Raw genomic sequence first — 72,089 nt, 5'->3', positions numbered from 1 at the left:
GCCCCATTCCCATGAACCGCCTTAATCCATGGAGGCAGAGGAGATCAAGTTCACCCGCTCCGCCACCTTGCCAGCTTGCAGGTTCTTCGTCGAGAGTCGGCATGTGTCATGCCAGCCGCTCATCTGGCACATCAGGTGTGGACGGCGTGGCAGAGGCAGAATCTAGCGTGCCACCATGGTGTCAAGTAGATCCTCGGCTGAAAGGCCTCGGGTCATAAGAAGCTAGAGGTGGGCGCATATCAACTTCACCTCCAGAATCGGCTTCGGCAGCGAGCTCTTCCAGTTCAGCTTCGTATTTGGCAAAGCGATGGCGAATGGAGGCAGGTTGATGCAGTCGTTCCTGGGGTCCATATTCTTCACGTACAAGAATCCCTTCTGCCACTTCTTAACCGAATCCTGAAGAGGAAGCTTTGGGAAGCCGGAGGCAGTTCGATGATGGATGACGGTGGCGCCGCAGGTGGTCATCTTCATGGTGCGGGAGGCCCCGCCCGACACCAATTGCTACTTGAAGAAAAATAGTTGGCGCCACAGGTCCAACCGGGGCACGATCCCTAGGAGCCCCTCGCATAGGGTAATGAAGGCCGCCAACTGGAGGATGGCATTCGCCATGAGATGGTGTGGCTGCACACCAAAATGTATCAGGAAGCGGGAGAAGAAATCGCTCGCCAGTATCCCAAACCCGCGGGTGAAGTGCTCCTTGAATACCACCACTTCGCCATATTGCAGGGTCGGAGATCCTTCTCCTCCGGGGAGGCGCACTGCGACGACCTCGACGGAAGGTATCATGCGCCGATGGCGGAGGACCTCAATGTGCTCCTCAATGACGTTGCTGCCTTCCTAGGCGCACCGAGAGTTCGCCTTCTTGGCGGCTGCTCGGGACATGGCGGAGCGGCGGCGAAGCTGCGAACGACATATTTTTCTCTCTTGCCTAGGGAAGGAAGGGGTGCTCGAGAAAAACAGGACGGGGGAGAATGGTCATTTCGACCTCCCCGCCTGTCCATTTAAACCACAGAAGAGATCGTGGGGAGGGTATCCGGTGTGCACGATCCCCATCCCTCCAGGACCGTGCGGAAGCATTAATGTGCTTTGAAACGTTAACCGTCACCTCGTATCCACAAAGGTTCCACAAGCATGGGTCGATACCGTGACGTGGCGGGCCCCGTTGCGCAGGCCAGGTCTTGTCATGCGCGTGGTTTGGCAGAGCACGGCTCCCGAAGCCCAACATGTGGCGCATCACCACTGCAAGCGAATTCTCAAGCCGGCGAGTCCCTATGTCATGAGACGGCGGACCTCCCCTGCTTCGAGGACTACCGACGGGGGGATAACCCTGGGGTAGGCTCATTAAGCCTACTCCCCCACACTTCGGTGTAGAGAGGGGCTAAAGCTCCCTCAACTGTCGGATCCTCCGGGCCGGGTGCATGATCCTTGCCGGCTAGGTGCGTACGCATCTACTCTCTGGCCGGATGGCTAGCCGCCAGCCAGCTGGTGTTGGAAATATGCCCTAGAGGCAATGATAAATAGTTATTATTATATTTCCTGTTTAAAGATAATCTTTTTTTATCCATGCTATAACTGTATTAAATTAAAACATAGATACATGTGTGGATACATAGACACAACAATGTCCCTAGCAAGTCTCTAGTTGGCTAGCCAGTTGATCAAGGATAGTCAAGGTTTTCTGGCTATGTGCAAAGTGTTGTTGCTTGATAACTGGATCACATCATTAGGAGAATCATGTGATGGACTAGACCCAAACTATGAACGTAGCATATTGATCGTGTTGTTTTATTGCTATAGTTTTCGGCATGTCAAGTATTTGTTCCTATGACCATGAGATCATATAACTCACTAGCACCAGAAGAATGCCTTGTGTGTATCAAACGTCACAACGTAACTGGGTGACTATAAAGGTGCTCTACAGGTATCTCCAAAGGTGTCCATTGAGTTAGTATGGATCAAGACTGGGATTTGTCACTCCATTTGACGGAGAGGTATCTCGGGGCCCACTCGGTAATACAACATCACACACAAGCCTTGCAAGCAAAGTGACTAAGTGTAAGTCACGGGATGTTGTATTACAGAACGAGTAAAGAGACTTGCTGGTAACGAGATTGAAATTGGTATGCGGATACCGACGATCAAATCTCGGGCAAGTAACATACCGAAGGACAAAGGGAATGACATACGGGATTATATGAATCCTTGACACTGAGGTTTGATACGCCCATTTTGCATCATGCTTTCATGTTGATATTTATTGCTTTTTGGGCTGTTATATTACTTGTGGTATCATATTTATGCCTTTTCTCTCTTATTTTGAAAGGTTTATTTGAAGAGGGAGAATTCAGGCAGCTGGAATTCTGGACTGGAACAGGAGCAAATCCTAGTCCACTATTCTGCACATCTCCAAATGCCCTGAAAAGTTATGTGGATTTTTTCTGGATTATATAAAAAATATTGGGCGAAAGAACTAACGGAGGGGGGCCACCACGGCTCCACAAGCCCTGCCACGCCCATCACCCCCTGGTGGCGGAGTGGGGGCTTGTGGGATCCCTGAAGGCCCACTAGGCACCCTCTTTTGCTATATGAAGCGTCCTGGTCCAGAAAAAATCAGGTGGGAGCTTTTTCATGGTTTCGCCGCCGCCACGAGGCGGAACTTGAGCAGATCCAACCTAGAGCTCCGATAGGACGATCCTGCTGGGGAAACTTCCCTCCCGGAGGGGGGAATCGTCGCCATCGACATCACCAATAGTCCTCTCGTCCGAGGGTAGGCATCTTCATCAACATCTTCATCAGCACCATCTCCTCTCCAATCCCTAGTTCATCTCTTGTAACCAATCTTCGTCTCGCAACTCCGGTTGGTACTTGTAAGATAGCTAGTAGTGTTGATTACTCTTTGTAGTTGATGCTAGTTGGATTGCTTGGTGGAAGAGTTTATGTTCAGATCCTTGATGCTATTCATTACACCTCTGATCATGATTATGATTATGTTTTGTGAGTAGTTACTTTTGTTCTTGAGGACATGGGATAAGTCATGCTGATAATAGTCATGTGAATTTGATATTCGTTCGGTATTTTGATACGCTGTATGTTGTCTTTTCCTCTAGTGGTGTTATGTGAACGTCGACTACATAATACTTCACCATATTTGGTCCTAGAGGAAGGCATTGGGAAGTAGTAAGTAGATGATGGGTTGCTGGAGTGATAGAAGCTTAAACCCCAGTCTATGGGATCCACTAGTTTAATGCTATGGTTAGACTTTGTCTTAATTCTTCTTTTGTAGTTGCGGATGCTTGCGAGAGAGGTTAATCATAAGTGGTATGATTGTCCAAGTAAGGGCAGTACCCAAGCGCCGGTCCACCCACATATCAAACTATCAAAGTAACGAACGTGAATCATATGAACATGATGAAACTAGCATGACAGAAATTCCCGTGTGTCCTCGGGAGCGTTTTTCCTCCTATAAGACTTTGTTCAGGCTTGTCCCTTGCTACAAAAGGGATTGGGCAACTTGCTGCACCGTTGCTACTACTTGTTACTTGTTACTTTTTGCTTGCTACGTTTCACCTCGCTACACAATCACTTATTACCGCTACTTTCAGTGCTTGCAGTTATTACCTTGCTGAAATCCGTTTATCAGAGCCTTCTGCTCCTCGTTGGGTTCGACACTCTTACTTATCGAAAGGACTACGATTGATCCCCTATACTTGTGGGTCATCAAGACTCTTTTCTGGCGCCGTTCCGGGGAGTGAAGCGCCTTTGGTAAGTGGAAATTGGTAAGGAAACATTTTTATACTGTGCTAAAATTTATTGTCACTTGTCACTATGGAAATTGTTACTTTGAGGAGTTCGTTCGGAGTATCTTCACCATGAACGGAAGCACGAGGAGTTGTTCCTCAACCTGAGGTACCTACTGAAAATATCTTTTATGAAATTCCTTCGGGTATGCTTGAGAAACTGCTAGCTAATCCTTTCACAGGAGATGGATCTTCACATCCAGACTTGCATCTAATCTATGTAGATGAAGTTTGTGGTTTATTTAAGCTTGCATGTTTGTCCGAGGACGAGGTAAAGAAGAAAGTCTTTCCTTTATCTTTGAAGGATAAGGCGTTGACATGGTATAGGCTATGTGATGATACTGGATCATGGGGCTACAATCGGTTGAAATTGGAATTTCATCAAAACTTCTATCCTATGCATTTAGTACATCGTGATCGGAACTTTATTTATAACTTTTGGCCTCGTGACAGGGAAAGCATAGCTCAAGCTTGGGGGAGGCTTAAATCAATGCTATATTCATGCCCTAATCATGAGCTCTCGAGAGAAATCATCACTCAAAACTTTTATGCTCGACTTTGTCATGAAGATCGTACCATGCTTGACACTTCTTGTGCCGGTTATTTTATGAAGAAGGATATTGATCACATGTGGAATTTATTGGAGAGAATCAAACGCAACTCTGAAGATTGGGAGCTCGAGGAAGGTAAGGAGTCAGGTATGAATTTCTAGTTTGATTGCGTTAAATCTTTTGTTGAGACAAACACTTCTAGAGATTTTAGCGCTAAGTATGGACTTGACTCTGAGATAGTAGCTTCTTTGAGTGAATCTTTTGCTGCTCATGTTGATCTTCCCAAAGAGAAGTGGTTTAAATATCATCCTCCTGTAGAAAGCAATATAGCCAAAACCAATCTAGTTGAGGAGAAAGTCATTGCTTTTAGTGATCCTGTTGTTCCTTGTGCTTACACTTAGAAACCACCATACCCCACTAGGATAAAGGATTATTCTAAAGCTCCAACTGTGATACGTAGGGGTTACATTAGATCACTTGCACCCCCTGAGGAGATTAGAGTTGAACCTAGTGTTGCTATTAGCTGAAGACATAGACGGGCATGTTATCAAATTCTCTGAGGACTCCGCTAGAATTGCTAAACCTCACGCGAAAGACAAACATGGACCTATAGTTGGCCTGCCCGTTGTTTCTGTTAAGATAGGAGATCACTGTTACCATGGTTTATGTGATATGGGAGCTAGTGTTAGTGCAATACCCCGTTCTCTCTATGATGAAATCAAAGATGTGATTGCACCTGCTGAGTTAGAACCCATTGATGTCACTATTACGATAGCTAATAGAGACACTATCTGCCCTCTGGGAATTGTGAGAGACGTAGAAGTCCTGTGTGGTAAGACGAAGTATCCTACTGATTTCCTCGTCCTTGGTACTACACAAGATAGCTTTTGTCCCATCATATTTGGTAGACCCTTTCTCAACACTGTCAATGCTCACATTGATTGCATTAAGCAGACTCTCACAGTAAGTATCGAGGGTGTGTCTCATCAATTTAACTTCTCCAAGTTTGGAAGACAAACCCATGAAAGAGAGTCGTCTGGTAGAGATGAAATCATTGCTCTTGCCTCTATTTTCGTACCTCCTACGGATACTTTAGAGAAATATCTTCTTGAGCATGAAAATGATATGCATCTCGAGGAGAGAGATGAGATAGATAAAATTGTCTTAGAACAATATCCTATTCTCAAGAATAATCTGCCTGTTGAACTGCTTGGGGATCCTCCCCCACCAAAGGGTGATCCTGTGTTCGAGCTTAAATAGTTGCCGGATACTCTTAAGTATGCCTATCTTGATGACAAGGAGATATATCCTGTCATTATTAGTGCTCTCCTCTCGGAGCGCGAAGAGAAGAAGTTACTAAAAACTCTGAGGAAGCACCGAGCTCCTATTGGATATACTCTTGATGATCTTAAGGGTATTAGTCCCAATCTTTGTCAGCACAAGATTAAACTGATCCTGACTTTAAACCAGTTGCTGATCATCAAAGGAGATTAAATCCTAAGATGAAAGAGGTTGTTAGCATAGAAATATTAAAGCTTCTGGAAGCAGGAATCATTTATCCTGTTGCTCATAGTGATTGGGTAAGTCCAGTACATTGCGTACCTAAGAAGGGAGGTATCACCGTCGTTCCTAATCATAAGGATGAACTAATCCCACAAAGGATTATTACCGGCTATAGAATGGTGATAGACTTCTGGAAACTGAACAAGGTAACCAGGAAAGATCGTTATCCTTTGCCGTTCATCGACCAAATGCTAGAAAGGCTATCAAAACACACACACTTCTGCTCTCTAGACGGTTATTCAGGTTTCTCGCAAATACCTGTTGCACAATTTGATCAAGAGAAAACCACTTTCACCTGCCCTTTCGGTACCTTTGCCTATAGACATATGCCTTTTGGCTTATGTAATGCACCTATCACCTTCCAAAGATGTACGATGGCTATATTCTCTGACTTTTGTGAAAAGATCGTCGAGGTTTTCATGGATGAATTCTCCGCTTACGGGTCTTCCTTTGATGATTGCCTCAGCAACCTTGAACGAGTCTTGCAGAGATGCGAAGAAACCAACCTCGTCTTGAATTGGGAGAAGTGCCACTTTATGGTTAATGAAGGTATCGTCTAAGGACACAAAATCTCTGAAAGAGGCATTGAAGTTGATAAGGCTAAGGTTGATGCAATTGACAAAATGCCTTTCCCCACAGATATCAGAGCTATACGAAGTTTCTTAGGTCATGCTGGTTTCTATAGAAGGTTCATTAAAGACTTCTCTAAGATTTCTAGGCCTCTTACCAACCTCTTGCAGAAGGATGTTCCTTTTGTTTTTGATGAGGATTGTGAGGAAGCCTTTGAAATACTTAAGAAGGCTTTGATAACCACACCTATTGTTCAACCACCTGACTAGACTTGCCCTTTGAAATCATGTGCAACGCTAGTGATTATGCTGTTGGTGCCGTTCTAGGACAAAGAGTTGACAAGAAGTTGAATGTCATTCACTACGCTAGTAAAACTCTAGATAGTGCCCAAAGAAACTATGCCACTACGGAGAAGGAATTTTTAGCAGTCGTGTTTGCATGTGAAAAGTTCAGATCTTACATAGTTGACTCCAAAGTCACTATTCACTCTGATCATGCTGCTATTAAGTACCTCATGGAGAAGAAGGACGCTAAACCTAGGCTGATCAAATGGGTTCTCCTGCTACAGGAATTTGATTTGCACGTCGTTGACCGAAAGGGTGCTGATAACCGTGTAGCAGATAATTTGTCTAGGCAAGAGAATGTCCTTGATGACCCACTACCTACTGATGACAGCTTTCCTGATGAGCAATTAAATGTCATCCGCACTTCACTTAGTGTACTGTGGTATGCCGATTATGCAATTTATATCGTAGCCAAATACATACCACCCAGTTTCACCTATCAGCAAAAGAAGAAATTCTTCTTTGATTTGAGACACTACTTTTGGGATGATCCTCACCTTTATAAGGAAGGAGTAGATGGTGTTATTAGACGTTGTGTGCCTGAACAGTAACAGGGACAGATCCTGCAGAAGTGTCATTCCGAAGCCTACGGAGGACACCATGCTGGAGATAGAACTGCCCATAAGGTATTGCAATCAGGTTTCTATTGGCCCACTCTCTTCAAGGATGCCCGTAAGTTTGTCTTGTCTTGTGACGAATGCCAAAGGATAGGGAATATCAGTAAGCGTCAGGAAATGCCTATGAACTATTCACTTGTCATTGAACCATTTGATGTGTGGGGCTTTGATTATATGGGACCCTTCCCGAGTTCCAATGGGTACACTCACATCTTAGTTGCCGTGGATTACGTTACTAAGTGGGTAGAAGCTATCCCCACTAAAAATGTTGATCACCACACCTCTATAAAGATGCTTAAAGAAGTCATATTCCCAAGATTTGGAGTCCCTAGATACTTGATGACTGATGGCGGTTCACACTTCATTCATGTTGTTTTCCGCAAGATGCTAGCTAAGTATGATGTCAACTATAGAGTTTCATCTCCTTATCATCCTCAGTCTAGTGGTCAAGTTGAGTTGAGTAATAGGGAGATCAAGTTGATCCTACAAAAGACTGTCAATAGATCTCGAAAGAACTGGTCTAGCAAACTTGACGATGCACTATGGGTTTATAGGACTGCTTATAAGAGTCCCATGGGCATGTCACCATATAAAATGGTTTACGGTAAGGCCTATCATTTACCTCTTGAGCTGGAACACAAAGCTTATTGGGCAATCAAAGAGCTCAACTTTGATTTCAAACTTGCCAGTGAGAAGAGGTTGTTTGATATCAGCTCGTTAGATGAATGGAGGGCCCAGGCATATGAGAATGCCAGTTTGTTCAAGGAAAAGGTTAAGAGATGGCACGACAAACGAATACAGAAACGAGAGTTCAATGTAGGTGATTATGTCTTGCTATACAATTCTCGTATGAGATTCTTTGCAGGCAAGCTTCTCTCTAAATGGGAAGGTCCCTATGTTGTGGTGGAAGTATATCGTTCCGGTGCCATCAAAATCAATATCACGGAAGGAAATTGTCCTAGAGTGGTAAATGGGCAAAGAATCAAGCATTATATCTCTGGTACTCCCATAAATGTTGAGACCAATATCATCAATGTCATAACTCCAGAGGAGTACGTAAGGGATGTTTATCAGCCTGTTTCAGACCTTGAAAATGAAGATTTATCTGTTTCGGTAAGAAATTGGACTCCGACACTTTTCCAATAGAAAATCTGATATGGAATTTTTGGAAAATTAGAAAAATAAAAAGCAGTCCGGAGAGCGAACGAGGCAGCCACATGCCCTGCTACCGCCCCCTACCTCCCTGGTGGCGGAGGGCAAGCTTGTGGGCACCTCGTGTACCTCCCGGACTCCGTTTTCTTGCGAAGGACTTCTTCTGGCCCAGAAAAAAATCAATATATAGTCGCCCGAAGATTTTGATCTCCGTATCGTGTAGTTTTCCTCTGTTTTCGTTTCGAGCTTGTTTCTGCCGCAGATCTAGATCATCACGACTTCCCCAAACGCTCCTAAGGACAAAATCTTCAAGAAGGTCATCAATCCCTACCTCACGGAAGTGTTGCAGCACCCTCAATCTATCAAGATGAGCGAGGGGATGTCGCACATCCGTGATGTTGAGGGGCCTAAGAAGACCGGAAGCATGGAGACGAGGCTCGAAGCAATGGAGCAACAAGTCTTCAAGTGCCAAGGGATGGTGGAGCGTGGACTCAACACGAACCACACGATGATCACAGAGTTCACTAGCAATCACAAGATGGATGCCATTGATACTGGGAAACACCTCTCCAGGCTCTACGATAGGGTTGATCAACTTCACGGCCAGATCTATGACCTGCAGAACAAAAACTGTGAGTATGAGTACAGGTTTAAATCAATAAGGTTGGCTGCAGATTTGAGGATTCCGGCGACTCGTTCATCCTGCCATGATGGAGCACCTATGCCTGGAAGACGTAGGATCAGACTACTCCGATAACAACACCACCATCGCCACCAAAGGAAGACAACTAAGCATTGGTATGGTCAATCCCCTTGGCATCTGCCAAGCTTGGGGGAGTTGCCCTGGTATCGTATCACCTTTATATCTTATGCTTTTACCTTTGTTTTAGTCCCTTCCTTTTCAGTTTTTATTTCCTCTCTTAGAGAAATAAGTCTTTAGTGTTTGTTTGAGTCTTTTGCTTTTGTCTCTCCCCTGATGTATTCGAGCTTACGAGCTATATAATAAATAGTGTCTTAGTTAAGGGCTTTGCTTTGTGCCATGATCAAAAAGTATGGAAAGAACGATAGCATGAAAGATCGTGAGACGATCTTATGGAAAGTGATAACTTCACTTATGACACGTATGATGATTGAAACTTGTTGAGAATAAATCAACATAGACCACATTCATTGTTGCAATTAATAAGAAGTAATAAGGAAAGAGAGGTTCACATATAAATATATCATCTTAGACACTTTTTACAATTGTGAGCACTCACCAAACTATTACATGCCTAGGAGTAGAAGTTGGACAAGGAAGACAACATAATGAATTTTGTTTGCTTGGTTCCAAACAATGTTATATGATTAGAGACCCCTTAGCATGTGACGATTCTTCCACCTCATATTAGCCAAAACTCCCGCACCAAGTAGAGATACTACTTGTGCATCCATAAACCTCCAACCAGTTTTGCCATGAGAGTCCACCATACCTACCTATGGATTGAATAAGATCCTTCAAGTAAGTTGTCATCGGTGCAAGCAATAAAAAAATTGCTCTCTAATATGTATGATCTATTAGTGTGTGGAAAATAAGCTTTGTACGAACCTGTGGTGAGGAAGACATAAAAGCGACAGACTGCATAATAAAGTTCTTTATCACAGGAGGCAATATAAAGTGACGTTCCTCTGCACTAAGAGGAGACGCATTCAAACCTCAAAAGCGCATGACAACCTTTGCTTCCCTCTGCGAAGGGCCTATCTTGTACCTTTACTTTTTACCCTTGCAAGAGTCATGGTGATCTTCACCAATTCCCTTTTTGCCTTTGTCTTGGCTACCGACACATGCTTGGGAAAGATCTATATTCATATATCAAGTTGGAGTTGAGTACTTATGCTTTATTGTTGTTGACTTTACCCTTGAGGTAAACCGTTGGGAGGCAAAACTATAAGCCCCTATCTTCCTCTGTGTCCAGCTGAAACTTTGACACCATGAGTACCGCGTGAGTTGTAACGATTGTGGAAAATGAAAGAGATGATTGAGTATGTGGGTTTTCCTTACAAGCTCTTATTCGACTCTTTTAGATGTTGTGATAAATTGCAGTTGCTTCAATGACTATGGATTATTGTTGGTTACTTCTTGGTTAGGTTTTTGCTTCATGCTTTGCTTTGTGAAGGAATTGTTACTTTCCCATAATAATCTTTATGATGTATTGCTGTTCTATGTGTGATCATGATGCCCTCATGTCCGTATTATGTTTTATCGACACCTTCGTCCCCATACATGTGGACATGTTTATGGGACTTGGTTTTCGCTTGAGGACAAGCGAGGTCTAAGCTTGGGGGAGTTGATACGCCCATTTTGCATCATGCTTTCATGTTGATATTTATTGCTTTTTGGGCTGTTATATTACTTGTGGTACCATATTTATGTCTTTTCTCTCTTATTTTGCAAGGTTTAGTTGAAGAGGGAGAATTCAGGCAGCTGGAATTCTGGACTAGAAAAGGAGCAAATCCTAGTCCGCTATTCTGCACATCTCCAAATGCCCCGAAAAGTTACCTGGATTTTTTCTGGATTATATAAAAAATATTGGGTGATAGAACTACCGGAGATGGGCCACCAGGGCTCCACAAGCCATGCCACCGCCACCACCCCCCTGGTGGCGGAGTGGGGGCTTGTGGGCTCCCTGAAGGCCCACTAGCCCCCTCTTTTTCTATATGAAGCGTCGTGGTCCGGAAAAAATCAGGAGGGAGCTTTTTCGTGGTTTCGCCGCCGCCACGAGGCAGAACTTGAGCAGATCCAATCTAGAGCTCCGGCAACACGATCCTACCGGGGAAACTTCCCTCCCGGAGGGGGGAATCATCGCCATCGTCATCACCAACACTCCTCTCGTCGGAGGGGAGGCATCTTCATCAACATCTTCATCAGCACCATCTCCTCTCCAATCCCTAGTTCATCTCTTGTAACCAATCTTCATCTCGCGACTCCGATTGGTACTTGTAAGGTTGCTAGTAGTGTTGATTACTCTTTGTAGTGGATGCTAGTTGGATTACTTGGTGGAAGAGTTTATGTTCAGATCCTTGTTGCTATTCATTACACCTTTGATCATGATTATGATTATGTTTTGTGAGTAGTTACTTTTGTTCCTGAGGATATGGGATAAGTCATGCTGATAATAGTCATGTGAAATTGATATTAGTTCGGTATTTTGATATGTTGTATGTTGTCTTTTCCTCTAGTGGTGTTATGTGAACGTTGACTACATAACACTTCACCATATTTGGGCCTAGAGGAAGGGATTGGGAAGTAGTAAGTAGATGATGGGTTGCTGGAGTGACAGAAGCTTAAACCCCAGTCTATGCGTTGCTTCGTGAGGGGCTGATTTGGATCCACTAGTTTAATGCTATGGTTAGACTTTGTCTTAATTCTCCTTTTGTAGTTGCGGATGCTTGCGAGAGAGGTTAATCATAAGTGGGATGCTTGTCCAAGTAAGGGAAGTACCCAAGCGCCGGTCCACCCACATATCAAACTATCAAAGTAACGAACGCGAATCATATGAACATGATTAAACTAGCATGACAGAAATTCCCATGTGTCCACGGGAGTGTTTTTCCTCCTATAAGACTTTGTTCAGGCTTGTCCCTTGCTACAAAAGGGATTGGGCCACTTGCTGCACCGTGGCTACTACTTGTTACTTGTTACTTTTTGCTTGCTACGTTTCACCTCGCTACACAATCACTTGTTACCGCTACTTTCAGTGCTTGCATTTATTACCTTGCTGAAATCCGTTTATCAGAGCCTTCTGCTCCTCGTTGGGTTCGACACTCTTACTTATCGAAAGGACTACGATTGATCACCTATACTTGTCACCAAGGTTCAACCGATAAGATCTTCGGAGAATATGTAGGATCCAATATGGGTATCCAGGTCCCGCTATTGGATATTGACCGAGGAGTACCTCGGGGCTTGTCTTCATAGTTCTCGAACCCGCAGGGTCTGCACACTTAAGGTTCGTCAATGTTTTAGTATTGTTGAGTTATATGCATGGTTACCGACAGTTGTCCGGAGTCCCGGATGAGATCACGGATGTCACGAGGGTTTCTGGAATGCTCCGGATACGAAGATTGATATATACGATGACTTCATTTGGTTACCGGAAAGTTTTCTGGCATTACCGGGAATGTAACGGGAGTGACGAATGGGTTCCGGAAGTTCACCGAGAGGGGGGCAACCCTCCCGGGGGAAGCCCAAAGGACTTATGGGTGGTGCATCAGCCCTTAGTGGGCTGGTGGGACAGCCCAATAAGGCCTATGCGCCATAGAGAGAAAACCAAAGAAAGAAAAAAAAGAAAAGGTGGGAAGGGAGAGAAGGACTCCACTTTCCAATCCTATTTTCAGTAGGATTGGAGTAGGAGTCCTACTCCTCCTCTTCGCCGGCGCACCTTGGGGGCTTGGCCCTGAAGGCAAGTCCCTCCCCCTCCCTCCTATATATACTGGTGATTTTGGGCTGATTTGAGACAACTTTGCCACGTGCAACTCAGATCTAGACACCATAGTTTTACCTCTAGATCGTATTTCTGCGGAGCTCGGGCGGAGCCCTGCAGGAGTAGACCCTTCACCACCACAGGAGTGTCGTCACGCTGTCGGAGAACTCATCTACTTCTCTGTCTTGTTTGCTAGATCAAGAAGGCCGAGATCATCGTCGAGCTGTACGTGTGCTGAACACGGAGGTGCCGTCCGTTCGGCACTAGATCAGAGCGGATCGTGGGAAGGATCGCGGGACGGTTCGTGGGACAGTTCGCGGGGAGGATCGAGGGACATGAGGATGTTCCACTACATCAATCGCGTTTCTTTACACTTCCTGCTGTGTGATCTACAAGGGTATGTAGATCCAAATCTCCTCTCGTAGATGGACATCACCATGATAGGTCTTCGTGCGTGTAGGAAATTTTTTGTTTCCCATGCGACGTTCCCCAACAGTGGCATCATGAGCTAGGTTCATGCGTAGATGTAATCTCGAGTAGAAGACAAAAGGTTTTGTCGACGGTGATGTTCGATTTGCTGCCCTCCTTAGTCTTTTCTCGATTCGGCAGTATTGTTGGATTGAAGCGGCCCGGACCGACATTATTCGTACGCTTACGAAAGACTGGTTTCATCGCTTGACATGCAACCTCATTGCATAAAGATGACTGGCGGGTGTCGGTTTCTTCAACTTTAGTTGAATTGGTTTTGATCGAGGCGGTCCTTGGAGAGGTTAAATAGCAATTTACGGATCTCCACTGTGGTTTTCGCGTAAGTAAGATGCGATCTACTAGATACCCATAGCAGCCACGTAAAACATGCAACAACAATTAGAAGACGTCTAACTTGTTTTTACAGGGTATGCTTGTGATATGATATGGCCAATGACGTGTTGTGATATATTGGATGTATGAGATGATCATGTTGTAATAGTTAATATCGACTTGCACCCCGATGGTACGGCAACCGGCAGGAGCCATAGGGTTTTATTTAAACTAACGTTTGTGTTTGCAGATGCGTTTACTATATTGCTAGGACGTAGCTTTAGTAGTAATAGCATAAGTATCACGACAACCCCGATGGCGACACGTTGATGGAGATCATGATGATGGAGATCATGGTGTGGCGCCGGTGACAAGAAGATCATGTTGGTGCTTTGGTGATCGAGATCAAGAAGCACATGATGATGGCCATATCATGTCACTTATGAATTGCATGTGATGTTAATCCTTTTATGCACCTTGTTTTGCTTAGAACGACGTTGGCATTATGAGGTGATCTCTCACTAAAATTTCAAAATGAAATTGTGTTCTCCCCGACTGTGCACCGTTGCTACAGTTCGTCGTTTCGAGACACCACGTGATGATCGGGTGTGATAGACTCAACGTTCACATACAACGGGTGCAAAACAGATGCACACGCGGAACACTCGGGTTAAGCTTGACGAGCCTAGCATGTGCAGACATGGCCTCGGAACACATGAGACCGAAAGGTCGGGCATGAATCGTATAGTTGATATGATTAGCATAGAGATGCTTACCACTGAAACTATCCTCAACTCACGTGATGATCGGACTTGAGTTGGTGAAATTGGATCATGTACCACTCAAATGACTAGAGAGATGTACTTATTGAATGACGGTTTAGCAAGTAATTTGATTAATTAAACTCTAATTATCTTGAAAATAGTCTAAGTCCACTTTGAAAATATTTGTGTTGTAGATCAATGACTCACGCGACAGTCACCCTGAATTTTAATACGTTCCTAGAGAAACCTAAGTTGAAAGATGATGGAAGCAACTTTGTAGACTGGGCTCGTAATCTTAAGTTGCTCCTGCAAGCTGGGAAGAAGGATTATGTCCTTAATGCTGCTCTAGGAGATGAACCACCCGCCGCTGCTGACCAAGATGCTAAGAACACTTGGTTAGCATGCAAGGAGGACTACTCAGTAGTTCAATGTGCAGTCTTGTATGGCTTTGCGCCGGGACTTCAACGTCGCTTTGAGCATCATGGAGCATATGAGATGTTCCAGGAGTTGAAGTTTATCTTTGAGAAGAACGCCCGGATCAAGAGGTATGAGACCTCCGATAAATTCTATGCTTGCAAGATGTAGGAGAATTCGCCTGTCAGTGAACATGTGCTCAAAATGTCTGGGTACTCAAACCGTCTAGCTGAGATGGGGATTGAACTCCCGCAAGAGGCTATCACTGACAGAATTGTTAAATCACTGCCACCAAGCTATCAGAGCTTTGTGTTGAACTATAACATGCAAGGGATGAACAAGTCACCCGACGAGTTATTCGTGATGCTGAAAGTCGCAGAGTCAGAACTTCGTAAAGAGCGTCAAGTGTTGATGGTGAATAAGACCACTAGTTTCAAGAGAAATGGCAAAGGAAAGAAGGGTAATTCAAAGAAGAGCGGCAAGCCTGTTGCCAATCCGATGAAGAAACCCAAAGCTGGACCTAAGCCTGAAATGAAGTGCTTTTATTGCAAGGGTATGGGTCACTGGAAGCGCAACTGCCCCAAGTATCTGGCTGATAAGAAGGTGTGTTGGAAATATGCCCTAGAGGCAATAATAAATTAGTTATTATTATATTTCTTAGTTCATGATAATCGTTTATTATCCATGCTATAATTGTATTGAATGAAGACTTATATAGATGTGTGGATACATAGACAAAACACTGTCCCTAGCAAGCCTCTAGTTGGCTAGCCAGTTGATCAAAGATAGTCAGGGTCTTCTGATTATGAACAAGGTGTTGTTGCTTGATAACTGGATCACGTCATTAGGAGAATCACGTGATGGACTAGACCCAAACTAATAGACGTAGCATATTGATCGTGTCATTTTGTTGCTACTGTTTTCTACGTGTCAAGTATTTGTTCCTATGACCATGAGATCATATAACTCACTGACACCGGAGGAATGCTTTGTGTGTATCAAACGTCGCAACGTAACTGGGTGACTATAAAGATGCTCTACAGGTATCTCCGAAGGTGTTCGTTGAGTTAGTATGGATCGAGACTGGGATTTGTCACTCCGTGTGACGGAGAGGTATCTCGGGGCCCACTCGGTAATACAACATCACACACAAGCCTTGCAAGCAATGTGACTTACTGTAAGTTGCGGGATCTTGTATTACGGAACGAGTAAAGAGACTTGCGGGTAAACGAGATTGAAATAGGTATGCAGATACTGACGATCGAATCTCTGGCAAGTAACATACCGAAGGACAAAGGGAATGACATACGGGATTATATGAATCCTTGGCACTGAGGTTCAAACGATAAGATCTTCGTAGAATCTGTGGGATCCAATATGGGCATCCAGGTCCCGCTATTGGATATTGACCGAGGAGTCAGTCACGTCATGTCTACATAGTTCTCGAACCCGCAGGGTCTGCACACTTAAGGTTCGACGTTGGTTTATGCGTATTTGAGTTATATGGTTGGTTACCGAATGTTGTTCGGAGTCCCGGATGAGATCACGGACGTCACGAGGGTTTCCGGAATGGTCCGGAAACGAAGATTGATATATAGGATGACCTCATTTGATTACCGGAAGGTTTTCGGAGTTACCGGGAATGTACCGGGAATGACGAATGGGTTCCGGGTGTTCACCGGGGGGGGGGGGGGGCAACCCACCCAGGGGAAGCCCATAGGATTTGGGGGTGGCGCACCAGCCCTTAGTGGGCTGGTGGGACAGACCAAGAAGGCCCTATGCACCATAGGAAGAGAATCAAAGAGAAAAGGAAAAAAGGAGGAGGTGGGAAAAGGGGGAAGGACTCCTCCTTCCAAACCTAGTTGGACTCGGTTTGGAAGGGGAGGGTTGCCCCCCTTGGCTCGGCCGACCCCCTTGGGAGTCCTTGGACCCCAAGGCAAGGCTCCCCCTCCTCCCCCTATATATACGGAGGTTTTAGGGCTGATTTGAGACAACTTTGCCACGGCAGCCCGACCACATATCTCCACGGTTTCACCTCTAGATCGCGTTTCTGCGGAGCTCGGGCGGAGCCCTGCTGAGATAAGATCACCACCAACCTCCGGAGCACTGTCACGCTGCCGGAGAACTCATCTACCTCTCTGTCTCTCTTGCTGGATCAAGAAGGCCGAGATCATCGTCGAGCTGTACGTGTGCTGAACGCGGAGGTGCCGTCCGTTCGACACTAGATCGTGGGACTGATCGCGGGACGGTTCGCGGGGCGGATCGAGGGACGTGAGGACGTTCCACTACATCAACCGCGTTCACTAACGCTTCTGCTGTGCGATCTACAAGGTTACGTAGATCCAATATCTCCTCTCGTAGATGGACATCACCATGATAGGTCTTCATGCGCGTAGGAAAATTTTTGTGTCCCATGCGACGTTCCCCAACAGTAGCATCATGAGCTAGGTTCATGCGTAGATGTCTTCTCGAGTAGAACACAAAAGTTTTTGTGGGAGGTGATGTGCGTTTTTCTGCCCTCCTTAGTCTTTTCTTGATTCCACGGTATTGTTGGATCGAAGCGGCTCGGACCGACATTACTCGTACGCTTACGAGAGACTAGTTTCATCGCTACGAGTAACTCCGTTGCTCAAAGATGACTAGCGGGTGTCAGTTTCTCCAACTTTAGTTGAATCGGAATTGACCGAGGAGGTCCTAGGATGAGGTTAAATAGCAATTCATATATCTCCGTTGTGGTGTTTACGTAAGTAAGATGCGATCCTACTAGATACCCATGGTCACCACGTAAAACATGCAACAACAAAATTAGAGGATGTCTAACTTGTTTTTGCAGGGTATGCTTGTGATGTGATATGGCCAACGATGTGATGTGATATATTGGATGTATGAGATGATCATATTGTAATTGTTAATATCGACTTGCACGTCGATGGTACGGCAACCGGCAGGAGCCATAGGGTTGTCTTCAAACTAACGTTTGTGCTTGCAGATGCGTTTACTATATTGCTAGGACGTAGCTTTAGTAGTAATAGCATGAGTAGCACGACAACCCCGATGGCGACACGTTGATGGAGATCATGATGATGGAGATCATGGTGTGACGCCGGTGACAAGAAGATCGTGCCGGTGCTTTGGTGATGGAGATCAAGAAGCGCATGATGATGGCCATATCATGTCACTTATGAATTGCATGTGATGTTAATCCTTTTTGCACCTTATCTTGCTTAGAACGACGGTAGCATTATGAGGTGATCTCTCACTAAAATTTCAAGACGAAATTGTGTTCTCCCCGACTATGCACCGTTGCGACAGTTCTTCGTTTCGAGACACCACGTGATGATCGGGTGTGATAGACTCAACGTTCACATACAACGGGTACAAAACAGTTGCACACGCAGAACACTCGGGTTAAGCTTGACGAGCCTAGCATGTCCAGACATGGCCTCGGAACACATGACACCGAAAGGTCGAGCATGAATCATATAGTTGATATGATTAGCATAGAGATGCTTACCACTGAAACTATTCTCGACTCACGTGATGTTCGGACTTGAGATAGTGGATTTGGATCATGTACCACTCAAATGACTAGAGAGATGTACTTTTTGAGTGAGAGTTCTTAAGTAATATGATTAATTTAACTAATTGTCATGAACATAGTCTAATGCTCTTTGCGAATTACGATGTAGCTTGCGCTATAGCTCTATTGTTTTTGTATGTTCCTAGAGAAAATTTAGTTGAAAGTTGATAGTAGCAAACTTTGAAGAGGATTGTCCTTGTTGCTGCGTAGAAGGCTTATGTCCTTAATGCACCACTCGGTGTGCTGTACCTCGAGCGTCATCTGTGGATGCTGTGAACATCCGACATACACGTTTCTGATGACTACACGATAGTTCAGTGCAAAATACTTAATGGCTTAGAAGCAAGGCACCGAAGACGTTTTTGAAACGTCACGGAACATAAGTGATGTTCTAAAGAGATGAAATTGTGATTTCATGCTCGTGCCCTTGTTGAGATGTACGAGACCTCCGACAAGATTCTTTGTCCACAAAGTAAAGGAGAAAAGCTCAATCGTTGAGCGTGTGCCCAGATTGTCTGAGTACGACAATCACTTGAATCAAGTGGGAGTTAATCTTCCAGATGAGATAGTGATGGTTCTCCAAAGGCACTGCCACCAAGCTGTGAGAGCTTCGTGATGAACTATAACATATCAAGGATAGATACAATGATCCTTGAGCGATTCGCGATGTTTGACACTGCGAAAGTAGAAATCAAGAAGGAGCATCAATAGTTGATGGTTTGTAAAACCACTAAGTTTCAAGAAAGGCAAGGGCTAGAAGGGATACTACGTGAAACGGCAAAATAGTTGCTGCACTAATGAAGAGACCCAAGATTAAACCCAAACCCGAGACTAAGTGCTTCTGTAATGAGGGGAACAGTCACTGAGGCGGAGCAACTCTAGATACTTGGTAGATAAGAAGGCTGGCAAAAGTCGAAAGAAGTATATTTGATATACATGATGTTGATGTGTACTTTACTAGTACTCCTAGTAGCATGAGGGTATTGGATACCGGTTCGGTTGCTAAGTGATTAGTAACACGAAATGAAAGCTACGGCATAAACGGAGACTAGCTAAAGGCGACGTGGCGATACGTGTTGGAAGTGTTTCCAAGGTTGATATGATCAAACGTCGCATGCTCCCTCTACCATCGGGATTGGTGTTAAAGCTAAATAATTGTTATTTGGTGCTTGCGTTAAGCATGAACATGATTGGATCGTGTTTATTGCAATACGATTATTCATTTAAAGAGAATAATGGTTACTCTATTTTCTTGAATAATCACCTTCAATGGTTTATTGAATCTCGATCGTAGTGTTACACATGTTCATGATATTGGTGCCAAAAGATACGAGGTAATGATGATATTACCACTTACTTGTGGCACTGCCGCTTGAGTCATGTTGGTATAAATTGCATGAAGAGGCTCCATGCTGATGGATCTTTATACTCACTTGATTTTGAATCACTAGTGACATGCAAATCATACCACATGAGCAAGGCCTTGTTTTCATTGAGATGAAATAAGATAGTAACTTGTTGGAAGTGATACATTTTGATGTATGCAGTCCAATGGGTGCTGAGGCACGCAGTGGATATCATTATGTTCTTACTTCAATGACGATTTGAGTAGATACTAGAGTATTTCCTTAATGAATCACAAGTCTGAAATATTGAAAAGTTCAATTCTGTTTTGGAGTGAAGTTCGTCGTAACAAGAGGATAAACTGTCAACGATATGATCATAGAAATGAATATCTGAGTTACGTGTTTTGGTACGCAGTTAAGACAATGTGGAAATTGTTTCGTGGTTCATGCCACCTAGAACATCATAGTGTGATGACGTGTCTGAACGTCATAGCCACACACTATTTGGTATGGTGCATGATATGATGTCTCTTATCGAATTACCACTATCGTTTATGGGTTAAGCATTAGAGACAACTGCATTCACTTTAAATAGGGCACCACGTATTCCCATTGAGATGACACAGTATAGAGTGAGGTTTAGAGAAATCTAAACTGTCGTTTCTTGAAAGTTTGGGGTTTCGACAGTTATGTGAAAAAGTTTCAGTCTGATAAGCTCGAACCCAAAGCGGATAAATGCATCTTCATAGGATATCCAAAACAGTTGGGTACATCTCCTATCTCTGATCCGAAAGCAAAGTGTTTGTTTCTAGAAACGGATCCTTTCTCGAGGAAAGGTTTCTCTCGAAAGAATTGAGTGGGAGGGTGGTAGAACTTGATGAGGTTATTGAACCATCACTTCGACCAGTGTGTAGCAGGGCGCAGGAAGTTGTTCCTGTGGCGCCTACACCAATTGAAGTGAAAGCTGATGATGGTGATCATCGAGCATCGGATCAAGTTACTACAAGCCTCGTAGGTTGACAAGGTCGCGTACTACTGCAGAGTGGTACGGTAACCTTGTCTTGGAGGTCATGTTGTTGAGCAAAAGTCAACCTACGAGTTATGGAGAAAGCAATGGTGGGCCAAGATTCCGACAAATGGCTGGAAGCCATGAAATCCGAGAGAGGATCCATTGAGGATCCATTGAGTAAAGATGAAATCCGAGAGAGGATCCAACAGTGTAGACTTTGGAAGAACTACTTGATGGTCATAGGACTATTGAGTAAAGATGGATCTTTAAAAGGAAGACAGACGATGATAGTGATAAGTCACTATTAAGAAAAGCTCGACTTGTCGCAAAGATGTTTCCGACAAGATCAAACAGTTGACTTTGATGAGACTTTCTCACTCGTAGCGATGCTAAAAGTCTGTTAGAATTATGTTAGTAGTTACTGCATTATTTATGAAATATTGCATGTAGGATGTCAAAACATTGTTTCCTCAACGGTTTCCTTGAGCAAACGTTGTATGAGATACAACCATGAGGTTTTGTCGATCCGAAAGATACTAGCAAGTATGCAAGCTCCAGCGATCCTTAAATTGACTGGTGCAAGCATCTTGGAGTTGGAATATACACTTTGATGAGATGATCAAGGATTTTGGGTTTGTACAAGTTTTATGAGAAACTTGTATTTCCAAAGAATTGAGTGGGAGCACTATAGAATTTCTGATAAGTATATGTGGTTGACATATTGTGGATCAGAAGTAATGTAGAATTTCTGTAAAGCATACAAGGTTGTTTGAAAGGAGTTTTCAAAGGAATACCTGGATTGCGCTACTTGAATGTTGAGCATCAAAGATCTATGGAGGTAGATCGAAAGCGCTTGATAGAAGTTTCAACAAGATGCATGCCTTGACAAGGTTTTGAAGGAGTTCAAAATGGATCAGCAAAGAATGAGTTCTTTGTTGCGTTGTAAGGTGTAAATTTGAGTAAGACTCAAAACCCGACCACGACAGAATAAAGAGAATAGACGAAGGTCGTCTTCTATGCCTTAGCCGTAGACTCTAAAGTATGCCATGCTGAGTACCGCACCTGATGTGTGCCTTGCAGCAAGTCTGTTAAGAGGTACACAGAGTGATCCAGGGTTGAATCACTGATCAGCGGTCAAAAGTTATCCTTAGTAACTAAATAGACTAAGGAATTTTTCTCGATTATGGAGGTGGTCAAAGAGTTCGCCGTAAAGGGTTACGTCGATGCAAGCTTTGACACTAATCCGAATAACTATGAGTAGTGAAACGGATTCGTATAGTAGAGTAGATATTTGGAGTATTTCCGAATAGCACATAGTAGCAGCATCTATAAGATGACATAAAGATTTGTAAAGAACACCCGGATCTGAAAGTTTCAGAACCGTTGACTAAAACCTCTCTCACGAGCAAGACGTGATCAGACCCCATAACTATATGGGTGTTGGATTCGTTGGAATCACATGGTGATGTGAACTAGATTATTGACTCTAGTGCAAGTGGCAGACTGTTGGAAATATGCCCTAGAGGCAATAATAAATTAGTTATTATTATATTTCTTAGTTCATGATAATCGTTTATTATCCATGCTATAATTGTATTGAATGAAGACTTATATACATGTGTGGATACATAGACAAAACACTGTCCCTAGCAAGCCTCTAGTTGGCTAGCTAGTTGATCAAAGATAGTCAGGGTCTTCTGATTATGAACAAGGTGTTGTTGTTTGATAACCGGATCACGTCATTAGGAGAATCACGTGATGGACTAGACCCAAACTAATAGACGTAGCATATTGATCATGTCATTTTGTTGCTACTGTTTTCTGCGTGTCATGTATTTGTTCCTATGACCATGAGATCATATAACTCACTGACACCGGAGGAATGCTTTGTGTGTATCAAACGTCGCAACATAACTGGGTGACTATAAAGATGCTCTACAGGTATCTCCGAAGGTGTTCGTTGAGTTAGTATGGATCGAGACTGGGATTTGTCACTCCGTGTGACAGAGACGTTTCTCGGGGCCCACTCGATAATACAACATCACACACAAGACTTGCAAGCAATGTGACTTAGTGTAAGTTGCGGGATCTTGTATTACAGAACGAGTAAAGAGACTTGCCGGTAAACGAGATTGAAATAGGTATGCGGATACTCACGATCGAATCTCGGGCAAGTAACATACCGAAGGACAAAGGGAATGACATACGGGATTATATGAATCCTTGGCACTGAGGTTCAAACGATAAGATCTTCGTAGAATATGTGGGATCCAATATGGGCATCCAGGTCCCGCTATTGGATATTGACCGAGGAGTCACTCGGGTCATGTCTACATAGTTCTCGAACCCGCAGGGTCTGCACACTTAAGGTTCGACGTTGTTTTATGCGTATTTGAGTTATATGGTTGGTTACCGAATGTTGTTCGGAGTCCCGGATGAGATCACGGACGTCACGTGGGTTTCCGGAATGGTCCGGAAACGAAGATTGATATATAGGATGACATCATTTGATTACCGAAAGGTTTTCGGAGTTACCGGGAATGTACCGGGAATGACGAATGGGTTCCGGGTGTTCACCGGGGGGCAACCCACCCCTGGGAAGCCCATAGGCCTTGGGGGTGGCGCACCAGCCCTTACTGGGCTGGTGGGACAGCCCAAGAAGGCCCTATGCGCCATAAGAAGAAAATCAAAGAGAAAAGGAAAAAAAGGAGGAGGTGGGAAAAGGGGGAAGGACTCCTCCTTCCAAACGTAGTTGGACTCGGTTTGGAAGGGGAGGGTTGCCCCCCTTGGCTCGGCTGACCCCCTTGGGAGTCCTTGGACCCCAAGGCAAGGCTCCCCCTCCTCCCCCTATATATACGGAGGTTTTAGGTCTGATTTGAGACAACTTTGCCACGGCAGCCCGACCACATATCTCCACGGTTTCACCTCTAGATCGCGTTTGTGCGGAGCTCGGGCGTAGCCCTGCTGAGATAAGATCACCACCAACCTCTGGAGCACTGTCATGCTGCCGGAGAACTCATCTACCTCTCCGTCTCTCTTGCTGGATCAAGAAGGCCGAGATCATCGTCGAGCTGTACGTGTCCTAAACGCGGAGGTGCCCTCCGTTCGGCACTAGATCGTGGGACTGATCACGGGACGGTTCGCGGGGCGGATCGAGGGACGTGAGGACGTTCCACTACATCAACCACGTTCACTAACTCTTCTGCTGTGCGATCTACAAGGGTACGTAGATCCAATATCCCCACTCGCAGATGGACATCACCATGATAGGTCTTCGTGCGCGTAGGAAATTTTTTGTTTCCCATGCGACGTTCCCCAGCAAGGTGGCCCAGATAGGTCTTCGTGCGCGTAGGTATATTCGATATACATGTTATTGATGTGTACTTAACCAACTCTCGTAGTAGTGCCTCGGTATTCGATACCGATTCTGTTGCTCATATTTGCAACATGAAACAGGAACTGCGGAATAAGCGAAGGCTGGCGAAGGATGAAGTGACGATGCGCGTGGGAAATGGTTCCAAGGTTGATGCAATCGCCGTCCGCACAGTTTCACTTCAGTCACCATCAAGATTAGTTATGAACTTAAATAAATGTTATTTAGTGCCTCCGTTAAGCATGAACATTATATCTGGATCTTGTTTATTGCGAGATGGTTACTCGTTTAAGTCAGAGAATAATGGTTGTTCTATTTCTATGAGTGATATCTTTTAAGGTCATGCACCCAATGTCATAGGATTGTTCATATTGAATCTTGATAGCGATAATACACATATACATAAAAATGAGACCAAAAGAGTTAGAGTTAACAATGATAGCGCCATGTTTTTATAGCACTGCCGCTTAGGTCATATTGGTGTAAAGCGCAGGAAGAAACTCCATACCGTTGGACTTTTGGAGTCACTTGACTTTGATTCACTTGACACGTGTGAACCATGCCTCATGGGCAAGATGACGAAAACTCCATTCTCCAGAACAATGGAGCGTGCAAGTGACTTGTTGGAAATCATACATACCCATGTATGTGGTCCGATGAGTGTGCACGCACGCGGCGGATATCGTTATTTTCTCACCTTCACTCACGATTTGGGTAGATATGGTTATGTCTACTTGATGAAGCACAAATCTGAGACGTTTGAAAAGTTCAAGCAAATTCAGAGTGAAGTTGGAAATCATCGTAACAAGAAGATCAAGTTCCTACGGTCTGATCGTGGGGGTGAATATCTGAGTTTCGAGTTTGGTGCTCACTTAAGACAATGTGGAATTGTTTCACAGTTGACACCGCTTGGAACACCACAGCGTAATGGTGTCCGAACATCGTAATCGTACTTTATTAGAGATGGTGTGATCTATGATGTCTCTTACCGATTTGCCGTTATCGTTTTGGGGTTATGCATTAGACACAACTGCATTCACTTTAAATAGGGCACCATCAAAATCCGTTGAGATGACACCATACAAACTATGGTATGGCAAAAGACCAAAGTTGTCGTTTCTTAAAGTTTGGGGATGTGATGCTTATGTCAAAAAGCTTCAGCCTGAAAAGCTAGAACCCAAAGGGGAAAAGTGCGTCTTCATATGTTACCCAAAAGAGACATTTGGGTATACCTTCTATCTCAAATCCGAGGGAAAAGTGTTTGTTTCTAAAAACAGAGCTTTTCTTGAGAAGGAGTTTCTCTCGAAAGAATTGAGTGGGAGGAAGATAGAACTTGATGAGGTTGTCGAACCTCTAATTCCTCTTGATGGTGGCGCAGGGCAAGGGGAAACCCATGTTGCTGCGGCGCCAGTTGAGGAACAAGTTGATGATGATGATCATGAAACTTTGGATCAAGTTACTGTCGGACTTCGCATGTCGACAAGATCATGTACTGCTCATGAGTGGTGCGGTAATCCTGTCTTAACGATTATGTTGTTGGACAACAATGAACTTGCGAATTATGAAGAAGCAATGGTGGGCCCAGATTCCAACAAATGGCTGGAGGCCATGAAGTCCGAGATAGGATCCATGTACGAGAACAAAGTGTGGACTTTAGAAGTACTACCTGAAGGCCGCAAGGCTATTAAGAACAAATGGATCTATAAGAAGAAGGCACACGCAGACGGTAATATGACTGTTTATAAAGCTCGACTTGTGGAAAAGGGTTTTTCACAAGTTCAAGGAATTTACTACGATGAGACTTTATCACCGGTAGCGATGCTTAAGTCTGTCCGGATCATGTTAGCAATAGCTGCCTTTTACGATTATAAAATCTGGCAGATGGATGTCAAAACGGTGTTCCTTAACGGTTTTCTTAAGTAAGAGTTGTATGTGATGCAACCCAAAGGTTTTGTCGATCCAAAGAATGCTAACAAAGTATGCAAACTCCAGCAATCCATTTATGGACTGGTGCAAGCATCTCGGAGTTGGAATAAGCGCTTTCATGAGGTTATCAAAGCATTTGGGTTTATACAAGTGGTTTGTGAATCTTGTATTCACAAGAAAGTGAGTGGGAGCTCTGTGGCATTTCTAATATTATATGTGGATGAAATATTGCTGATTGGAAACAACGTGGAGCTTTTGGAGAGCATAAAGGATTACTTGAATAAAAGTTTCTCTATGAAGGACCAAGGAGAAGCTGCTTACATTCTAGGCATTAAGATCTATAGGGATAGATCAAAACGCCTGATAGGACTTTCACAAAGCACATACCTTGATAAAGTTTTTTAGAAGTTCAAAACGGATCAGTCGAAGAAAGGGTTCTTGCCAGTATTACAAGGTATAAAATTGAGTAAGACTCAGTGCCCAGCAACTGCGGAAGATAGAGAACAAATGAGTTCCGTCCCCTACGCTTCAGTCGTAGGTTCTATCATGTATGCAATGTTGTGCACTAGACCAGACGTCAGCTTGGCCATAAGTCTGGCAGGCAGGTTTCAAATTAATCCAGGAGTGGATCACTAGACGGCTGTCAAGAATATTCTAAACTACCTGAAAAGGACTAAGGAAATGTTTCCCATGTATGTAGGTGACAAAGAGCTCGCCGTAAAAGGTTATGTTGACGCAAGTTTTGACACCGATCCGGATTACTCTAAGTCACAAACCGGATACGTATTTATTCTTAATGGGGGTGCGGTAAGCTGGTGCAGTTCCATGCAGAGCGTCATAGCCGATTCTACATGTGAAGCGGAGTACATGGTTGCCTCGGAGGCCACAAAGGAGGGTGTCTGGATGAAGCAGTTCATGACATATCTTGGAGTTGTGCCAAGTGCACTAGATCCATTGACTCTGTTATGTGACAACACTGGTGCCATTGCCTTAGCAAAGGAACGAAGGTTTCACAAGAAGACCAGACACATCAAACGACGCTTTAACCTCATCAGCAACTACGTCGAAGGAGAGGACGTGAATATTTGCAAAGTGCAAATGGATCTGAATGTAGCAGACCCGCTGACTAAACCTCTTCCACGGGCAAAACATGATCAACACCAAAACTGTATGGGTGTTCGATTTATTACAATGTAAATCGCATGGCGATGTGAAGACTAGATTATTGACTCTAGTGCAAGTGGGAGACTGTTGGAAATACTCCCTAGAGGCAATGATAAATAGTTATTATTATATTTCCTGTTTAAAGACAATCATTTATCATCCATGCTATAATTGTATTGAATGAAAACATAGATACATGTGTGGATACATAATCACAACAATGTCCCTAGCAAGCCTCTAGTTGGCTAGCCAATTGATCAAGGATAGTCAAGGTTTTCTGGCTATGTGCAAAGTGTTGTTGCTTGATAACTGGAGCACATCATTAGGAGAATCATGTGATGGACTTGACCCAAACTATGAACGTAGCATATTGATCGTGTCGTTTTATTACTATAGTTTTCTGCGTGTCAAGTATTTGTTCCTATGACCATGAGATCACATAACTCACTCGCACCGGAGGAATGCCTTGTCTGTATCAAATGTCACAACGTAACTGGGTGACTATAAAGGTGCTCTACGGGTATCTCCGAAGGTGTCCGTTGAGTTAGTATGGATCAAGACTGGAATTTGTCACTCCGTGTGACGGAGAGGTATCTCTGTGCCCGCTCGGTAATACAACATCACACACAAGCCTTGCAAGCAATGTGACTAAGTGTAAGTCACGGGATCTTGTATTGCAGAACGAGTAAAGAGACTTGATGGTAACGAGATTGAAATAGGTATGCGGATACCTACGATCAAATCTCGGGCAAGTAACATACCGAAGGAAAAAAGTAACATACCGGATTATATGAATCCTTGACACTGAGGTTCAACCGATAAGATCTTCGGAGAGTATTTAGGATCCAATATGGGCATCCAGGTCCCGCTATTGGATATTGACCGAGGAGTACCTCGGGGCATGTCTACATAGTTCTCGAACCCACAGGGCTGCACAGTTCAGGTTCGGCGATGTTTTAGTATAGTTGAGTTATATGCGTGGTTACCGAATTTTGTTCGGAGTCCCCGATGAGATCACGGACGTCACGAGGGTTTCTAGAATGGTTCGGAGATGAAGATTGATATATAGGATGACTTCATTTGGTTACCGGAAATTTTTCGGGCATTACTGGGAATGTACCGGGAGTGACGAGTGGGTTCCGGAAGTTCTTCGGGAGGGGGGCAACCCTCCTAGGGGAAGCCCAGAGGACTTATGGGTGGCGCACCAGCCCTTAGTGGGCTGGTGGGACAACCTAATAAGGTCTATGCGCCATAGAGAGAAAACCAAAGAAAGAAAAAAAAGAAAAGGTGGGAAGGGAGAGAAGGACTCCACTTTCCAATCCTATTTTGAGTTTGATTGGAGTAGGAGTCCTAATCCTCCTCTTGGCCGGCGCACCTTGGGGGCTTGGCTCTCAAGGAAAGTCCCTCCCCCTCCCTCCTATATATACTAGTGATTTAGGGCTGATTCGAGACAACTTTGCCACGTGCAACTCAGATCTAGACACCATAGTTTTACCTCTAGATCGTATTTCTGCGGAGCTCGGGCGGAGCCCTACAGGAGTAGATCCTTCACCACCACCGGAGCGCCGTCACGCCACCGGAGAACTCATCTACTTCTCCGTCTTGCTTGCTGGATCAAGAAGGCCGAGAACATCGTCCAGCTGTACGTGTGCTGAACGCGGAGGTGTCGTCCGTTCGGCACTAGATCGGAGCAGATCGTGGGACGGATCACGGGACGTTTCATGGGACGGATTGCGGGGCGGATCAAGGGACGTGAGGACGTTCCGCTACATCAATCGCGTTTCTTAACGCTTCCTCTTGTGCAATCTACAAGGGTACGTAGATCCAAATCTCCTCTCGTAGATGGACATCACCATGATAAGTCTTCGTGCACGTAGGCAAGCGACAGTAGTAGCAACAGTAGCAGCAGAGCAAGACAAGTAACAACAATAGCAACAGTAGTAGCAGCAGCAGAGCAAGACAAGTAACAGCAGTAGCAACAGTAGTAGCAGCAGCAGAGCAAGACAAGTAATAGCAGTAGCAATAGTATTAGCAGGAGTAGGACAATCTCGTAGGCAATGGATCGGTGATTTGTTTGGATGATATTCATCATGCAACAGCTATAACACGGAGAGATATGTGTATAGCTCCTGTTCCTCAATGTGATGTAGGCATGCATTCCGTGTGTCGTCATACGTGCTTAGGGAAAAGAACTTGGATGCCATCTATTGTCCATCCCTCCCACGGCAGCAGGGTCCAAAAGGAAACTACGGGATATTAAGATTCTCCTTTTAATAAAGAACCGGACCAACGCATTAGCACTTGGTGAACACATGAACTCCTCAAACTATGGTCATCACCGGGAGTGGTTCCGGTTATTGTCACTCCGGGGTTGCCGGATCATTACACATAGTAGGTAACTACAACTTGCAAGATCGGATCTAAAACACACATATATTGGTGACAACATAATAATTTCAGATCTGAAATCACGGCACTCGGGCCCTAGTGACAAGCATTAAGCATGGCAAAGTAGTAGCAACATCAATCTCAGAACATAGTGGATACTAGGGATCAATCCCCATCAAAACTAACTCGATTACATGATAGATCTCATCCTACTCATCACCGCCCAGCGAACCTACGAATAGATTACTCACGAACGACGAAGCGCTTTATGGAATTGGAGAGGGAAGAAGGTTCATGATGACGATGGCGACGATTTCCCCTCTCCGGAGCGCAAGACGGACTCCAGATCTGCCCTCCAGATGAAGAACAGGTGGTGGCGGCGCCTCCGTATCACAAACGCGACGAAAACTTCTCTTTTTATTTTTTCTGGGCCGAAAGGGGACTTATCGACCTGAGGTTGGGGGCGGCAGAGCCATGTGGGCCCCACAAGCCTGCCCACCGCCACCAAGGGGGGTGGTGGAGGAGCCAGGGCTTGTGGCCCACTTGCCCACCCCCTCAGGTGGAACTTGGCGCAGATATTTTTTATATTTTCCAAAACTACTCCTCGTAGATTTTCAGGACGTTTGGAGATCTTTTATTTCTGCGCAAAAACAACACCATGGCAATTCTGCTGAAAACGGCGTTAGTCCGGGTTAGTTCCATTCAAATCATGCAAATTAGAGTCCAAAACAAGGGCAAAAGAGTTTGGAAAAGTAGATACGACGGAGACGTATCAACTCCCCCAAGCTTAAAACCTTGCTTGTCCTCAAGCAATTCAGTTGACAAACTGAAAGAGACAAAAGAAAAACTTTTACGAACTCTGTTTGATCTTGTTATTGCAACTATGTCTAAATCATATCCAGAATTTCAGCAAGATCACAAGCTAACCACATAAGCAAATGACATCTAGGTCTCAGATAAACTCATATCAATTGCATAATCAACTAGCGAGCAATAATAATAAGTCTCAAACGTCAACACTTCAGTCAAAACAATCATGAAGCAGTACGAACAGATGGTATCTCGCTAGCTCTTTCTGAGACCGCAATAAATGCAGAGCACCTTCAAAGATCAAGGGCTGACCGAACATTGTAATTTATGGCAAAGAAGATCCACTCACAGTCATACTCAATATCAATTAATAGCAAAGCATAAAAATGACGGAGGTGCTCTCTAATTGGTGTCTTTATAAGGAGAGGATGACTCAACAGAAACATAAATAGACAGGCCCTTCGCAGAGGGAAGCACTGATTTGCAGAGGTGCTAGAGCTCAAGCTTTGAAGACACAGATAAATAATTTTGGGTGGCATGCTTTCATTGTCAACGCGATGACGAAGAGTTTTCACCATCTTCCATGCTACACATATTATAGGCGGTTCCCAAACAGAAAAGTAAACTTTTGACTCCCCCATCACCGATCAATCACACTCCACGACTAGCCAAATCCACGGGTATCTCGCTAGCTCTTTCTGAGACCGCAAAACATAAATGCAGAGCACCTTCAAAGACCAAGGGCTAACTGAACATTGCAATTCAAGGAAAAGAAGATCCAGTCACAGTCATACTCAATATTAGTCAAAAGCAAAGCATAAAAATGACAGAGGTGCTCTCTAATTGGTGCTTTTATAAGAAGAGGATGACTCAACAGAAACATAAATAGACAGGCCCTTCGCCGAGGGAAGCACTGATTTGCAGAGGTGCCAGAGCTCAAGCTTTGAAAACATCGATAATAATATTGGGTGGCATGGTTTCATTGTCAATGCAATGACTAAGAGTTTTCACCATCTTCCACGCTACACATGCTATAGGCGGTTCCCAAACAGAAAAGTAAAGTTTTGACTCCCTGATACGTGTCAAAGATATCTGTAATTTTTTATGGTTTCATGTTGTTATCTTGTCAACTTTGGATGTTTTATATACCTTTTATATTTTTTTCGGACTAACTTATTAATTCAGTGCGAAGTGCCAGTTCCTGTTTTTTCTGTGTTTTGACTCTTTTCAGATCTGATTTTGGAACGGAGTCCAAACGGAATAAAATCCCCGAAATAAATTTTTCCAGAACAGAAGAAGATCAGGGGACTTGAGGGCCAAGGCAGGAGGCCCACAGGGAGCCCAGGGGGGCCCGCGGCGACCAGGCTTGTGGCCTCCCTGGCGCTCCCCTGCCCTAACTCTATGGCCTATAAATTCCCTAAAATCCTAGAAGAAATCAGGGCATCCACGAGACCACTTTTCCACCGCCGCAAGCTTCCGTTTCCACGAGATCTCATCTAGAGACCCTTCCCGGTGCCATGCCGGAGGGGACTTTGGAGCGGAGGGCTTCTACATCAACATCATTGCCCCTCCAATGACTCGTGAGTAGTCCACTTCAGACCTACGGATCCGTAGTTTGTAGCTACATGGCTTCTTCTCTCTCTTGGATCTTCAATACAAAGTTCTCCATGATTTTCATGGAGATCTATTCGATGTAATCCTCTTTGGCGGTGTGTTTGTCGAGATCCGATGAATTGTGGATTTGTGATCAAATTATCTGTGAATTATATTTGAGTCTTTGTTGATTTCTTATATGCATGATTTGATATCCTTGTAAGTCTCTCCGAGACTTGGGTTTTGTTTGGCCAACTAGATCTATGATTCTTGCAATGGGAGAAGTGCTTGGTTTTGGGTTCATACCGTGCGGTGACTTTTCCCAGTGACAGAAGGGGCAGCAAGGCACGCATCATGTTGTTGCCATCAAGGGTAACACGATGGGCTTTCATCATATATTTGAGATTGTCCATCTACATCATGTCATCTTGCTTAAGGCGTTACTCTGTTCTTATGAACTCAATACACTAGATGCATGATGGATAGCGGTCGATGTGTGGAGTAATAGTAGTAGATGCAGAAAGTATCGGTCTACTTGTTTTGGAGGTGATGCCTCTAGATATGATCGTTGCCATAGATAACGTCATGACTTTGCGTGGTTCTATCAATTGCTCGACAGTAATTCGTTCACCCACCATCTACTTGATTTCATGAGAGAAGCCACTAGTGAACACTACGGCCCCCGGGTCTATTCAAAACTATCGTCTCCACTTTTACTTTTACTTTGCTTGTTTCCTTTTGTCTTTTAGTTCTCACTTTGCAAACAATCTATAAGGGATTGACAACCCCTTCATAGCGTTGGGTGCAAGTTCTTTGTGTTTGTGCAGGTACTTGTGACTTGACGCGATCCTCCTACTCGATCGATACCTTGGTTCTCAAACTGAGGGAAATACTTACCGCCACTGTGCTACATCACCCTTTCCGCTTCAAGGGAACACCAACGCAAGGCTCCAAGGCCGCGGGGGAATCCTTTGCAAATTTGCCAAGGAAGTCCCTATAGGCGTAGCCCGTAGCAGAAGAATTCCTTTGAGCATGGAAGTGGTCTTTTGTTGCCGTAGCACTCCCCCACCACCGATCAATCACACTCCACGACTAGCCGAATACTCGGGTGCCGTCCATACGAAGAACAATCCAGGGGGAGTTTTGTTTGCAATTATCTTTTCGATTTGAGCATGGAAGTGGGCATTCCAATTACCGGCCCCTTTGTCGTGAATGATAGTGAATAAACACATATTGAGGATAACACGCCTAGCATGGAAGATACTAATCGCCCCTTGTCACCACATGAGCGGTTCGAGCATGCAAAATAGATTATTTCTTGAATATTTAGAGTGTGGCACATGCAAATGTACTTGGAACGGCAGGTAGATACCGCATATAGGTAGGTATGGTGGACTCATATGGAACAACTTTGGGTTTATGGAAGTGGATGCACAAGCAGTATTCCCGCTTAGTACAAGTGAAGGCTAGCAAAAGACTGGGAACCGACCAACTAGAGAGCGACAACAGTCATCAAAATGCATTGAGATTAACCAACATTGAGTGCAAGCATGAGTAGGACATAAATCACCATGAACATGAATATCATGGAGGCTATGTTGATTTGTTTCAACTACATGCGTAAACATGCGCCAAGTCAAGCCACTTGAATCATTCAAAGGAGGATACCATCCTATCATACTACATCATAGTCATCTCAAAATTCATGTTGGCATCCAAGGCAAACCATTATAAGCTCCTACCTAATTAAGCATGGCATCAGAACATATGATCTCTAAGTTCTCATGGCAAACATGTTTCTCTCACAACAAAGCTGAACTAGGAACGATGAGCTAGTCATATTTACAAAAACAAAATAGATCAAGTTCATACCAGCTTTTCTAGGCTAAGTCACTTGATCATATATCGTCATTATTGCCTTTTCGTTGCACGACCGAATGATGTGAACAATAATAAGAGTGCTCGTGCATTGGACTAAGCTGGAATCTCCAGGCAAACACAAAGGAGAAGACAAAGTAATATGGCTCTTTGACAGATAAACAGATAAGCATGTGAGAGCCACTAAACATTGTAACCATGGTCTTCTACCTTGACCCAAAGAAAAAGAAAACTATTTACACGGGAAAGCTCCCAACAAGCAAAAGAAAAACGAGAAATCTTTTTGGGTTTTCTCAAACTAGACAAACACACGAGAAGAAAATGAGAAAAAGAAATAAACTAGCATGGATGATACAGTGGCAAAGTGTGAACACCGACTAACAAAGTGAAAGCGTAAGCAAGAATATAAAGTTGGTGAGAAACACGTACTCCCCCAAGCTTAGGCTTTTGGCCTAAGTTGGTCTACTCCCAAGGATGGTCCAGGCGATATCCAAAATCATAATGGGGGTTGTACGGGAGCGCTGCAGCTACCGCCTGAATAGCTGCCTCGCGGAGGCGAGCAGCCTTTGCCTCCCTCTCATACTCCTTTGCCTCTCCTCTGGTTATATAATATCTTCGTTTTACCTGAAAGTTAAAGAAGGCACAAGCAGGAAGGGTAATATTGAAAACACGCTGTCGGTTAAATATTAACCGGTATAGGAGGGATCCATCATCCCTCTCAAGGAACTGATAGCGTGTCAAAGCAACGCGATCAAGGAAAGCTATATGGAACGGGGGATCTCCTTCGCGGATGGATACTCCAAGAAAATTTGCTATGCGAGTGGCATAGATCCCACCAAAGAGTTCCCCTTCATTAGCATTATTATTCAGCCTCCTTGCTATTATAGCTCCCATGTTGAAACTTCTATCACCCGTTACTGCGCTCTTAAGAATACTAAGGTCAGGTGCGCAGAGGTGACAATGCTCGATCTTGCCGTTAATGCATCTACCTATGAAGAGGGCACAGTAATGCAAGGCAGGAAAATTAATGCTCCCCATGGTAGCCTACGTAATATCTCTAGTTTCTCCGATAGTTATTCTAGAGAAAGAATATCTGACCGAAGATTTAGGACGATCATTGAGACTACCCCAAACAGGTATCTTGCAAATTCTATTGAAATCCTCTAAATCCATGCTATATGATTTGTCATAGAGATCAAACAGTACATATGTGTCACGGCCAGCTGAAAATTTGAATCTACGAACAAAAGAGGCAGTGAGAGTAGTATATTGTTCGCATTTATCGGAGATGAATTCTTCAAGTCCAACATTGTGAACAAGTGTATCAAACTTGTCTTTGAAACCTGCCTCAATCATGAATTCATCAGAAGGCCATTCACATGGTTGTACCTGTGTGTTCCTTGGTTGGTAAGGATCGGGCTCCCGAATTGCGAGACGGTGACCTCTCTTGCTTGAGGAACCACCATGATAGTTTCTCCTGAACATCTTCCTTTTTTGAAATTTTCAGTGACTCAAAGGAAAAGTGAACAAGGCTCAATGAAACTCATAGCAACTACTCCGACTAGTGCCTAGAGGCCATATCATGCATCAAAACTACTTGGGACCAGCTAAAATTAGCATGCAAAGCTCAAGAATAGGGTCACTAGAGCAAAAACTAATTGGACCAATAGAGGAGTCACTTTCCAAGGAGCAATTTCCCCAAAACAGTTTGGTGAATGGTGCTTTGCACAAGGAGATCGAAAATCCCAGCAAGAAGAGCAAGAACACGGGTTTGAGCTGCGAAACGATTTTTTCTAGAGGTAGGAGAAGCAGATGGGAGCTAGAATGAGTGGAGGGGGTACACGTGGGCCCCACAAGCCTGGTAGGCGCGGCCAGGGGGTGCCCGCGCCTCCACGGCTTGTGGCCCACTGGTGCACCCCCCTAACTAGCTCTCCGTCTCAGTATTTTTCAAAAAATCCAGAAACTATCATACTTGATTTTCACGGCATTCGGACAACTTTTATTTTTGGGGTACTTTTCTACGGGACGCTAAAAGCAGAAAACAGGGAAAACTAAACTAAATCTATCATTTTTCTTCTAAGAAACCGAAGGTGAAAGCTTGGAACACAGGTTTGTGACTCCTCGATTCATCCATGTCATGGTCATCGAAAGAAATCCGTCAATGAGGTTGATCAAGTCTCCTTGACAAACTTCTTCGAATCGCAAAAGGAAACGGAGAATTTTTGAATAGTCACTAGGTTACCTCAATGGGGATGTGGATATCCCCAACAATCAAATCATACTTCATCTCAACAGTAGGTATAGGGCATTCAAAGCTCCCAATAAGAATCGATGAAGTTTTCTCGATACCAGTGAAGCAATGTACTTGATATTGTTTCTTTGAAAAGTGCACCGTATGCTCAATACCGTTGACATGGGAAGTGACATTGCCTTTGTTGCAATCTATAACAGCACCTGCAGTGTTTAAAAAGGGTCTCCCAAGGATGACCGCCATGGCATCATCCTCGGGAAAATCCAGAATAACAAAGTCTGTTAAGATAGTGACGTTAGCAACCACCACAGGCACATCCTCGCAAATGTCGATAGGGAAAGCAGTTGATTTGTCGGCCATTTGCAGAGAGATTTTAGTGGGTGTCAACTTATCCAGTTCAAGCCTGCGATAAAGAGAGAGAGAGGCATAACACTAAGACTGGCTCCAAGGTCCCATAAAGCAGTTCTAACGTAGTTGCCTTTAATGGAGCAAGGTATAGTGGGCACTCCGTATCACCTAGTTTCTTAGGAGTTCCACCGTTGAAGGTATACTTAGCGAGCATGGTGGAAATCTGAACCTCAGGTATCCTCCTCTTATTAGTCACAATATCCTTCATGTAGTTAGCATACGGAGACCTTTTGAGCATATATGTCAAACGCATTTGTAGGAAGACAGGTCTAATCATTTCAACAAATCGCTCAAAATCCTCATCATCCTTTTTCTTGGATGGTTTGGGAGGAAAGGGCACGGGTTTTTGAACCCATGGTTCCCTTTCTTTACCATGCTTCCTAGCAGCGAAATCGATCTTATCGTATCTCCTATTCTAAGGCTGCGGGTTATCAAGATCAACAGGTTCAATCTCCACATCCTTATCATTGCTAGGTTGAGCATCATCATGAACATCACTATTGATATTATCATTAGGCTCATGTTCATCACCAGATTGTGTTTCGGCATCAGAGGAAGAGACATCATTTGTACTCTCGCATGTAACAGCAACAGGGTTGCTAGCGTGCAAATTCCTATCATCTTTCTTCTTCTTCCTAGGATGACTATGTGCATCAGTGCTATCTCCTTGAGAATCTTGTTCAATTCTCTTAGGATGACCCTCACGATACAAAGTTTCCTGGGTCATTCTACCGCCTCTAGTGACGACTCTGACAGAATTGTCATTCAACTCATTCAGCAAGTCATTCTGAGCCTTAAGTACTTGTTCAACTTGAGTAGTAACCATAGATGCATGTTTACTCAAGAGCTTAAGAACATTGACGTTTCTGTCCACACAAGCACTTAAATGACTAAGCATACGAGCATTCTGTTCCAATTGTCTGCTAACATAATCATTGAAACTTTGTTGTTTGGCAACAAAGTTATCAAATTCATCTAGGCATAAGCTAGCAGGTTCATCAAAAGGAATATCACTCTCATTGAATCTACGAAGAAAATATACCTCTACTACCTGTATCGGGTTATCAAGACCATGGATCTCTTCGATAGGTGGTAGATTTTTGACATCTTCACATTTAATGCCTTTCTCTTTCATAGATTTCTTAGCTTCTTGCATACCTTCAGGACTGAGGAATAGAATACCTCTTTTCTTCAGAGTTGGCTTCGGAGGTGGTTCGGGGATAGTCCAAGTATTCTCATTGCCCAAGATGTTATTCAATAGGATCTCAGCTTGTTCTACGGTTCGTTCCCTAAAAACACAACCAGCACAACTATCTAGGTGGTCTCTAGAAGCATCGGTTAGTCCATTATAGAAGATATCATGTATTTCATTCTTTTCAAGAGGGTGATCTGGCAAAGCATTCAGTAGCTGGACAGGCCTCCCCCCAAGCTTGTGGGAGACTCTCTTCTTCAACTTGCACAAAGTTGTACATTTCCTGCAAGGCAGCTTGCTTCTTATGGGCAGGGAAATATTTCTCAAAGAAGTAGTAGATCATATAGTCGGGGCTACGCACACAACCAGAAGCAAGAGATGTGAACCAAGTCTTAGCATCATCCTTTAGCGAGAAAGGAAACAGCTTAAGGATATAGTAGTGGTGGATCTTTTCCTAACTCATGAATAGGGTGGCTATATCGTGCAGTTTGGTAAGATGGGCTACAACCGTTTCAGACTCATAACCGTGAAAAGGATCAGATTTGACGAGAGTGATTAACTCAAGGTCGACAGAGAATTCATAATCCTTATCGGTCACAAAGATAGGCGATGATGGGGTTATATTCCCAGGGTAGGGTCATAGGCCTGCCCTATAGGTCCTACCCAAGGACTACCCTTCATATAGGACAAGGCCCTTAGACAGTTCCGACTGAAGTAAGGACGCCCCCATCATCCAGTCGGCGACGATCCACTCGAAACATATTTAACGTACCGACTAGAATCCACTCTGTACATCGTAACCTCCCACGAGGGAAACGGTCATACATTTTCATACACCATTATTAGCATTTAAGGCTTACGTTACCTGTAAAGTAGGCAATTATTCGCCACTATTCCACCCTTGTCCACCGGGCCATTATGAAGGGCAGCGCACTCTATATAAGCCGCCCTTCCCCACTGGTGCAAGGGTTGGCACTTGCTGTAATCCTATAATCCACTCGACACTAAGCTCCCAAGAGCACTGAGACGTAGGGCTTTTACCTCCACCGTAGAGGGGCCTGAACTCATACATCCTCGCCGTAGCTAAGGCTCTGCCCATCCTTTCGTACCCCATACTTCTACTGTCAGACTTATACCCACGACAGGCGAAGTAGTTAACTTCGGGCCGTATTTCATCCTAGCGTTCAGAGATTTTTCTTTCCACTTGCGCAATAATTCCTCAACATCATAGCTATCCTTACAAGCAAGAAAGTCCTCACCTATCTCTCCCTCCATAACATAACCCTCAGGTATATCAGGCAATTCATATCTCGGAGAGCTAGTTTTAACAGGCAAAATAGCAGGTTCTATTTCAATAGTATCAGCAGTTTCAGAAGTATCATCACATCTAGCAGCAACTCTAGCAATTTGTGCCTCAAGGAATGAACCTATTGGCAAAGCAGTATCAAGCATAGCATCATCACAAGCATCATGGACAACAGAAGTAGTATCATCAAGCACAGGCGACATATCAAGACTTCTAGCAGGAGGTGGTGTCGCAAACTTACTCATTACTGAAGGTGAATCAAGTGCAGAGCTAGATCACAGTTCCTTACCTGTCCTCGTAGTTGAGGGCAAGACTTTAGTTCTTGGATCTTTCAGATTCCTCATAGTGACCAGCAGACGTAAATCCCAAGTGACTCAGAGAATATAGTTGTCCCTCCCCGGCAACGGCGCCAGAAAACAGTCTTGATAACCCACAAGTATAGGGGATGGCAACAGTTTTCGAGGGTAGAGTATTCAACCCAAATTTATTGATTCGACACAAGGGGAAGCCAAAGAATATTCTCAAGTATTAGCAGTTGAGTTGTCAATTCAACCACACCTGAAAGATTTAGTATCTGCAGCAAAGTATCAATAGCAAGGTATTGTGATAGCAACAGTAGCAATGGTAACCAGTAGCAACAAAGTGACATCAGTAGCAGCAGAGTAACAGCAGTAGCAAGAGAGTAACAGTAGCAGAAGTGACAGCAGTAGTGACAGAGTAACAGTAGTGGCAAAGTAACATAGCAAGGACCAGTAGGAAAAACTCGTAGGCATTGGATCGGTGATGGATGATTATGCCGGATGTTATTCATCATGCAATAGTTATAACACGAAGAGATATGTAACTAGCTCCAGTTCGTCAATGTAATGTAGGCATGTATTCCGTATGTAGTCATACGTGCTTAGGGAAAAGAACTTGCATGACATCTATTGTCCATCCCTCCCGTGGCAGCGGGGTCCTAATGGAAACTATGAGATATTAAGGTTCTCCTTTTTATAAAGAACCAGACCAACGCATTAACACTTAGTGAATACATGAACTCCTCATACTATGGTCATCTCCGGGAGTGGTTCCGTCTATTGGCGAGAACATAATATGTTCAGATATGAAACAATGGCACTCGGTCCCTAGTGACAAGCATTAAGCATGGCAAAGTAGTAGCAACATGTATCTCAGAACATAGTGGATACTAGGGATCAATCCCCGTCAAAACTAACTCGATTACATGATAGATCTCATCCAACCCATCACCGTCGAGCAAGCCTACGATGAGATTACTCACGAATGGTGAAGAGCATCATGGAATTGGCGATGAAGGAAGGTTGGTGATGACGATGGCGACGATCTCCCCACTCCGGAGCCCAGAATGGACTCCAGATCTGCCTTCGAGAGAAAGAACAGGAGGAGGCGGCGCCTCTGTATCGTAAAACGCGATGAACTCTTCTCCTCGATTTTTTACCAGACGAAAGGGACTAAATAGAGCTGAGATTGGAGGCGGTGGAGCTTCGTGGGACCCACAAGCTTGCCAGGCGCGGCCAGGGGGGCCCGAGCCTGGTGGGCTTGTGGGCTCTCAGCTCCACCCCTCCGGTTGATTCTTGCGCCAGTATATTTTATTTATTCCACAAAAAATCCCCATAAATATCCAAGTCATTCCCAAAACTTTTATTTCTACGCAAAAACAACACCATGGCAATTCTGCTGAAAACAGTGTTAGTCCGGGTTAGTTCCATTCAAATCATGCAAATTAGAGTCCAAAACAAGGGCAAAAGAGTTTGGAAAAGTAGATACGACGGAGACGTATCAAAAGTTCATCGCGTTTTACGACATGGAGCCGCCACCACCGCCTGTTCTTCCTCTGGAGGGCAGATCCGGAGTCCGTTCTCGGCTCCGGAGAGGGGATAGCGACGTCGTCGTCATCATCAACCCTCCTTCATCGCCAATTCCATGATGCTCTTCACCGTTCGTGAGTAATCTCATCATAGGCTTGCTGGACGGTGATGGGTTGGATGACAACTATCATGTAATCGAGTTAGTTTTGATGGGGTTTGATCCCTAGTATCCACTATGTTCTGAGATTAATGTTGCTACTACTTTGCTATGCTTAATGCTTGTCACCAGGGCCTGAGTGCCTTGATTTCAGATATGAACCTATTATGTCTTCATCAATATATGTGTGTTCTCTATCCTACCTTGCAAGTTGTAGTCACCTACTATGTGTTATGACCCGGCAACCCCGGAGTGACAATAGCTGGAACCACTCCCGGAGATGACCATAGTATGAGGAGTTCATGTCTTCACTAAGTGCTAATGCTTTGTTCCGGTTCTCTATTAAAAGGAGACCTTAATATCCCTTAGTTTCCATTAGGACCCCGCTGCCACGGGAGGGATGGACAATAGATGTCATGCAAGCTCTTTTCCATAAGCACGTATGACTATATACGGAATACATGCCTACATTACATTGACGAACTGCAGCTAGTTACATATCTCCCCATGTTATAACTGTTACATGATGAATGTCATCCGACATAATTATCCATCACCGATCCAATGCCTACGAGCTTTTCCTATTGGTCCTTGCTACGTTACTTTACCGCGAGTGCTATCACACTACTTTGCTACTGAAACTTTGCTGCAGATACTAAGTCTTTCAGGCGTGGTTGAATTGACAACTCAACTGCTAATACTCGAGAATATTCTTTGGCTTCCCCTTGTCTCGAATCAACAAATTTGGGTTGAATACTCTACCCTCGAAAATGGTTGCGATCCCCTACACTTGTGGGTTATCACGCGCCACATGTCCCCAATCTTATCCACATAACGGTCATATCATTGGGGTTATTAATGTCTAATCATGTCGGGATGCTCCCACGCTATAAATAGCCACCCCCACAACCATTGGTTAGTTGGATGCTGATACGTCCATTTTCCATCATGCTTTTATATTGATATTTATCGCATTATGGGCTGTTATTACACATTATGGTACCATACTTATGCCTTTTCTCTCTTATTTTATAAGGTTTACATGAAGAGGGAGAATGCCGGCAGCTGGAATTTTCGGCTGGAAAAGGAGCAAGTTTGAGATACCTATTCTCCACAACTCCAAAAGCCGTGAAAATCAGCGAGGAATTATTTTGGAATATATAAAAAATACTGGGCGGAAGAAATACTAGAGGGGAGCCACCAGGAGGTCACGAGCCTGCCAGGCGCGCCCCACCCCCTCGGCGCGCCTGGGTGGCTCGTGGGCTGCCTGTTACCCCTCCGGCTCCCTTCTTCTGCTATATAGAGGGTTTTGTCCCAGAAAAAATCAAGAGAGAGCTTTCAAGAAGAAACGCTGCAGCCACGAGGCGAAACTTGAGCAGAACCAATCTAGAGCTCCGGTAGAGCTGTCTTGCCGGGGAACTTCCCTCCCGGAGGGGGAAATTGTCGCCATCGTCATCACCAACACTCCTCTCATTGGAGGGGACTCATATCCATCAACATCTTCATCAGCACCATCTCATCTCCAAACCCTAGTTCATCTCTTGTACCCAATCTCCGTCTCGCGACTCCGATTGGTACTTGTAAGGTTGCCAGTAGTGTTAATTACTCCTTGTAGTTGATGCTAATTGGATTACTTGGTGGAAGATCATATGTTAAGATCCTTAATTCTATTCAATACCTCTTTGATCATGAACATAATTATGCTTTGTGAGTAGTGACGTTTGTTCCTGAGGACATGGGATAAGTCTTGCGATAAGTAGTCATGTGAATTTGGTATTCGTTCGATATTTTGATGCGTTGTATGTTGTCTTTCCTCTAGTGGTGTTATGTGAACTTCGACTACATGACACTTCACCATTATTCGGGCCTAGAGTAAGGCATTGGGAAGTAATAAGTAGATAATGGGTTGCTAGAGTGACAGAAGCTTAAACCCTATATTACGTGTTGCTTCGCAAGGGGCTGATTTGGATCCACCAGTTTAATGCTATGGTTAGACTTTGTCTTAATTATTCTTTCGTAGTTGCGGATGCTTGCGAGAGGGGTTAATCATAAGTGGTATGTTTATCGAAGTAAGGACAGCAGCCAAGCATCGGTCCACCCACATACCAAACTATCAAAGTAGCGAACGCGAATCATATGAACATGATGAAAACTAGCTTGACAGAAATTCCCATGTGTCCTCGGGAACGCTTTACCTTATATAAGAGTTCGTCCATGCTTGTACCTTTCTACAAAAGGGATTGGGCCATATTTCTGCACCTTTGTTACTATTGTTACTTGTTACCCGTTACGAATTATCTTATCCCGCAACTATCTGTTACCGATAATTTCAATGCTTGTAGAGAATACCTTGCTGAAAACCACTTGTCATTTCCTTCTGCTCCTTGTTGGGTTCGACACTCTTACTTATCGAAAGAACTATGATAGAGCCCCTATATTTGTGTGTCATCAAGACTCTTTTCTGGCGCCGTTGTCGGGGAGTGAAGCGCCTTTGGTGAGTGGAATTTAGTAAGGAAACTTTTATATAGTGTGCAGAAATTTATTGTCACTTGTCACTATGGAAACTAATCCTTTGAGGGGCTTGTTCGGGGTATCTTCACCTCGACCGGAAGCACAAAGAGTTGCTCCTCAACCTACTGCACCTACTGAAAATATTTATTATGAAATTCCTTCGGGTATGCTAGAGAAACTATTGGCTAATCCTTTTACACGAGATGGAACATCATATCCCGACTTGCATCTAATCTATGTAGATGTAGTTTGTGGTTTATTTAAGCTTGCAGGTTTGCCCGACGATGAGGTCAAGAAGAAGGTCTTTCCATTATCATTGAGGGATAAAGCATTGACATGGTACAGGCTATCTGATGATATTGGATCCTGGAAGTACAACCGATTGAAATTGAAATTTCATCAAAAGTTTTATCCTTTGCATTTGGTACATCGTGATCGGAATTATATCTATAATTTTGGGCCTCGTGATAGAGAAAGTATCGCTCAAGCTTGGGGGAGGCATAAGTCAATGTTATATTCATGCCCCAACCATGAGCTACCTAGAGAAATTATTATTATGAACTTTTATGCTCGGGTTTCTCATAACAATCGCACCATGCTTGACACTTCTTTTATCGGTTCTTTTATGAAGAGAGATATTGATTTCAAATGGGATTTATTGGAAAGAATTAAATGCAACTCTCAAGATTGGAAGTTTGATGAAGGTAAGGAGTCAGGTATGAATCTTAATTCGATTGCGTTAAATCCTTCGTTGAAACAAATACTTTTTGTGATTTTAGCGCTAAACATGGACTTGACTCTGAGATAGTAGCTTCTTTATGTGAATCATTTGCTGCTCATATTAATCTCCCTAAGGATAAGTAGTTTAAATATCATCCTCCCATAGAAGTTAATGTAGTAAAACCCAATCCAGTTGAAGAGAAAGTTATTTCTTATAATGATTCTATTGTTCCTAGTGCTTACATTGACAAACCACCTTTCCCTGTTAGAATAAAGGATCACGCTAAAGCTTCAACTGTGATACGTAAGGGCTACATTAGAACACCCACACCCCCTGAGCAAACTAAAGTTGAACCTAGTATTGCTATTATTAAAGATCTCTTGGCCCATAATGTTGATGGGCATGTTATTCAATTTTGTGAAGCTGCTGCTAGAATTGCTAAACCTCATGCTAGAGACAACCATAAACCTATTGTTGGCATGCATGTTGTTTCTGTTAAGATTGGAGATCATTGTTATCATGGTTTATGTGACATGGGTGCTAGTGTTAGTGCAATACCTCAATCTTTATATAATGAAATTAGAGATGAGATTGCACCTATCGAGATAGAATTTATTGATGTTACTATTAAACTTGCTAATAGAGATACTATCTGCCCTGTGGGAATTGTTAGAGATGTTGAAGTCTTGTGTGGTAAAACTAAGTATCCTACTGATTTTGTCGTTCTAGCTACCAGACAAGATAGCTTTTGTCCCATCATATTTGATAGACCTTTCCTCAATATTGTTAATGCTCAAATTGATTGTGAGAAACAAACTGTTACTGTTGGCTTTGGAGGTGTGTCACATGAATTTAATTTTTCTAAGTTTGGTAGACAACCTCATGAAAAGGAATTGTCTAGTAAGGATGAAATTGTTGCTCTTGCTTCTATTGATGTGCCTCCTATTGATCCTTTAGAGCAATATTTGCTTGAACATGAAAATGATATGCATCTGGATGAAAGGAATGATATATATAGAGTTATCTTTGAACAACGTCCTATCCTTAAGAATAATTTGCATGTTGAATTACTTGGAGATCCACCTCCACCAAAGGGTGATCCTGTGTTTGAGCTTAAACAATTACCTGATACTCTTAAGTATGCTTATATTGATGAAAAAGAGATATATCCTGCTATTATTAGTGCTAACCTTTCAGAGCATGAAGAAAAGAAATTATTGAAAACTCTGAGGAAGCACCGTGCTGTTATTGGATATACTCTTGATGATCTTAAGGGCATTAGTCCCACTCTATGCGAGCATAAAATTAAAACTGATCCTAATTCCAAACCAGTTGCCGATCACCAACGAAGATTAAATCCTAAGATGAAAGAGGTGGTAAGAAAAGAAATACTAAATCTCCTGGAAGCAGGTATTATTTATCCTGTTGCTCATAGTGATTGGGTAAGTCTGGTGCATTGTGTCCCTAAGAAGGGAGGTATTACCATTGTCCCTAATGATAAATATGAAGTGATCCCACAAAGAATTGTTACTGGCTATAGGATGGTAATTGAATTTAGGAAATTAAATAAAGCTACTAAGAAAGATCATTACCCTTTACCTTTTATTGATCAAATGCTAGAAAGATTGTCTAAACATACACACTTTTGCTTTCTAGATGGTTATTCTGGTTTCTCCCAAATACCTGTTGCACAATCTGATCAGGAGAAAACCACTTTTACTTGCCCTTTCGGTACCTTTGCTTATAGACGTATGCCTTTTGGTTTATGTAATGCACCTGCTACCTTTCAAAGATGTATGATGGCTATATTCTCTGACTTCTGTGAAAAGATTGTTGAGGTTTTCATGGATGATTTCTCCGTTAACGGATCTTCTTTTGATGATTGCTTGAGCAACCTTGGTCGAGTTTTGCAGAGATGTAAAGATACTAACCTTGTATTGAATTGGGAGAAGTGCCACTTTATGGTTAATGAAGGCATTGTCTTGGGACATAAAATTTCTGAAAGAGGTATTGAAGTCGATAAGGCTAAAGTTGATGTGATCGAGAAAATGCCTTGCCCTACAGACATTAAAGGTATAAGAAGTTTCGTTGGTCATGCTGGTTTGTATAGAACGTTTATTAAATACTTCTCTAAGATTTCTAGACCTCTCACCAATCTCTTGCAAAAAGATATTCCATTTGTTTTCGATGATGATTGTGAAGAAGCGTTTGAAATACTTAAGAAGGCCTTGATAACTGCACCTATCGTTCAACCACCTGATTGGAACCTAACTTTTGAAATTATGTGTGATGCTAGTGATTATGTTGTTGGTAATGTTCTAGGACAAATAGTTGAGAAAAAATTAATGTTATTCATTATGCTAGTAAAAATCTAGACAGTGCCCAAAGAAACTATGCTACTATTGAAAAACAATTTTTAGCAGTTGTGTTTGCATGTGATAAGTTCAGATCTTATATTGTTGATTCCAAAGTTACTATTCACACTGATCATGCTGCTATTAAATATCTCATGGAAAATAAAGATGCTAAACCTAGACTTATTAGATGGGTTGTCTTGCTACAAGAATTTGATTTGCATATTGTTGATAGGAAGGGTGCTCAGAACCCCGTAGCAGATAACTTGTCTAGGTTAGAGAATGTTCTTGATGATCCACAACCTATTGATGATAGCTTTCCTGATGAACAATTGAATGTCATCAATGCTTGATGTAGTACACCATGGTATGCTGATTATGCTATTTATATTGTTGCTAAATATATACCACCTAGTTTCACACACCAACAAAAGAAAAAGTTCTTTTATGATTTGAGACATTACTTTTGGGATGATCCTCACCTTTAGAAAGAAGGAGTAGATGGTGTTATTAGACATTGTGTACCTGAGCATGAACAGGGACAGATCCTACAGAAGTGTCACTCCGAGGCTTACGGAGGACACCATGCGGGAGATATAACTGCATACAAGGTATTGCAATCCGGTTTTTATTGGCCTACTCTCTTCAAGGATGCTCGTATGTTTGTCTTGTCTTGTGATGAATGTCAAAGAATAGGTAATATCAGTAAACGTGAGGGAATGCCTATGAATTATTCACTTGTTATTGAACCATTTGTTGTTTGGGGTTTTGATTATATGGGACCTTTTCCAAAGTCCAACGGGTATACTCATATTCTAGTTTCTGTTGATTACGTTACTAAGTGGGTAGAAGCTATTCCAACTAGTAGTGCTGATCATAACACCTCTATTAAGATTCTTAAAGAAGTCATTTTCCTAGATTTGGAGTCCCTAAATATTTAATGACTGATGGTGGTTCACATTTTATTCATGGTGCTTTCCGTACAATGCTTGCTAAGTATGAAGTCAACCATAGAATTGCATCTCCTTATGATCCTCAGTCTAGTGGTCAAGTAGAGTTAAGTAAAATAGAAATTAAATTAATTTTGCAAAAGACTGTTAATAGGTCTAGAAAGAATTGGTCTCAGAAACTTGATGATGCACTGTGGGCTTATAGAACTTCTTATAAGAATCCCATGGGCATGTCTCCGTATAAAATGGTTTATGATAAAGCATCGCATTTACCTCTTGAGCTAGAGCATAAGGCTTATTGGGCAATCAAAGAGCTCAACTTTGATTTCAAACTTGCTGGTGAGAAGAGGTTATTTGATATTAGCTCACTTGATGAATGGAGAACTCAGGCATATGAAACTGCCAAGTGGTTTAAAGAAAAAGTTAAGAGGTGGCATGATAAAAGGATACAAAAACATGAGTTCAGTGTAGGTGATTATGTCTTTCTATACAATTCTCGTTTAAGATTTTTTGCAGGCAAACTTCTCTCTAAATGGGAAGGACCTTACATTGTTGAGGAAGTATATCATTCCAGTGCCATAAAAATCAACAACGCGGAAGGTAATTTTCCGAGAGTTTTAAATGGGCAAAGAATCAAGCATTATATCTCAGGTACTCCCGTAAATGTTGAAAGCAATATTATTAATACCATAACTCCGGAGGAGTACATAAGGGATATTTACGAGCTTGTTTCAGAATCCAAAAATGAAGAGGTATGTGATACGGTAAGTAAACCGACTCCAAAACTTTTCCAATAGCAATTTTCTTCTGTTTTGGGATATTTAGAAAATAGAAAAATATAAAGTATCTGGAAAGCGCACGAGGAGGTGACAAGCCTGTCAGGCACGCCCCACCCCCATTGGCATGCCTGGGGGCTCGTGAGCACCTCGTGTGTCTCCCGGACTCAGTTTTCTTGTGGAATACTCCTTATGGTCGGTAAAAATTCATTATATAATCTCTCGAAAGGTCTAACCCTCGTATTACGCAAATATCCTCTGTTTCTGTTTCGAGCCTGTTTCAGCAGCGGATTTAGGGAAAGGATGTCCTCCCAGGAATCTTTCGGGGAGATCAATTTCCCTCAAGTCTATGAAGAAGTAAATACTGATTTGAAAAAGGTGAAAGTAACATAGGCTAAGGAAGAGCCGCTGGAAGAAACCAAGGGCAAAACTAAGGAGGAGAATCCGGCGTCGGACGAAGGGCAATCTGTGCTCAACAAGGAAGAAACTGAGGAAGAGGATTTGCTCCAACCCTACCTCCACCTACTATCCCCATCCTTGATTGAAGTCTTGAGGTTATGTGAAATAACTCGTGTTCGCAATACTTATCTCACCCGTGAAGTTATTTTGCTGGAGAAACGAATCACGGAGCTCCAAAGTATAAATCGAAGATTGATGGCCCTCTTGGAACTAAAAGACAGGATTGCTTCATCACCATCACCTGTGAAGGAGGACAATTAAACACATGGGTATGGGCACTCCCCTTGGCTTGTGCCAAGCTTGGGGGAGTTGCCCTGGTATCGTATCACCATCACATATTTTGCCTTTATCTTTATCTTAGTTCGATCCTTTTTGGTAATATCTTTATCTAGTAGAATAAAGTTCTTAGTATGATCTAGGCTTGAGTTTTGCTTTGTGTGACCCCCAATGTAATCGAGTTCGTGAGTTATATAATAAAGAGTGTTTTAGTTAAGGACTTTGCTTCATGTCATGATCTAAAGAAAAGAATAATAATAGAACAAAAGCATGAAAGATCATGTGATGATCCTATGGGAAGTGGTGGCTTCACATATAAAAAGAATGTTGATTGAAACTTGTTGTGGTTGGACAAACGTAGACCTTCGTCATTGTTGCAATTAATAGGAAGTAATAAAGAAAGAGTGGTTCACATATAAATATATCATCTTTGACACCGTCCATGATTGTGAACACTCATTAAACTATTACATGCTAAGAAGTAGATGTTGGACAAGGAAGACAACATAATGAATTATGTTTGCTTGGTTCCGAACAATGTTATATGACTAGAGATCCCTTAGCATTTGACGCCTGCTTCCACCTCATATCAGCCAAAACTTCCGCACTAAGTAGAGATACTACTTGTGCATCCATCAACCCTCAACCCAGTTTTGCCATGAGAGTCCACCATACCTACCTATGGATTGAATAAGATCCCTTAAGTAAGTTGTCGTCGGTGCAAGCAATAAAATTGCTCCTTAAATATGTATGATCTATTAGTTTGTGGAAAATAAGATTTGTACGAACCTGTGATGAGGAAGACATAAAAGCGACAGACTGCATAATAAATTTCTTTATCACAAGAGGCAATATAAAGTGATGTTACTTCACACTAAGAGATCACACATCCAAACCTCAAAATCGCATGCCAACCTCTGCTTCCCTCTGCGAAGGGCCTATCTTGTACCTTTACTTTTTATCTTTAAAAGATTCACGGTGAACGACACCAATTCCTCATTTCCCCATTATCTTGGCAAGCGTCATGTGCTAGGGAAAGATCTATACTCATATATCAACTTGGAAGTAAGTAATCATGAATTATTATTGTTGACATTACCCTTGAGGTAAATAGTTGGGAGGCTAAACTATAAGCCCCTATCTTTCTCTGTGTCCAACTGAAACATTGATCTCATGAGTACCGCATGAGTTTTAGCAATTGTAGAAGACTAAAAGATGATTGAGTATGTGGATTTGCTCTACAAGATCTTATTTGACTCTTTCTGATGTTATTATAAACTGCAATTGCTTCAATGACTAAAGACTATTGGTTGTTAATTCTCAATAAGGTTCTTGATCCATACTTTACATTGTGAAGGAATTGTCACTTTAGCATAAGAGATTATATGACGATATTGTTATTCGAAATATGATCATGATGCATGCATGTGTGTATTTTATTTTTATCGACACCTTATCTCTAAACATGTGGGCATAATTATTGATCTCGGCTTTCGCTTGAGGACAAGCGAGGTCTAAGCTTGGGAGAGTTGATACGTCCATTTTGCATCATGCTTTTATATTGATATTTATCGCATTATGGGATGTTATTACAAATTATGGTACAATACTTATGCCTTTTCTCTCTTATTTTATAAGGTTTACATGAAGAGGGAGAATGCCGGCAGCTGGAATTCTGGGCTGGAAAAGGAGCAAGTTTGAGATACCTATTCTGCACAACTCCAAAAGCCGTAAAAATTAGCGAGGAATTATTTTGGAATATATAAAAAATACTAGGCGGAAGAAATACTAGAGGGGAGCCACCAGGAGGTCACGATCCTGCCTGGGAGCGCCTGGGGGCTCGTGGGCCCTTGTTACCCCTCCGGCTCCCATCTTCTGCTATATAGAGGGTTTCGTCGGAGAAAAAATCAAAAGAGAGCTTTCGGGAAGAAACGCCGCCGCCACAAGGCGGAACTGGAGCAGAACCAATCTAGGGCTCCGGCACGGCCGTCCTGCCGGGGAAACTTCCCTCCCGGAGGGGAAAATCATCGCCATCGTCATCACCAACACTCCTCTCATCGAAGGGGACTCATCTCCATCAACATCTTCATCACCACCATCTCATCTCCAAACCCTAGTTCATCTCTTGTACCCAATCTTTGTCTCGCGACTCCGATTGGTACTTGTAAGGTTGCGAGTAGTGTTAATTACTCCTTATAGTTGATGCTAGTTGGATTACTTGGTGGAAGATCATATGTTCAGATGCTTAATGCTATTCAATACCTCTCTGATCATAAACATAATTATGCTTTGTGAGTAGTTACGTTCGTTCCTGAGGACATGGGATAAGTCTTGCTACAAGTAATCATGTGAATTTGGTATTCGTTCGATATTTTGATGCGTTGTATGTTGCCTTTCCTCTAGTGGTGTTATGTGAACGTAGACTACATGACACTTCACCATTATTTGGGCCTAGAGCAAGGCATTGATAAGTAATAAGTACATGATGGTTGCTAGAGTGGCAGAAGCTTAAACCCTAGTTTAGGCATTGCTTCGCAAGGGGCTGATTTGGATCCACTAGTTTAATGCTATGGTTAGAATTTGTCTTAATTCTTATTTCGTAGTTTCGGATGCTTGCGAGAGGGGTTAATCATAAGTGGGATTTTTGACCAAGTAAAGACAGCACCCAAGCACCGGTCCACCCACTTATCAAACTATCAAAGTAACGAACGCGAATCATATGAACATGATGAAAACTAGCTTGACAGAAATTCCCATGTGTCCTCGGGAGCGCTTTACCTTATATAAGACTTCGTCCACGCTTGTGCCTTGATACAAAAGGGATTGGGACGTCTTGCTGCACCTTTGTTACTATTGTTACTTGTTAGCCGTTACGAATTATCTTATCCCGCAACTATCTGTTACCGATAATATCTGTGCTTGCAGAGAATACCTTGCTGAAAACCACTTGTCATTTCCTTCTCCTCCTCGTTGGGTTCGACACTCTTACTTATCGAAAGGACTATGATAGATCCCCTATACTTGTGGGTCATCAGATGCTCCAAGAGAAACTGACACTAGTCATTTACAGAAACCCAATCCTCGAGGACTTTGAGCTAAAATCATCAAGTGAGGAAAAACCCAAACACCCAAACCAAAACCCAAAAACCCCAAAGTGATTGAGCATCACTCAAGAGATTGTTCTTGTGTGGAACCGACACTTGGTTCCTTTGAGGTTTCTGCATCCTCGAGACGGTTAGGCGTCATGGTCTAGGGCATCCAGCACTCAATTGTGGATCGTCGGGTGACCGAGTTTGTGAGGGTTTGTAAGTCTGCCCTCAAGACTAACCCCGAGTGTTGGGCGAGGACTGTGTGTCCCTAGCTCAAGGAGAATACCGTAGGGACTGTGTGTCCCAAGACTGAGTGTCCTCTGGTTTGAATACCAAGCCACTCCAAACCAGACATACGACTGTCGCAGCAGTTGGAACTGGGTCATCAAACCATTGTCTTCATCGAGCTACGGGTTCCATTTCTTCAACTCTTTCACTTCCTCAATTGCATGTTGATGACTTTGATTTGTACTGTTTGAAGATTTAACTCAAGACTTTCTCTAATTTGACATCTCAAATTCTTCACTTAAGTTATTCATTACCTGCTTATCCTGATCACATGACCTCTCCAACCTGAACGTTTCACCTCACTCCGAGAACTGAGCTATAGCCTCATTTGCACATCTATTTGAGTACTTATTTTGCTACACTCTGCCCATGACTCGGGACCTTCCTCACTAGGAATTTCATCAGCGATGAATTTGTAAAAATCGCCTATTCACCCCCTCTAGTCGATATAACGCACATTCAATTGGTATCACAACAAGGTACTCACTTGTTCTGTGTGATTTTGGTTTAACCACCTGGAGTTTTAGTTATGCCGACCGCAGTTATTATCAAGGTTACTACGGGTTGTCCTACCTTTGAAGGAAAGGATTTGCCCTACTGGAAGAACAAGATGTGCATCCACCTTCAAGCAATTGACAACGATCTCTGGTACGTTGTGGAAAATGGTGTTCCCTGTGTCACTTCAACTATCACTGCCGCTGATGTGAAGAGATTCAAGCAACTCGACTCACAAGCGAAGAATATCACCTGTGCCAATCTGAGCAAAGGTTAGTATGGCAGAGTGAGTGGTTTGGCTTCTACGAAGCTTATCTTGGAAAGGCTATCCAAAGTCAATGAAGGAGTGTCCACACAACGTGACTCTCATGTTGATGTTCTTCACAATCTGTTCAACCACTTCAAGATACTTCATAATGGAAGCTGTCAAGACACCTTTGATCGCCTCACTAACATCTCCAATGACCTTCAGGACCTTGGAGCGAGAGACATCATTGACCATGAAGTTGTGAAGAAAGTGCTACGTTTTCTTGATCCTTCATTTGACACACTAGTACTGATGATTCAAGAACAAAGAGACTACAAGCTACTTGATCCTATTGATATTCTTGAGAAACTCAATACTCATGAATTCTAACAAGAAGAGAAGAGAGACGTTTATGGACCAAGCTATACAAGACCTCGTGTGGTGAAGGCAAAGTCTATTTCCTCATCTGAAGAAGAAGACTCTGATTGCAGTCTTGGTGATCTTGAAGAACTTGGTCAGGAACTCGCTAAGGTCATGAGGAAATTCCAGAAGTACTCAAGGTGTGGACAGTTTGGAAAGTCTTCAAGAAGAGATATGAAGAAATCACAATCTTCATCCGAGGACTACAAGAAGAGAACGTGCCATAAATGCAAGAAATATGGTCACTACATTGCTGATTTTCCTACTTGGGTGAAGGAATCAAAGAAGAAGAAGTACAAGGATGACAGTTCTGATGACTCGAAGAAAAAGAAGAAGTCTTCAAAGTCCTAATCTTCAAAGTCCTCATCATACAAGAGGAGCAGCTTCGAAAAGGCTTGGGCACTTATTGGCAAGGAAATGGATTCTGAAGAAGAATCTGAGGAATGTGATGAAGAGGAAGGTTCTGAAGTGGAGTCAGATTCTGGTGTGGCAAGCTTAGCCCTTGCTACAACATTCGTCAACAAGTCCATCTATGACCTCGAAGAAAATGACAAGGTCAACAACACTAATGACTATGATGAGGACTTTCCTCCCACCTATTTCTTCATGGCAAAAAGTTCAAAGGTACCAAGCCACACTTCCTCTTGTGACTCTAGTGACTGTGAACCTGATGATTATCAAAAACCTAGTTACTATAAACTTGCTAATATTGCGAGTAAGCAACAAATTGCTATTGAAACGTTTTAGAAACTGCTAGACAAAAGTGATAACCTGTTGAGTGATAGAATGAATCGGACTCAAATCCTCATTGAAGATGTTCAAAGTCCTTAGTCTAGGTTTGATAGTCTTCAAGAACGTTATGGCACACACTTGGCTGATCATGAAAAGCTTTCATATGAATTTCTTCAAAGAAAGCAAGATCTTGAGAAGCTAAGAATGTCTCATGATAATATTTGAGTCGAAAATGATTCTTTGCTTGCTCAACGGATCAGTATCGCTCAGGAAGAATTCATTCCACCATGTTTGAAATGCATCGAACATGACACTGCTAATTCTTCACCTGAAACTTCAAATGCTTCTATCGCTACAAATTCTTCATCTATTTTTGTGTTAACAAATCCCTCACCCGAGGACACCACAAATGTCACTCACTAAAATCCAGGGTTGAAGGAATTGTATGTGATGGGCATATACAAAAGCCTTAAAGGGCATCAAACCCTTTGCAATGATCTCAAAAAGCAGATTTTGAACAGAAACCCATGGAAAGAGGGTATTGCCTTTGAGAGGAAACTAAATGTTGATGGTAGACACTGGAAACCTGAGCAGTATCTGAAAACCTCATGGGTTGCCGCAAGAGTACCTCATGTTGATATATCCACTCTAACATGCTTTGTATGTGAAATGTCTTATTCCTCTGATGAGTCATTTGACTCTAACTATAAACTGTTCAAAAATCAGACTGGTGAAGTATTTGGTAGATATGTTGGAACTAACTGGACGAATCGACCATCCGTGAGGAAAATCTGGGTTCCCAAAAGCATCATGGGAAGTCTTCATGTGAATGTCCTTATGAAACCACCAGTGAAGAACATCAACCCGAGAACAAATTCCTTAGGTGGACCAAAGTCTTCACAGGGATCAAAATCCTCGTATGGTCAAAACTATGCTCGTACTCGCACTAATGCTTCCGATATGCGGGGAAACTACAAGGGACATGAATATGTGCATTATTCCTCAAATCACTATGTTTATAAGTCCTCAGAGAATTTCTCTCCCTATTCATTTGAGTACTTGAACCCCCCTCATGTGAAACAAAGTGTATTAGCCTCAATGCCTCAATTCTCATATGGTGCTCGCACGAAGATAAACTCTTTACCACCCCTTGAGATGTGGGTTGTGACAAAATCGAACTACTCACTTCTACAGGTCAGGTCTCTAGATGAAAGTCAACATCTGGAGAATTTGTTGGATACTTGAGAAAATTGCTTGATAGGGCGCAAGCTAATCCTGATGAAATGATCTATCATTTCACTCGCCCTCATTATGTCTAAAATATATTTTATCTGATGAAATTCAAGTATGATGAAATTGATATCATATTCTTCAATCTGAAGCATATGAGATGGTAAGCAGCACTAATTCATCTACGGGATAACCAACCCAAGACCATAGAGTGGGTTCTTGACAGTGGGTCTACAAATCACATGATTGGTGACAAAAGCCTGTTGATGAATATCACATTGACTCCATCACCACTGAAGCATATCACCTACGCTAACAAAGGTAAAAGAAAGGTATTGAGAGTTGGTAAAGTGCCTACCTCTAAGGATTGACACATGGACAAAGTCATGCTTTTCGAATCCCTTGGGTTTAACCTCATGTCAGTCTTAATGCATTGTGATCTTGATATGATTATAATCTTTCGAAAATATAGATGCGTAGTCATCATGGAATCTGACAAATCCAAAGTCTTCGAAGGCTTTAGGAGAGGTCCTCAACCAGCCACGTGTCTCCTTGCAAAAGCCTGAGAGGGCTGGCTATGGCATTGACGACTCGGTCATGCAGGGTTGAGGAATTTTCACACACTGGCAAAGAAGAAACATGTCATTGGCATCGAAACCTTCAAATTCCTCAAGGACCTTTTCTGTGCGGCATGTGAGTCTGGGAAGATGAATAGATCCAAGCACCCCCTCGAAGACTATCATGACAACTTCTCGTTCTTTTGAATTGCTTAACATGGATCTCTTTAGACCTACTCATTATGCTACTCTAACCAATGCATCAGCTCTATATAGGTATGTCATCATTGATGACTATTCTTGTTATACTTGGGTGCATATCATTCTTCATAAAACTGAAGTGCAGGAAGTCTTCAAACGATTTTCCTCAACGGCCTCGACGAACTTCGACATCAAGATCAAACACATGAGGAGTGACAATTGGACAGAATTCAAGAATACATGCCTTGATGACTATCTTGATGAACTTGGTATTACTCACGAATTGTCTGCTCCTTATACTCCTCAACAGAATGGCGTCATCGAGCGCAAGAACAAGACTCTAGTTGAAACGGCACATGCTATGCTTGAAGAATATCAAACACCTTATCGCTTCTGGCCTGAGGCAGTCAACACTGCCTGTCACATCATCAACAGGGTTTATCTTCACAAATTCCTCAAGAAGACTTCATATGAACTCCTCACTGACAAGAAACCCAATGTAAGTTATTTCAAAGTATTTGGTGCAAGATGTCGGATTAGAGATCCTCACAACAATTCTAAATTTGCACTGAAAGCACATGAGGGTTTATGCTCGGTTACAGAAAGGACTCGCACACCTACAGAGTCTTCAACAACTATCACAAACAGGTTGCTAAAACTCTAGATATGCGGTTCGATGAAACTAATGGCTCCCAAAGAGAGCAACTGCCTACTCTGACAGGTAAATTGACTCGTGAGGAAGCTATTAAGCTCAAGGCTACTGACGATATCATTCCTACTGCGGAACAACCTCCTGTTGAAGAAGTCGTCCCTAAGAATGACGAAAGTCAAGCGGGTGCACCTGATGAAATTGCTCCAGATCAAATTCCTCAACCCAACCAAAGTATTCCACCTACACATCCAAGGATTGCAAATGAAGTAGAAATTGACAATATCCTCGATGACATCAATGCGCCAGGTCCCCTCCCTCGCTCAAAAGCTTCACATTTGATTAACTTTTTTGGGCATTTCTCCATTATGTCTATCACAGAACCCTCAAAAGTTGACGAAGCCTTCATGGAACCTGAGTGGATTGAAGCCATGCCAGATGAACTTCATCAATTCAAGTTGTACAACGTCTGGGAACTCGTCAAACGGCCTGATCCTCGCAAGCACAATGTCATCGGTACCAAGTGGATTTACTGAAATACAAGCAAGATGAGGATGGTCAGGTAGTGAGGAACAAGGCACGACTTGTAGTCCAAGGCTACACACAGGTTGAAAGAATCGACTTTGATGAAACTTTTGCACCTGTTGCTAGACATGAAGCTATTCGCATACTGCTTGCTTATGCTAACCATCACAATATTACTCTGTATGAAATGGATGTGAAAAGTGCATTCCTCAATGGTAAGCTTGAGGAAGAAGTATATGTTGCTCAACCCCCAGGTTTTGAAGACCCGAGGCATCCAGAAGAAGTATTCACACTCAAAAATACACTCTATGGTCTCAAGCAATCCCCTCAGGTGTGGTATGATACATTGAAGGAATTCCTAGTGAAGAAAGGCTTCAAACCCGGTTCACTCGATCCCACTGTTTAAAAAAAATCCTATGATAATGAACTGTTTGTATGTCAAATATATGTGGACGATATCATCTTTGGTTTTACTGACAAACGTTATAGTGACAAATTTGCCTACATGATGGGTGAAGAATATCAAATTTCCATGATGGGGGAGCTGAAATTCTTTTTAGGGCTTCAAATTCGTCAACAACGCAACGACATCTTCATTTCTCAATAGAAATACCTCAAGTATGTCGTGAAGAAATTCGGCATGAATGAATGTAAAGGCATTAAAATTCCCATGCCTACCAACAGCCACCTCTGCACTGATGAAAATGGTAAAGATTTCGATCATCACGTATATCTCTCTATGATTGGATCTTTATTGTAGCTATGTTCATCTAGGCCAGACATTATGCTCAATGTTTTCATGTGTGCCCGTTTCCAAGAAAAACCTAAGGAATCACACCATAAGGTTGTGAACCATATTCTTCGATATCTAGCTCACACACCAACGCTTGGATTACGGTACCCCAAGGGCTCAAATCTTCACCTCATTGGATATTTTGATTTTGATTATGTTGGTGATCGTGTGGATCGCAAGTAAACATCATGCACCTGCCATTTCCTGGACGATCCTTAGTCTGTTGGTCCTCAAAGAAGCAGAACTGTGTGTCACTTTCCACTTCTGAAGCTGAATACATTGATGTTGGTTCTTGTTGTGCTCAACTGTTGTGGATGAAGCAACCCCTCAAGGACTATGTCATCAACATTAAGGATGTGCCACTCTACTGTGACAATGAGAGTGCAATCAAGATAGCATACAATCCAATACAACACTCGAAGACCAAGCACATCCAGATTCGTCAACATTTTCTTCGTGATCATGTACTCAAGGGCAACATCGTCATCGACCACATGAAGGTTGAAGGCCAGCTAACGGATATCTTCACTAAGCCCTTGGATTAAAAGAGATTTTGCAAGTTGCGGTGTGAGAAAAATATCTTAGAATCTTCGAATGTTCTGTGAAAAAGGCACACATCCTAACACTTATGCAAAATTGATGACTTAGATGTGCAACATACAAAGTAAAGTTTTTCTTCAATCAATGAATAGTAACACTCTAAGTGTGAAGAAATTAATGAAAATTTTGATTCTCGGCACACTACGACAATTGTACGCGGAGCGTGAAATCATCATTCTTATACGATGGGTCACGCCACCACCCAATTTGAAATTTTTCAAAACTGAAACTTTTTGCAAATTCTTCAAACCTTCAATGTCTTCAAATTGTGAAAATCCTTAAGATTGAAAATTCCTCAAAAGTTCAAATTCTTCAATTTTTTTGTTACGAACTTCATTGACTATATACTAACCTATGAGCTTTCGATGTCCTCAACAACATTCACTTATTGCTAAGTCTTCAAGTTGATTTTTCCTCTAAGTGAATGTGATCGGACTAGTCTTCCCTCTATGCTAAGCTCAACCCAAACTATTCTAACTCTTCATATGCGTTTTATTTCAGACTTGTTCAAAGTCCTCACTGAGTCCTTGTCACATGAAGACTTTGCTAATAAAATCCTCAAGAATCTAGACTCAAAGTTTTCAGCAGTTACCGCCCAAACCGCACCCACTACCCATGATTAGATAAACACGATCTCCATTAAATACACCGCTTCGTACGTGGGTGACGTGTGTCAAGCGGAGAGGAAGGGTCAGGGGTATTTTTGTCCAAAAACAATCACTCTAGACCATTTTCATCCGAGCTATAAATAGCCCCCTACACCCTTTAGTAAAATCTCGTCCTCTCGCTCTCATCTTCCCCCGCTCGAGCTCAAACCTAGCGCCACCGTTGGAAATCCTTGACGCCAGTGAGGAACAGTTTCACTGCCTCGACCTCGCCATGGCAGGACTCACGTCGACCGCGGATCCTCTTTCTCCGTCGTTGTCGTAGCTGTCTTCAGTCGCCAAGTTAGGGCGCTGAAGATCTGAACCGATGAGCTTTAGTTCTACCCTTCTCAGTTTGTCGTGTTCATCGTGTTCTTCACAAAGGGTAATTAAAATCTAATTTTACTAACCTTGTTGATCTTCATATTTCCACTAGATATGTGAAAACTGTTACTCCTCAAAAAATTCTTCAGATGAGCACATCCATGTCTAATTTCTCTAAGTTACTAAATTCTTCACGAGATTCCTCAATTGTGTAAATTTTTTAATCTACACAACCCTCGAACCCAAGACCAGAATGCTTAGCTAAATTCTTCAACACAGTATTGGTCAAATTCCTCAACACAGTATTGGTCAAATTCCTCGACTTGAGTCATTTTTTGAAATTCATCAACTCTGAGAACGCATATGACCTCTCCAAATTCTTTGCACCTATACTCTGTTCACACGTACAAAATGTCAGCTGGTAAATCACTAGTTTCTCATCAACTTCATTTCTAGTATTTCTTGAAGAAAATCTGCCTGTGTCATCAGATTCCTCAAGAATTCAAATTCCTCAGCAAAGTCCTCAAGTGAAGGAAATGGGTGATGAAAAGAAATAGAAGGGTGGAAAGAAGGCAGAGCTGAACATTGCTTTTGAGATTCCTGAAGACATTTATGCTGACTATTGCACTCCTGATGAAAAAGTCTATGGAAAAGAAACCAATGTGAAGCGCAAAATCAGGCTTCACGGGATTGAACCATGATAAGTGAAGGAGTGGAAAGAATACTAATATGTCACACCCAAGTACGTCTAGAAATTTGCCCTCAAGCCTCCTTGCAACAAACCTCTTGTGGGAGATCAACAGAGTGTTCATCCCTCAAGCATGGTGACTATTGAAGACTATCATGAGGAAAAAGCAAAGTATCTGTCAAAACTAAGGAAAGTCGCCAAACAAGTTGTGACGACTTCCAATGAGGAATCTGCTATCGCAGCTGCTGCAGCCTCCTCCTCTGCTGCTGAGGTCTTTCCCACTGAACATATTCCACAGAAGGCCCTGATGAAGAAATCAAGTGTAAATCCCAAGTCCTCAACAACTCTCTCAAAACAACAAAATCCTTAGCCACCTCCAAGTGTTGCTAGAAAATCCTCAACTGCTGCAAAGTCCTCAACTGCAAAGAAGTATCCACTTCCAATTCAACCCAGTCAAGTCAGCATCCAACAAGGACCCCAATTCCCTCAAGACCATCTGGCTCTGGCTCGGCACACAATTCTTCAGCTGGCATTCTAAAGATAAATATGACTGTTGGGAGAGGAACAAGGCCAAGCCCAAATAGAGTTGTACTCAATATTCCTTCTGCATTAGAAGATGATGATGAAACACTTGAAGCCATCACTAGAAACAAACAACAAAGGGCCGCACAAGAAAAAGGTACCACCATTCCCCTCGCACATGTTCCGAAGGTGGTACTGGACTTCATAGATCTTTGATACGAAGATCCGAACAGACCCATTGATGATTTGAAGCTTCCACCTGGACCTAGTCGCATGGTTGCCACATTCATCAATGAAGAAAAATGGGAGGCCCATGAAAGCACAATTGCTCCCTAGGGTGGTTCTGATAATTGATCACAACATATGCATCATTGGACTAATATATTTTCAAAGTATATTTTAGAAAAAGTTCAAAAGATGTTATGGTTGAAGATTTATGTGGAGATGCCCATGGTTGCAAGAAAGGAGCAATGTTGGCTTAAGTTTCAAGCTAGAAGACTCTTCATTTTATATTTGTGAGAAATCACTTTTGAGTCCATAGAAAAGCCAATACTATTACAAGGGGATGTGTTAGTAAATTGAACTGACTGCTCAAATGCTCAAAGTTAGCCACCAAAACACACAGTCATTTTTCCCTACATACCCAGTTTGTCAAGATCCACATTCACAAATTCAGTGTCACCAACATTCCCATATCGGACCCCTCGAGTTTGACCTCAGACAAAAACTCTGCCATTCCCACCAAATCGGTCCAACCGAAACCAAGTCAGTGCTACCGAGTTCAGTGTGACCAACATTCTCTTGCCTAGATACACAAAACCTGAATTTCCGAGTTTGAGTATCGGTGCCACCGAGTTTGGCAATCTGACCGTTAGTCACCCTTTCGGTGCCACCGAGTTTCATATGTCGGTCTCATTGAGATTCAAAAGTTCACGCCTTCAGTGCTAATCGGTTCCACCGAGTTGTCATCTTCGATGTCACCGAGTTTGCCTTTTTTGTGTAACGGTTGGATTTTGGCTGCTACCTATATATTCCACTCCACCCACATCTCATTTGTGGGAGAAGCACTCAGAACACACATTTCACTGACAGATCCATTTTCTGAGAGAGAACCACCTACTCATGTGTTGAGACCAAGATATTCCAATCCTATCATTTGAAACTTGATCTCTAGCCTCCCCAAACTTCTTTCCACCAAATCAAGCTCTCCTACCGATGCGTATTCTATGAGAGAGTGATTTGTGTTGAAGAGACTATCTTTAGAAGCACAAGAGCAAGGACTTCATTGATCTTCCACATCTATTACCTTTTGGAGGGTGGTGCCTCCTAGATTGGTTAGGTGTCGTGGCACGCCCAAGATGCGACCCTATCCTCAATTTGGCACGAAGGCCTTGTTAGGGATAGAAGCACATCTCGTCGTCTCGCAAGAATGGATATCGTTACAAGTACATGTACTGAAAAGAAGAGATATATATATAGAATTGGCTTAGACTCGCCACAAGCTACATCAGGGTCACATCGGTACAATACATAATCATCATGAAGAAGAGCAGGGTCCGACTACGGACAAAAACAAACGAGAAAAGAAGAACGACGTCCATTCTTGCTATCCCAGGCTGCCGGCCTGGAACCCATCCTAGATCAATGATGAAGAAGAAGAAGAAGCAACTCCAAATGAACAATCAACGCGCTCGCGTCAAGTAACCTTTACATGTACCTGCAACTGGTGTTGTTGTAATCTGTGAGCCACAGGGGACTCAGCAATCTCACTTCCAAAGGTATCAAGACTAGCAATGCTTATTAGGTGAGGCATGGTTAAGTGGTGAGGTTGCAGCAGCGGCTAAGCATATATTTGGTGGCTAAACTTACGAGTACAAGAACTAAGAGGGGGACGATCTACGCATAACGGACGTGAACTACTGATGATCAAATGAATGATCCTGAACATCTACCTACGTCAGACATAACCCCACCGTGTCCTCAATCGGATAAGGAACTCATGAAAGAGACAGTCACGGTTACGCACACAGTTGGCATATTTTAATTAAGTTAATTTCAAGTTGTCTAGAACCAGTGTTAAACAAAGTTTCCACGTTGCCACATAACCGTGGGCACGGCTTTCCGAAAAGATTTAACCCTGCACGGGTGCTCCAACTAGTCCATCACATATTACCACAAGCCGCATAAAATCCTCGATCACGAAGCTCACAATCTCGTCGGATTCCTTAGTGGAAAACCTCAACTCTGAGATCACCCAAAGCATCACCGGAATCCCGATGTACAAGATATCTCATCAAAGGTAAAAGTAATCCAGCAAGGCCACCCGACGTGTCGACGATCCCGATAGGATCCGCGTATCTCGTTCTCAGGACATGACAGATGAGCGACACGTACGGTGTCCTGATAGAAATCACCCAAGTTTCCCTGGGTTGGCCCCGCACAGTGCTCTATTTTGGACCAGCACCATCAGCACTGGTCCTCCCTGTATTATGTAGAATTACTCATCGGGTAGCGCTAACTCCCTATGCATTTCAGTATTATCAAAATTATTATGTTGGGCAAATGTAGTACCAATGTTGGGCCTTGCCAGACCAGCTTTAATCTAAAACGAATTATCAAGGGGGTCCCCATAACAACCCCGATCGTGTTAGGAGCGCTCAATTATGGAACATAACACTGGTAGCCGAAACTAAGTGGGCAAAGGTGGAAAAAAACACCAGGCTAGAAAGGCCGAGCCTTCCACCTTTTACCAAGTATATAGGTGCATTAAAATAAATAGCATTAAAATGGTGATATGACAAGGAACCCATGTTTTCACATGGTAGCAACAGCACCTGCAACTAGCAACACTAATACATGGTTAAGCAAGCGGTAACATAGCCAATCAGTTGTTTCCTAGGTTGAACAGGTTGAAGGGTTTTCATGGCATTGTTGAGAGGCTGTTATTTAACATGTGGTAGGCAACGAGACATAATCGATAGAAACGGTAATACTAGCATGGCAATGATAGTAATGGTATCTGGGGAAATGGTCATCTTGCCTGAGATCCCGCTTGGAAGAAGAATGACTTCGTGAAGCAGACGAACCGATGTAGTCGAACGGGTCATCACAATCCGACACGCTTGCGGAACTCTATCGAGACGAAGCAAACCGGAAACAAGCATCAATACAGATATTCACCACACTATGCACAACACATATGATGCATGAGCAGCTGAAAACATGCAAGACACGGCATAACAATTCACGACAAACAAGCACTACACATTAAGTGAAGTTCAATATGCAACGAGTTGCATATTGACGAAACTCCATGTTTAATTATTTAGTTCTATCCCGATTAGGTACTCGGCAATATGAAATGTGATTAACCATGGCAAGAGGTGAAGCGTAATTAAACTACCTATCTAGGCATTTTAAATGAGGTCGGAAATGTCATATAGCACCTCTGAAACGACTTCACATGTTAATTTACAATTCTGTCCAGATCTGAACTAACACATATAATTAGTTGTTCAACAGCAAAACAAATAGGTTCACGTGATTCTACGCGCCGAGACAAGCAATTTACACATAGAGAACATTTCCAACGGAGCTACGGATCAAAAGATACGGACACCGCAAGATATGATGGCATGAATGCAATATGTGTGCAACGATGGTCACGAGCACTTCAAAACATACAACCAGAAAGTGAAAATGAAACTACACGAGATTCTAAGCAAGTTTCATATAGGACACGATCAAATCGGAGCTACGGATCAAAAGCTACGAGCAAAACAAGAAATCACTACAATCTGCCAAATTCAGCCACATAGCAGTTTCTACACCCCACAACTACAAGCTACACAATTCCTACAAACTCAACCAAGGCATGACACGAAAGAGGGAAAGAAGCACTACAAAAAACAACTAACAACAACTAGCATGGCATCATGGATCACTAGGAAAAGAAGTCATAAAATGGCTTCTCACACACAGTTTCAGACTTAGTGAAAATAACACATCGTGAAAGTGCAGTTTTCGATCTGAAGGCATATTGAGGGCAGAAAAACCATACGCTATAGGACTCCAAATGGCATGAAAAATCAGCAACTAACAACGGATGCAACTTTTGAAAACTGGCGGCAACGGAGATGCCGATGCAATGCAGATAATGCGCATAATGCGGTGATGATGCGACAAAAGAAAATAGACACACGACAAAAATGGAAAGAAGGGGGAATCTTCTGGAACGTCGGCATCGGGCTGTCACATTTCGCTTGGGAGCCTCCTACTTTGTGTTGTGGAGTTGAACCAAGATATTTGTAAGGGCAAGGAGATTGCCTACTTCATGAAGATGTACCATGAGTAAGGCTAGTCCTTTGTGGACGGAAGCCGTGGTGAAATAGAAAAGGCTGCTTGTTTATGGACCCTCCGTGGGTGGAGCCCTCCGTGGGCTCTTGCAGCCATTACCCTCCGTGGGTTGAAGTCTCCACTAACATGGACGTAGGATAGCGCCACCTATCGGAACCATGCCGAAAATCACGGTGTCAACCTCATGCGTTTGATCTCCCTACCTTACTCCTCTAATTTACACTTGCATGTTTAATTCCCGCTGCTATACTATTAGAATTTCATGTGTCGAGTGTGCTTCACCTCCTATAACTCTCGTATCTATTTCTCAAGTAGAATTGGGAAAAGGCAAAATTGTTATCTTGTCAAGTAGTCTAATCACCCCCCCCCCTCTAGACATACTTTCGATCCTACAAGTGGTATCAGAGCTTTGGTCTCCAGTTCATTGGTTTAACAACCTAGGAGAGTATCACATCTTGTGAGGGAAATTATCATCGTAGAGTTCCATATTTCGATGGCACTAATTTTGCTAATTGGAAGCATAAAATGAAAATGCATATTCTTGGCTTTAATCCTCATGTTTGGGATGTTATTCGTGTTGGTGTGCAAGGTAACTTATTTGGAGAAGTGCATGAACCAGATCATGATGCGACAACTGATGTACTGAAGATGTTGTAACTTAATGCTCAAGCCCGCGACATCATCTTCAACCGCCTATGCCCCGAAGAATTCAACAAAATCAGCAATCTTGAGAATGCAAAATAAATTTGGGATACTTTGGTTGATATGCACGAAGGTATTGATTCTGTCACAGAATCTAAGTTGGATGTGCTTCAAAGTCATCTTGACAAGTTCAAGATCAAGGATGGTGAAGGTGTCGCTGAAATGTACTCTAGGCTAGCTCTCATAACCAATGAGATTGCCGACTTAGGAAGCGAAGAGATGACCGACAAATTCATCATCAAGAAGATACTTAGAGCTCTTGATGGAAAGTATGACGCAGTGTGCACATTGATCCAAATGATGCCAAATTACAAAGATCTCAAGCCAACTGAAGTCATTGGTAGCATTGTTGCTCATGAGATGTCACTCAAGGACAAAGATGAGCTGCAGAACAAGTCAATCGGTGCTTATAAATCTTCATGTGATGCTTCCGCTAATTCAAAGGACAATCTTGTCACTGACGAAGAGATAATCCTCATCGTCAGAAAATTCAAAAAGTTCTATAAGAGTAGAGGCAAAGATAGAAGCTCAAGCTCGAGACATGAAGAGAAGCGTTCGTCCTGTCGAGACCGAAAGTGCTACAATTGTGGGAAGCCCGGACACTACTCAAATGAGTGCTCGGCTCCCTACAAAAGAAGGGAAGAGTCACCTCAAAGACGAAGCTCAAGAGATGAGTCACCTCGCAGAGAGAGGAGTAGATAAGATCACTATGAACGAAGACATTCACGGAGAGGCAAGGAATCGGAGAAGAAGGACAAATACACCAAGAGCAGTTGAGGAAGAAGACATCAAGCTCATGTTGGTGAATGGGCGTCTGGATCCGAGTCTGATCACCACTCCAAGAGAAGCTATCACTCCCACTCCGACCATAGTCAAGATGAAGGTGTTGCCGGCATTGCACTTGTTTCCACTAACTCCTATGACTTATTTGATTCACCAAATGAGGGAGTCGGAAACTGCTTCATGGCTAAAGGCCCTAAGGTATCACATCCTGGGTATCTTGATATTAATAGTGATGAGGATGATTTGTTAGGAAAAGATGACTTGCTTCTTGATAAAACTAGTGATTGCACTGAAAATGAACTTGCTATTTATCATGCTAGTAAAGAGAAATCGAATGATGATGATAAGAAATAAATTGAACAACTAACTCAATAATTAAAAACTCTTAATTTAGCTCATGAGACTACTCTAGAAGATCATAGAGAGCTTGCAAGAACCCATGAGAAGCTATTCTTCAAGAAGCTCAACTTGGAGCAAGAGCATGAATTCTTAAAAGCGATCAATGATGATCTTCGAAAGAAGAGTTCTTCTTATCTAGCCAAACTATTACTCTTGTCCAACTTTGTTCCTCAAGTTAAACATAGGAACACTAGTAACAAAGGCAAGAAGGTTTCTTCATCTAGTAATAACTATGCTAAAGCTGAATCCAATAATGTTGTTGCTAGTAGCTCTATTGATTCCATTAACGATTCTATTAGCCAAGTTACACTTGAGAAAGAAAATGATCTACTGAAAAGGGATTATAGAGAAAGGTGTCTTCAAGAGCCTTGCCGGAAGTAAACAATTCGAGGAAATTTTGCGCAAGCAAGGAGGACATCAGAAGAAACAAGGTGTTGGCTACTTCAACGTCAACTTAGGTGTTTGGGAAGAAGGTCCATATCCCACCCCTAAGTTTGTTCCCCAAGAGGAGAAGTGTGATCCCACTCCTCCCAAAGGAACAAGCTCACAAGATGGCGTTCTACCACAAGACCCAAAGTCAAGGGAAAGCTTCAAGATGACATTGACCTATTTGAAGAAGAACCCCAAGACAAGGTCAAGTGGGTTCGCAAGGACACTACTAGCTCTACCTCAACAAGTGCTACTACAACTCCAAGGTTTCCCATCAATTTGATGTGGATCCCCAAGAGTAAGAACTAGGGAAGTTCTTGAGGGGTGACTCCACCAATGAAATTAAATCTTATTAATTTTGGCAAGAACTATTTGCAATCAACCTCAATCATATGCATTAGTTCAAGGAGTCACACATTCCCTCAAAGGTAAGCAAGAAACAAGGTAATTAATGCATCTTTGGACATCATTTCATTTGAGTCTCACTCTATGTCCATAGATATTCTTGCATATGTTCCTCGTGCTTTCGGACTAACCTGTGTAGGTGAGAAGAGTATGAATACAACAAGGATTGCTCGCAACTCAACATGATCTTCATCAACATTGAGCATCCACCAGTACTTCACCTACTTGAAGTCTTCTATGACAAAACCCAAGGTTAGCTGATCCCTCTTAATGGGGATGTCATATCAAGGGGGGGATTTACTCTAAGACTTGGGTATAAGCATCTCCTAAGGATATGAACAAATTAATGCTTATGTAAAAGTGGTAACCCCACTTGTGCTTAACAATGAGTATGGCCTATGATCAAGTACTCTTACTTCTCTCCTATGTCAATATACTCATATATAGCTGACTCTGTCATCGCACCATGTTTTTATTTATCATTCTTATTGTGTGAGCATGTTGGTCTCCATGTGTTTGATCATTCGAGGACATCCAATTGTTGTTATTTGGATCTTAATTTATATTTTGCCAATTGGATGGACAAGAATGCCTAGGACCATTCTCTAGCTATCTATGCTATCTCATCTCAAGTTCTATTCATGCTTCATCACAAAACTTGAACAAGCACTTGTCGATCCCTCTGTGTGAAGGAGCACTCAGAGTTCCGTATTGTCAATGGCTGACCTCCAAAACCTCTCTGTGAATGAACTCAGTGAAACAAACTTCACAAACTCGGTTCCACCAAAATCCAGAGTTGATCTAGGTTTCCTATCTCTGTACCACCGGAATCACAAACTTGGTTCCACCGAGTTTTCCTGTCAGCTGACAGTAGAGAAACTCGGTGACACCGATTTCATAATCTCAGTGACACCGACAGCGAATGGGTATATATTCCAGCGAACAGGTTCTTTGATTTCCAATTGTCGAAGTCATTACGCCTCAAACCCTAAGCTACCTGCTGGACCCCTGGACGTTTCCCTTGAGTACCTGTGCTTCTCCGCCGCTGGGAATCACCGCCACCGACAGAATCTTCACCACCATTGCCGCCGTAGACCCGGACCACCACCAAGCGAGGGTATGGTTTGGACCCCCTCTACGTTCCTCCATCTGATTCATACGCAATGGGAAATACTTATCCACAAGCCACTTCGCACAACCTCTGTATCCTCCAGATGATCCCGTAGATTAGAGAACTAGGAAGTTTTTAGGGTTAATAGTTTGCAGACCCCATCTCGGTGATTCCGAGTTGCAAAACTCGGTGCTACCGATTTTGAATCTAGTGTTCCTGAGAATGGACTACGTGAGACGGAGTTGTCATTTTTGGTTCCACCGAAATGATGTCCAAGTTTCTGTTAAGGATTTCATGTGTCTCGGAGACTCCGAAAGTTCAAACTCGGTTCCACCGATATGAGTTCTGCAGAAAGTTAAAACTAAGGATTTCTCTGTTCAAATTTTCAAAAACATCTGAATTTTGTGATGCTCATCCTTTTTGTCTTTCTATATCCACTTCACAGGTTTTGTTATCTGCTACTGAGTTTGTGCTTGCCTGTCAGATATGTTTGGTTCACAAGATAGTCAGAATGACTTCAGAGAGCAGAGTGTTGATATGGATTCAGGCACTAGTCCAGAGAAGTCTGACTCTAACCCTGGATCCTAAAACTCCCATGGTTTTCCCAAGAAAACCACCAGGCAGAGGAAGAAGTTGAGTTCTAATGAAGAAGACTCAAACTTTGTCCCAGAAGAAATTTCAGCTCCTTCAAAGGCTCCAAGGAAAACTATCAGGAAAGTTACTGCTACCCCTGCTCATGTGAGAGCACCTGAATATGCGAGGAAAAGGAAACCACTTTTCCAAGGATGCACCTGCCAAGAATGCTAGTGTGAGGAGACCCAGGAAGAGAACTGTTAATCTTGTTGGGAGAAAGACTTCAATGTTTGAAGACCCAGAAGATGCTGAGGAAGAAGCTCCTGCGGAGATCCCAGTTCCTCCCAAGAAAAATAAGTTGATGGCTGATGCAATGAAATCTGCTCCTAAGCCTCCCGCCAAAGCAAAGAAGGTTTTAGCTCCCAAAAGGACTACCAAGGACATACCTGCAGCTGCCAAGAGTAAAGGTCCTGCATCCAGTGCCCATGCTGCAAAGGAGGAAGAAGATGAGAATGTACAAATTCTCAAGAAGCTCAGGACAACCCTTCCAATTCACAATGCTGCTCATCTAATAGCAGAAGATATGAAGAAGAGGAAGGATGTCGGACTAAGAAAGTGGAGAGTTAATAATCAATATGCTGTTAGAAGAAGAACTGATGTTGATCCAAGGTTTCACACAAAGGAACAGCAAGATTTTTATGAGACTGTCTTGTTTGACAAGAGTCTTGTTGTCAGTGATATGAGGTATGTCGACTGGGCATATATCAAGGAAAATGAGAATTTTTTCCCCATGTCCAAGAGAACTTCAGGTTAGTGGACATTGAAAAGTTTGTTGGCAAAGAGAGGACCCCATGGAATGACGAGATGATCATGCAATTCTACGCTACTATTCAATTCTATGAGGACTCTTTAGTCTAGATGACTGATGGACACAAGTATGAAGCCACAATTGCTGAATGGGCTTTACCGTTGGTCCCCGCAAGCAGGAAGATCGAGATGTAGATGTGTATGCAGAAGCAAAGCAGAGTCACAACTCAATGGCCAATATGTACAAGACAATTCCACGCAAGTACTTGGCTAGTCACAAGATGGGTTCACTGTACTTTCTGCAAGCATGCATTCCTATAACAAACACAATTCTGAGATACACCCTGATGCCTAAATCAAGAGATGAAAATATGATTAGAGGATTTTCCATCAACCTGCTGCACCTACTAGACACTCATACCAGATTCAGAGTAATGGACTTGATAGTAGAGACTATGTGGAGAACTGTTGCAGATCAGAAGAGATCCTATGGATATGCTCCTTACATTCAAATTCTTATCAGTGCCAAGCTAGGCAAGCATGCATATCTACTTGATCGTCCCCATCTACCTCTTCAGCCAGAGTTTGAAGACAATGAATTGGTAATGGATGAAAATGATCCCAACTCAGTTGCAGCAAGAATGGCAGCAGAGGTAACAGAAGCTGAGGCTTCTAGAAATAGGCCACCTCCAGCTCCATAGCTCAGAAATCAAGCTGAGCAAATGGAATTTCTAGTTAGCACTATCCAAGGCATGGAGAAGAACATTCAAGAGATATTGCAAAGTCAGAAAAGCCTTGAGAGAGACATGGAAACAAAATTTCATGACATGGATGTGAAGGTTTTTGAGTTGACAACTATAGTCAAACAGCTTCAGCATGAAGTTGGCTCAGTGGAGATCCCACGCTCCGAAGATGAAGATGAAGATGAAGATGAAGATGATGGTGATGATGAGGAAGAGTCTCCTCCTCCCACTACTACTCAGCTTGGCAACACACCCCGATCAGTTGTTGTACCTTCTCAGGAGACAAGACATACATCTTCAGCACAAGCTTCAGTACCTTCAGCATGAGCTCCAGCTCAAGATCCTTCTGTATCAATTCCTATAGCTACTGGACATTCAGCAGAAGCCTTCGCGGATGCTCTTCTGTCGACTCTGTCATCATCTACCCACAGAGATGAGTAGTTCTATGCTTTTGAACTTTTTGGTAACTTGTTGCCAAATGGGG

This window comes from Hordeum vulgare, chromosome 2H (assembly GCF_904849725.1).
Source record: "Hordeum vulgare subsp. vulgare chromosome 2H, MorexV3_pseudomolecules_assembly, whole genome shotgun sequence".
NCBI classification, from domain to species: domain Eukaryota; kingdom Viridiplantae; phylum Streptophyta; class Magnoliopsida; order Poales; family Poaceae; genus Hordeum; species Hordeum vulgare.
Note: the sequence above shows the minus strand (reverse complement) of the source record.